We start from the raw sequence: 62171 nt of genomic DNA on the forward strand, positions 1-62171 counted from the left end.
CTCTCTCTCTCTCTCTCTCTCTCTCTATATATATATATATATATATATACATACACATTTCACTGGTTTTGTGCCTTTACCAAGCGCAGCCCGAGACTCTTCCTTTGTCCCTTTAGCTTCCTCACTGTTGCTTGCTTTTCAGTGCTTCATCACCCTCTATTAGTTTTCTCTTAACCCTGCCCACACTCTTATAAGCAGTTACTTTGTTAAACTCTCCTCCATTTTCCCAGTGAGTGTGCCATCTATTTCCTGTCAGGTTTTGACTGACATATCTTCCCAGAGAATTTCAAAGTAATATCTGTATATCCAAGGATTACTAGCTCCTCCAGTTCCCACACTATACACATATAAACCCGTTAACCCGTTGCCATTGAGTCTATTCTGACTCATAGCAACCCTACAGGACAGGGTAGAACTGCCCCATAGGTTTTCCAAGGGGCAGCTGGTAGATTTGAACTGCTGACCTTTTGGTTAGCAGCCCAGCTCTTAACCACTGTGCCACCAGGGCTTCATACACATATAGTCTGAGTTTATGCTCGTAAAGCATCTATCTCAAGGGCTGGCACATATTATTATGTACTCAATAGTTATTAGTTCCTTTCCATTCCTCTCACCCCCAGTCTAACACCCCATAGGAGGTAGGTATTATTACTCCTATTTTTTTCAACAGGTCTCATTGAGGTTAAATAACTCTTGCTCAAAATGGCACAGTAAAGAAGTGAAAGAGCTGGATCTCAAACCAAGATCTGTCTCATTGCACCTTACTACTCCACTTTTCACTACATCATGGTGCAATCTTATTTGTATCCCTCAGCACTGCCTACTATGGTGGCCCCCATACAGTAGTTGCATTAAAAATATTTGTTGAATAGTGAAATGAATAAATTCTGACATCACTCATACATTAAGTTGTTATATAAGTTGTAAGAAAAAATAAACAGTATGATTACTAACTTTGAGCCTCTTTAGGTCCATAAGAAGTGGTTGTCGATGTTGAAAAACACTTCCACTCATATTATTACTTCATTTTGCTGAGGTTCAGCCCTTCATATGGACATTGTGACCCTTAATGTGGCATTTCAATTTCATCTTCAGCAATTTCCAGAAACAAAGCATTACAGAGCACTAAGCAAGACCACTAGTAGCAAGCAACACATTTAAAAACCATGGTAAAAACTGTTTTTCAAGTAACCAGTGGCAATGATGCTAATGAGAGTTTCCTAAGTAGTTATGCCTGTAACTTGACCTCTATTTTACCTCTTTTGGTTTCTGCCTGTTTTCCAAGCTTGGTTCTCAAGCCTTTCAGTCAATTTTGTCAGTTCACTGACATTCTTACGATTAAAAAAACAAACATACCCATTGCCGTCAAGTCGATTTCGACTCATAGCGACCCTACAAAACCAAAACCAAACCCATTGCAGGACACAGTAAAACTGCCCCATTGGGATTCCAAGGAGTGGCTGGTGGATTTGAACTGCCCGCATTTTGGTTAGCAGCCAAATGCTTAACCACTGCACCACCAGGGCTCCATTTTTTTTTTTTTTTTTTGTGCTTTAATGAAAGTTTACAGTTAAAGTTAGTTTCTCATACAAAACTTTATGCACACTACTACGTGACCTTAGTTGCACTCCCCATACTGTGACAGCACACTCTTCCTTTCCACCCCAGATTTCCTGTGTCCATTCAACCAGCTCCCGTCCCTTTCTGCCTTCTCATCTCGCCTCTGGACAGGAGCTGCCCATTCAGACTCATGTATCTACTTGAGCTAAGAAGCACGCTCTTCAGGAGTATCATTTTATAGTCCAGTCTAATCTTTGTCTGAAGAGTTGGCTTTGGGAATGGTTTTAGTTTTGGGCTAACAAAGAGCCCGGGGGCCATGTCTTCTGGGGTCCCTCCAGTCTGTCAAACCATTAAGTCTGGTCTTTTTACTAGAATTTGTGTTCCCTCTCAGGGCAGTCATTGGTGGTAGACAGACACCATCTAGTTCCTCTGGTCTCAGGCTGATGGAGTCTCTGGTTTATGTGGCCCCTTTTGTCTCTTGGGCTAATATTCTCCTTGTGCCTTTGGTGTTCTTCATTCTTCTTTGCTCCAGGTGGGTTGGGACCAATTGATGCATCTTAGATGGCCACTTACTAGCTTTTAAGACCCCAGACACTTCTCACTAAAGTAGGATGCAGAACATTTTCTTAATAAACTTTGTTATGCCAATTGACCTAGATGTCCCCTAAAACTATGGTCCCCAGACCCCTACCCCTGCTACTCTGTCCCTCAAAGTGTTTGGTTGTATTTAGGAAACTTCTTAGCTTTTGATTTAGTTCAGTTGTGCTGACTTCCACCAGGGCTCCATTCTTACAGTAAGTTTCCTTATTGTTTATGTCAGTTTACTGCAGCTGAGTGCATCCTGAATGATATATTATGAGCTTGCCAATGTTAGACCATTTTTGACCTATTAAAAATGGCCATTTCTTAAGGTTCTACCTAATAGAATTTGGTAAAAGGAAGCGCAGTGCTTGAAATGTGGAGTTGACTGAATCAAGGAGGTGGGGTGGAAGGTGTGATGCGCCGCGCCACAACCACTAATCTAAAAAATGCTCTCACTCTTTATTCTGAGTGGCTCTTTTCTTTCAAAAAGTCCCATGTGAGAAAAAAAGGAAATCAGTATTTCTCAATGGCAGACACTTTGCATATTATCTCATTTAACTTACAATCATCTTTCATGAGGTAGATGTTATTACCACAATTTTAAAGATTCTAAGATTGAAGATGAGAGAGGTTATTTAACTTGACTATAAGATCATGTAGCTCTTAAAGCACCTGAACAAAACTTTGTAACCAGATCACTAGATTTGTCTCTATGACTCCAACCAAAGTCTAAGCATTTTCTACCATACCAGGACAAATGTTGCTTAGATTATCCCTGTACGAATGACTTCCGGCCAGTCTGTATCTTAGGAAACACACTCTAATTTAGCGGGTTTTTAAATGGGTTAAAAATAAAGAATGGGGGATGGTTTCAAACTGGAGAAACATCTTTGTTTATTGACAATGTGACACCCATCACTTAGGTTTTATTAGGCCTCAGTTCTCTCATCTATAAAATAAGATGTTTGGACCTGATGACACATTTGCCAGTTCCTTCACCGCTCGGACATTCTATTAGGAGACAAGTCACTTGCCTCAAGATGCCGCCACCTTGTTGGGTGGGCTCTGAAAACTAAAGTATTCAAGTTAACAGGCATTTGAACTATTCCAGAGAAAGCCAACTGCAGATCTGAGGGAAAAAATGAAGGGCAATGAACAGCGGGTGGACGTGAGGGTACGAAAGAAGACAAGGACTGGAGCTAGAGACGGAAACATAAAAGAGAACAGTAGCATGCAGATGACTCAAGATAACCACAAACGGGTATTCTGCGTTTATAATGCAAATGAAACTCTGCTGGTCCTCTAAGGATGCAGGAATAAGACCTTGTTCTTGCTCTTAAGGCGCTCACTGAATGCCCAAGGGTTACACTATATAATCGGAGATCTATAATATCAATCTCACTAGAAGCCCCGGCTAAAAAATGAAAAGAAAACTGAGAAACGAAAATACTTTCTAAAAAACAAAAACGTTTGAATGTGTTAAGGGCAACGTGAGAAGACAATCTCTGGAAACAAATGGGACGCACTGGCATGCCGGATGCGCCAGTAGGACAAGGGAATTGTCCCCCGCCCCCGCCTCCAGACATAATCCAGACACACACCAAAAAAAAAAAAAACCGCCTGGGCCGTCAGCGGCGCAGCTTTTCCTTTCAGCCAGCGGAGCAGCAAGGGCTACAGGGACAACGACCACCGCCCCCGATCGCCCCCGATCGCCCCCGCCTCCATCCCTCGGGCCTCGGAAGTGACGCAACGCGCCCCGCCCCCTCCGCTAGATCCGCTGCTGCTCCCGCGGCGGGCGGATCTGCAGGAGGCGGCGGCGGCGGCCGAGGCCGAAGGAAAATGGCGGACGGTGTGGATCACATAGACATTTACGCGGATGTGGGCGAAGAGTTCAACCAGGTATGTGAGGGCCCGGGCCCGCGCTGCCGAAGCGGGCGGCGCTGCGGCCCGGACGCTGACCTGGGGCCCGTCGCGGACCGCGAGCCAGCAGGCTGCAGATCGTGCGCCCTTGTCGCTTCTGGGCCGCGCCGCTCGGTCCCGACGCGGCGCCCCCCCCTCCCCCGGCCCTCGTTCTACCGCGTCGTTTCGCGGGCCGCGGGGGCTGCGGCCTGTCGCGGGACCTGGAGCCCGGACGCAGGCCGCCGTGCAGCCACCACCGCCCCTCCCTCGCTGCCGCCTCACTCTCCATTGTTGGCGGCGGCCGGCGACCGCTTCGCGCCGCGCTAGGCCCGGGCGGCAGGGCCGCGTGTGCGCGGCGGGGAGAACGGGCCACCGCCGCGTCCCCTCCCCTGCCGCCGGGCCCGAGGAGGAAGCCCTGGCGGGGCGCGCGACGGCTGCCGCCTTTTTCCTGATCCCCGTTGCTCGGGCTCCGATTCCTTTTGTCGCTCCATTTTGTTTCTCTCACCGCGCACGGTCGCTTCATGGAAGGCCGCATTCACAGCCCTTTGTATCCCGCGCGCCCAGTTTGCTGGGCGCTCCTGCTTGCGTTTGCGACAGGCTTCGGCGTGGCTCTTTCCTCCTCCTCCCCTCACGCTTTCTGAAGGCGGGTTAGGTGTGGGCACGTTTGCAACAAGTCCTTTGACTTTTGGACCCACAGATCGTATATAAAAGTCGGTGCGTTGGCCCTTCGCCTCGTGAATCGGGGGCTTGCGGTGCCTGTGAGGCCCAGTCGCTCTTAGCCTTTGTGGTGAAAATACCCGTGAAGATGGCTTGAGCAAAGAGAATTAGAAGCGCAATGGTGGGATGGAACAAAAAGATGGTAGCTCACCAAGATATTAGACGTAGAGGAGTGATTAAAAATGAAAACCGTTCACACGAATTTCTTATGCTATATTTTAAAAATAAAGACTTGTAGATATGACCCTATTTTCGAATGTAAAGTCTTAAATTTCTTCCGTGGGACCTGCTTTACATTTTGAGAGGTTGGAGAAAGCGAGAATGCAAGGTTTTTCCAGTATCTCAAAGGCCACGGTTGCCTGGAAGAACTAGCCGCGAAGCAGTGATGCCTGATGATGGACATCCTTGCAGAAGATCTCGTTTGTTGCTAGTGACGTTTAAGCGCTAAATCTGCTGTTCATATCGTTACTGCATTTTATGTGGTAATGCGTTTAAAAAGAAAAAAAATCAAATTGTGCCTAAATAAATGTAGTGCACCTAAGAGCATTGTTTTATATTTTCAGGTTCGTAGGGTCGCTATGAGTCGGAATCGACTCGACGGCGGCGGGTTTGGTTTTTGGGTTTTCTTTTAATGAGAAACTTAGTAAAATTTTGCAGTTTAACGTGTGTTTCCCACCCCTCCCCCCGTTAAGGGTGTTATTTGTGATTAAGGACTCAAGATTTTTAAAAACATGGAAACCACAGAAATTCTTACTGTTGTGTTTGTCAAAAATGACTTCGTGCCCCTGGTTTAGATGTTAGAAAAGAAAAAAAAAAATTCGAATTGTTTCTTCCTCTCTTAAAAACTGGATATGTTTAAATATAACTCATTGCTATCAAATGTTAAGTTGAAAAAAATTTTTTCATTCTGCTTATATTTTGGAGGTATGTGGTGTCTGAGTGTGTCAATTGCAAATTTGAAAATTTACTAGAGTGCTGCACAGAGTGGGATCTAATGTTTTTAAGGTCAGTAGACAAGACCTCTAGGAAATTTCTTCTTTTTATTATATAACATTCCATCCAAAAGAGGGCCATACCTGCAAGTAAAGGAACAATTGAGTTTTCAGGACTGTCTTCATTAGGTTTTCTTACAAGAGAATACATTACTTCATCTTTCTGCCCACAATTAAGGAAGAATTGGGGCATAATTTTAGAAGTTAGAGCTTTCGTGAGCCCTCCTTCATGAGATATTTTTAGTCTTTAGTATACTTAACTTGGGAGGGACATCTTCCTTATCCAGATAGCTGGATGGAGTGATACTTCTTATCCCTGTGCAGTTTAAGTGCTGACTGAGCAGGAGGTAAGAAAAGATTAAAATTTGGGGGATTTGATGAGGGCCTACTTTATAGCGTTCTTTTTTAGATGTAACTTTTCATTGACTTGTACCTGTAGCATTGTATCTCACATAGAGTATGTAATTTTACCAGTAAAATCTTTATACCTTTGAATAGATTAATGGGGGTGGAGCTGCAAGAGCCTGTTTTTCTTATTTTGCATGTCATTGGCCTCTGTAATCTGCTTGCTGTGGTCAATCCTTTTTTTTTTTTTGTTTTTTTAAATAGCCACAAAACAATAATCATTTTCAAGGTTCATCTTGGTTTTTTTGTTGTTGTTACTGTAATTGAAATGTTTTTCTGTAATTTATCAGAATTAGAGGCAACTACAAAGTTACTACTGACTGATTTAATTTGTGCTGTCTGTTATTAGCTGGTGACCTTATATCTACCGGTTGCTTTAGTAAACTGTAAGACTTAACTGTAGTTGAAAAAAATTATCTTACTAGTTATTAGCCAGTCTTATTTTTGGTTTTTAAACTACAGTAAACATTAAAAAAAAATCTTTGTTCTCCAATGTGAGCTGCATTTTAAACTGAATGTATAAACCTTGAAATTCTCTGTAGTCTGTATTATTCATTTTCTTCTCAAAGTATGACCAATCCTTTTATGAAGCTTTTTTTTTTTTTTGTATTTTGATAATGCATAGTATTAACCTACTTCAAAAAGTGTAACTCATTCAGTTGTCTTAGAAGAAACTTTCATTTGTTTGGGAATGGGGTGAGAATAAAACAGTGAAATTATAGTAGAGTTCTTTCTTCACCAGGTGAATTTAAGAATGGAGAAGAAAGTTGGAGGAGGGGAGAAGACACAAGAGACTAGCCTGTTCTTTATGGATGCTGTTTAGTTCTTAAATTGAAGGTCTTTGGATGTCATCAAATTGAGACTGAGGATGGTTGCCCTAGTAGAGGGAGAATTTGAACTACTTCCAAACCTCTACATTACTTGAATTTGGAGTTGAGAAGAAAGAGCTTCTGTCTTGGCCTTTATGGTGTAGCAGTTCAGTTTCAACTGGGATTTGTACTCAGTGTAGTAGCTAGTGTAATAGTAATTACAATAGGCTTTCTTTTTTTTTTTTTGCCCAAAACTAAATAATAATATTTTTAAACCTCAGTTGTTCATAATACATTTCTTGAGTATCTGTTATATGCCAACAACAAGGAATACAAAGATTAAATAATTTCTACCCTGAGAGTGCACTGTAGTGGACATGAGAGACATCTACATAACACTGATAGGAGCTGTAACGTAGATACCACTCCTTTATGTGTATCTTTATCTGTAGAATTTTTGTTGGGGGCAGAAGAGGAAAGTCAAGAAAAATTTTAAGAATTCCCGAAAAGCTTATACTCTGTGCATTAGAGTAGTGTGTATTTTGTTTGTTTGGGGGTAAAAAGCTATTAATATAGAATTTAGTTTCTGGTCCATCAGGCTGTAGGTCCCTGATAACAACGCCAATTTAGTAATCTGACCAGCCAACTTTAAATGAAGATGTTTGTGTAGATAGTGACTAGAAAAAAATATCATTTAGAAGTTATGAACCTAGATATCCTAATAAGTCAGCCTACCTTTCATGAGTCATTATGCTTTTTGGATAAAACTATGTATTTATCCAATTCTTAGTCAGTTATGGAAAATAAGTTTTATTGGACAAATGGTGAAAGCTTATTTTTGCTAAGTTTTATGTTTAACAGAAAACTGTCTAAGATAAGGCTATACGGTAGGGAATGAGATAGACAGAGACTGATTCAGAAGCAAAGGTAGAAATGTCTGAGAGAGCTAGAACTCTTCTCAGTTTTATTATTTACGAGTATAGGTAATTCAGCTGCCTATGAATTGTCCAGTTTATCTGGCATGTTTTTAGTACCAGGTTGGCTTCGTTACTGTCAGTTGAGCTATTTACAGGGATTACAAACTAATACTCGTGCAGAATATAATTAGACAAAATCAAGAAATGAAATATTTTCTAAAATAATAAATATTAGATTATCTGCTATTGGATTTTGCATGTTAGTGTTTCTCTTCCTTGGTATAGAATGTAATATGTATACGTAACATGTGAGTTTCCCCCGTGCTTGTATTTTCCTAAATGAGAATGACTGTTAAAATTCTTTTATTTTTTTAAATAGAGCGCTTTGAAACAAGTGGCCTTTGCTGTGTCATTAAATGTAGCATCATATAAAGCAAGAAAGGTATTAGCTAGTTTTAGGACCACCAAAAGCAATGTTGGGCCTGTCAGAGAGAATGAAGGAAGAGCTGTACTTTTGATACCTATTCCATGGCTGTTATCCCAGTAATGGTATATAGTATAACTGTGATATTAAAATTTCACTGTTTAGGGAAAAAAATGTCTAAAAATACTCTTTTTTCTGATTGTGCTTTAGATGAAGCTTTGCAGAACAAATAGTTTCTCATTAAACAGTACACATACTGTTTTATGACATTGGTTAACAACCCCATGACATGTCACCTCTCTCACTTCTCGACCTTGGCTTCCTTATTACCAACTTTCCTGTCCTCTCCTGCCTTCTAGTCCTTGTCCCTGGGCTGTTCTGCCCCATTAGTCTTGTTTTGTTTCATGGGGCTGTCCAATCCCCGGCTGAAAAGTGAACCTCAGGGGTGACTTCACCACTGAGCTAAAAGGGTGTCCAGGGGCCATACTCTTGGGGTTTCTCCAGTCTCTGTCAGGGCTGTAAGTCTGGTCTTTTTTTGTGAGTTAGAATTTTCTTCTACGTTTTTCTCCAGCTCTGTCCGGGACCCTCTATTGTGATCCCTGTCACAGCAGTCAGCGGTGGTAGCCAGGCACCATCTAGTTGTACTAGACTCAGTCTGGTGGAGGCTATGGTAGTTGTGGTCCATTAGTCCTTTGGACTCATCTTTCCATTGTATCTTGTTTTCTTCATTCTCCCTTGCTCCCGAAGGGGTGAGACCAGTGGAGTATCTTAGATGGCTGCTCACAGGCTTTTAAGACCCCAGACGCTACTTGCCAAGGTAGAATGTAGAACATTTTGTTTATAAACTGTATTATGCCAGTTGATCTAGATGTTCCCTGAGACCATGGTCCCCACAGCTCTCCGCCCAGCAGTCCAGTCCCTCGGAGTTTGGATGTGTCTGTGGAGCTTCTGTGACCTTTCCTTGTACGAGTTGTGCCGGCTTCCTCACTATTGTGTACTGTCTTACTCTTCACCAAAGTTACCACTTATGTGTTGTCTATTTACTATTCCCCACCCCCACCCCTCCCATTCCTGGTAACCATCAAAGATTGTTTCTTTTTGTGTATAAACCTTTCAATGAGTTTTTATAGTAGTGGTCTCATACAGTATTTAGTATTTGTCCTTTTGTGATTGACTTGTTTCACTTAGCATAATGTCCTCCAGTTTTATTCATTTTATGAGATGTTTCACAGATTCATCGTTGTTCTTTATCGTTGCATCATACTCCATTGTGTGTATGTACCATAGTTTGTTTATCCATTCATCTGTTGATGGGCATCTGGGTTGTTTCTATCTTTTTGCTATTGTGAACAATGCTGCAATGAACAGGATGTGCATACATCTATTCGTGCGATGGCTCTTATTTCTCTAGGATATATTTCTAAGAGTAGGATTGCTGGATCATATGGTATCTCTATTTCTAGCTTTCTAAGGAAGCACCATATCGTTTGCCAAAATGGTTGTATCATTTTGCATTCCCACTAGCAGTGCGTAGGAGTTTCGATCTCCCCACAGACTCTCCCAACATTTGTTATTTCCAGTTTTTTTTTTACATTCGTGCCAGTAATGCTGGGGTGAGATGGTATCTCATTGTGATTTTGATTTCCATGTTTTCTTTGGTGAAGTGTCTGTTCATTTCCGTTGCCCATTTTTTAATTGGATTATTTGTCTTTTTGTTGTAGAGGTGTTGGATTTTCTTGTAGATTTTAGAGATTAAACCTTTGTCTGACTTGTAACGTCCAAAAATTTTTTCCCAGTCTATGGGTTCTCTTTTTATTCTTTTTGTGAAGTCTTTTGATGAGCCTAAGTGTTGAATTCTTAGACGATCCCAGTTATCTAGTTTATCTTCTGGAGTTTGCATGTTGTTGGTTATGGTTTGTATCCTGTTAATGCCATGTAAAAATACTGTTTTGTTGTAGGGGAGAGGAAGATAATGAAAAAAAGGTTGAGAAACATTGCGTTAAAGGAACTAATAGAATTCTGGTCATTTTAGTACTCATTTTGTTTTTAAACACTTTCTCCTTGATATGGCAAGTTACTTATATATCGTGTAGAACATAATCTATGTAAAATTTTGTGACAGTACCTTGCCTTTAAATGGTTGTAGTGATTTAGAACAGTAGGGAACCAAAAAAAAAAAAAAAATTACCTAATGGATTTATGAACAAACTTTTAAGAGCCTTTGCTTACTGGAGGTCTGTGCATAATAGAACTTGACACTGTTGACCTTGTCTCTTTGACAGAGTAGAAACTTTTTCCTTTGTTCAGTAGGCTTTCAGAGCTCACTTGCTTTATACACATTTTGCATAATTACTGAATATGGGTGTTTCCCCACTTTATTAAAGTGGGAACAGAAAGTTGTGTGTGTTCTGTATTTTTTTTTTTTAAATGGGGGGGAATAAGTGTGATATACTGAAGCTAAATAGAAAGATTACTGATACTACAAAAGAATATGTGCATAGAGTTGCATTTGTGGTAGTGGTGGCATATGTATTCAGATTCATTAATATTTTTTCACCAAATCCAAATGCGTACGGTTGGGGCTAGGAGTACAGGCTGTGGCCTTGGAAGAGAGTGAAGCTAAGTAGCCCACCTGGAGATCAAACCCCAGGACCATGGTCTCAATTAGCACCACACTTCAACCAATTGGAAGCAATCCAGCTACCAGACAAAATGGCTGATCCTAATATTGGTAGAATCATATCAATATGGAAAATTGGTTGATGTCAACATAGGAATTCATGGATGGACAAAAATAGTAAGTGATTATAATGCACCAAGTTAGTGTAGCTGCAATTATGTTTGTAAATTATTGTCTACTTATGTAAACATTCTCATAGATTTACAATTAATGAGAAACCAATGTGTTAACCTGTTTTTTATAAGTGAAGGTGTAAATTTAAATACTTTCATTTTAGTCTTGCTGTTAATAACCCTTGCATTCTTTTTTTACTCTCCCTCAGACCCCATATTGTGATTATAGTCTCTGCTGAGGAGGATGGAAACACAACTCCCTTTGAATAATAATAATAACTACTTGATGTACAGGACCGGATTGCAAGAGAGTTTAAAGTGTCCACTACCCCTTATGGGAAGCTTTTTAGTATCTTAACTGTATGGAACCACTATGCTGCAACCACATCACCTGAAGCTTCAGCTACACTGAAACTTCATAACAAAACTCACTCCTTTTTTCCTAATTTTTATTATCACTGCAATTTGAGCATGCTATTTTGGTTAACAAAAACTTAGTTTTTAAATATTATTTTGGTATTGCTGTGCAAACAAAATTATGGCATTATTCAGTGACGTATGGTCTTAGTTTCTGCCCATTGCTAACAATGGGTTTGTTCTCTGATTTACCTTGAGATCTTGGGCCTCTTTTAAAATAAGCCTTACAGACATGTTCTGCTTCATAATAAAATTGGTATATAAAGATTCTATTATTATATAATTAGTAAATTGGATTACTCATGTAATTATACAGATTACCTGAAGATGACTTTACAAAATTCAGTTCCCTTTGGGTTGCTCTGAGTCGGAATTGACTCAGCAACGGGTTGTTTTTGTGTGTGTGGCTAATTGTATAATTGATATTTCCCCTTCTAAGTTTTTTTCTTTTCTTTCTTTTATAAATCTTGTTATGGTTCCCTCTGAATAACAGAACGATAGTCATGTTCTCTTGGGGCCTGTATAATAATATTTTGGAGATCTGTTTATAGTCATGTAATAAATGCTTTCTCTGGGTCATTCTCTATCCATGTAATAGTTATTCTCTAGAACTATTAACTCCTCCTTATGTGTCATTGTGTAACAGTTCTTCCTTAGTAAATTGTCTTAATGGGAGAGGCTATGAGTTTTATCTGAACTCTTTCGTTATTGTTTTGTAATTGTCTCCCTTTTTCTTTTACTACTTATATGAAGTGTTTTATCTCATAAGAATAAAACAGGTATTTAGTGGTAGAAAGATTCAGTGGTGAGACAGGAGGAGGATAAAAATGGAGGTTTTCCTCTGCTACATGAGTAGTCAAGCCTGTGGTCCAATAATGGTACCAAAAGCAATTTAAATGGCATTGGTTGTTCTGCCAATACCTACATTTCATTTTTCTTTTTGCTTATTTATAAATTGAGCTCTTTCTTCCATTTTTTTCATGTTCACATATCTGTTCCTTTTCCGTTTCCTCTTCCATCTTGCTTGCTTTTCATATAGGCATGTTAGTGGCAATCCACTAGCATTGCTTTAATTCTGCTGGTAATACTCAGTGTCTGCTGGTAATACTCAGTGGCAACGCTTTACTGTATCCTTATTTATCACTTTTGCTAATTGATTAGATACCTAAGAAGTCAGGTAAGCATGAACTCTTTTTAGACTGGGAATAATAAAACTATTGCAAGATAATAATTTGTATAGTTTTACCTATATTTCATTTATTTTCTTTGTTCATTTGTTAGGAAATTTTGAATCATTTACATACTCATATTTGTTCATCTCCTCCCTATGGCTCAGCTCACTGTTTTTTTTCCTAAAACTAGTATCTTTCACAGGGTTGGGAAACAGATCTGAATACCATGGAAAATATTAGTTGTATTTTTCTGTGGTCAAATATTAAAGATTTGTAATGGCTCTGGTTTTTATTTGGGATATTTTTCTTGTTAATGTCAAATATATTTTTTAAAAGTTCATCTATTTGCATTTATATGTTGTTACGTTTACTTAAAATGAGTGTTTTACTTCCCAGGGAAGTTTTATGTTATTACTTTATTTTGTCTCCTTGTCAGTTCTTTTTCAGAGGAAGATTATTTTCTGTATTTTAATAAAAATCAGTGGGGAGATAGGATTTGTTATATAGAAATTCACTTTATAGGCACCATTCAAGAATATAACAGTTGCATAAAGTAAGAGAAGATATGTATTGAGATGTTTGGGCCTTTTTTCTATCTCCTATCAGATTTTCAAAACAAAAAAATGAACTTGTATTCAAATCTATTTAGTAATGTCCTGACAGTTGTATAATCTAGAGCATTATTTCTGTATCTCAGGAAGCTGAATATGGTGGGCATGATCAGATAGATTTGTATGATGATGTCATCTCTCCATCTGCAAATAATGGAGATGCCCCAGAAGACCGAGATTATATGGATACTCTCCCACCAACTGTTGGCGATGATGTGGGTAAAGGAGCGGCACCAAATGTTGTTTATACGTATACTGGGAAGAGAATTGCATTATATATTGGCAATCTAACATGGGTAAGTAAAGTTAACATGAATAAAAGTATTGGTAATTGATTCTGAACTGCTTTAGCAGTTCGTGTTTCCTCAAAATATAAATTTGAAGTTATTCAGTGTGCTTTTCTACATGCTTGCTTATGTGATGAGAAGGGAAATATAAATACCTTTAATTGCAGTTCTTCTGGTTTTGAATTTTGTGGTCTTTCAACTCTGATACCAGTTAAATACAATCCTGTTGTTTTATCTTCAGATAAATTACCGTTCTTACCTTACTACTCACATTGTCAGGGATCCAGTGTGGGAGTTTTGCCAATAGCTGAGTATGTCTATTCCAATAATGCTTTCTGGAACTAGGGAAATCACTACAGGATGAGTTTGGAACTACTGGATCCACTGTTAGACAGACCTGAGCTAAGACTCTGTTAATAACCTGATCTCCATACGCCTCCATTCTGACTGGTGGGCCACAGTGACGTTTTGAGTCTCCTGGAATTAGTGTCAGTTCAGAGCCAGTGTCCAGTAATCCCTGAAAACTATGATTATTTCCTTTTCCCCAGTGAACAGATACTGTTGTAAAAGGCTGTAGATCCTTTCAGGGAAGGTTGGGAGGAAGACTCACAGTATAAAATTTTGACAGTGTAGTGGGGTCCTTCCTCAAGGAAATCCAGCGTCCCCTTCATTTGAGAGGTTGTGGGTCTGTAAACTGACTCAAGTCTGGGAATTAATTGAGAGGCTGTGAATCTATTCTGGCAGTTCAAGTTAGAACGTTGTTCACTTGACCTGGAATTATTCTGCTTATACAGATAAAGTAAATATTTAGTAGATTTCCCATCTGTGTCACTCTTGAGGACACCGTGACTAAACAGCCAATGCCGTATGTCCATTTGAGTCATACTATTCTAATTACTGCTGTGACTCTGCTGTACATTCATGGTAACCACTCCGACCTTGTCATTGTCAGTTAAGTGCCACTATTAGGCCCCTATCACCACAAGGTCCAGTCAGCCCCGCTGTAGTTACATGTCTTAATTCAGTTAGGGCAGTTCCCACTGTCATATCTGACTTACATAAAACAGCAATCACAGTAGTCTTCAAGGATGCTGGGGCTTCTTTCACAAATTTATTCCTCACCCTTGTAGTACAGAGTGTGTCCTCTGGACACTCCATGGATGGGTCTTAGGGTCCAGCCTGATAAATCCACTCTAACATGCGACTCTTGAGCTGTGACTCTGAAGCCCCGAGCTCATCTCTTTTCTTTCACCACTTTGCATTTTGTCTAGTGAAATTAGCTTCCCTGTACTTTTCATTCTAACAAAATTGTAGAAGAGTGTCAAACATGCAGTCACCGAGAGCCTCACCTCTCACCAGTACATGATCTGTTGATGGTGATAACTTTGCATATTAATATCGCCACCTCATTCCATGGATTAGCAGCACCCTCTTTACTACTGGAGGCAGAGTCATTAGTGCCTTTAAGACTAGTCAGACTGGAGAACCAATTTAGAAAACTTCATCTTCAAGATTTTGTTTCTCTAGAACCACTCTCGGTACCAAATGTCTTAGGCTGGGTTCTCTAGAGAAGCAAAGCTAGTGATGCATGTATATACAGAGAGAGGGAGAGAGAAATTTATCTCAAGAAGATGGCTCATGCGTTTATGGAGGCTGGCAAGACCCAAAGTCCATGGCTCAGGCATCAGCTGGAGGCTTTTCCTGATTTACTTGGTTACAGGGGCTAATAACCCAGAATCCACAGGTCAGATGGTAAGCAGGCTGCTGGCTCATAGGGCTGCGGAAGCCAGTGAATCCTGAAGTTGGTAGGTCAGACTGGCTGCTAGCGCACGTCCCAAGAACTGCAGGTCACATGTTGACGAGCCAGAAATAGGATCCCGAGCAAGCAAACGTGGTTTGCCAGAACGGAGAAAATACGAAGTTGTCAAGGATTTCATTTTACTTGGATCCACAATCAACACCCATGGAAGCAGGAGTCGAGAAATCCAAGGATGTATGGCACTGGGCAGATCTGCTGCAAAAGACCTCTTTAAAGTGTTAAAAAGCAGAGATGTCACTTTAAGGACTAAGGTGCACCTGACTGAAGCCATGTTATTTTCAGTCACCCAATATGCATGCAAAAGCTGGACAGTGAATAAGGAAGACCAAAGAAGAATTGATGCCTTTGAATTACGGTGTTGGCAAAGAATATTGAATATACCACGGACTGCCACAAGAACAAATAAGTCTGTCTTGCACGGAGTACAGCCAGAAGAATGCTCCTTAAAAGGATGATGAGACTTTGTCTCATGTCCTTGGGACATGTTATCAAGAGGGACCAGTCCCTGGAGAAGGACATCATGCTTGGTAAAGTAGAGGGTCAGTGAGAAAGAGGAAGACCCTCAAGGAGAGGGATTGACACAGTGGCTGCAACAATGATGGGCTCAAACAGCAGTGATTGTGTGGATGGCACAGGACTGGGCAGTGTTTCTTTCTGTTGTACATAGGATTGCTATGAGTCAGAACCAACTCAGTGGCACCTAACAACAACTCCTTCCTCAGTTCAGATATCCCAGTTTTACTAAGAAATGATCACATAAGCTCTCAAACCAGAATTCAGAAATGTAGGAGAGAAAGAAAGGAACACAGTACCACTCCTGGTTTAAAAACAATTCTCATTTTCTAATTCATATTACAGACTTCTTGAGTTTTATTTCTGCTCTTAAATTCGAAATCTGATTTTTAGAACCACACTGCTATATACGTTGTATTTTAGATTGGGTTGTTCATGAGACTAGAAGTAAGATTGTTGGTTGGAAACTTTGTTAACTGCTTGTTCAGTGTATGTATTTATAATTTTATTAGCATTAAGTCGTAAATATTCGTTAAAACAGTCCTGTAGAAGAAAGGGCCAAAATCAAAACATTAACCCTACAACTTGAACAGATAGAGAGCAGGAAAAGAAGCCTTTGGGCACCAGAAGATAGGAAATGATATAATAGTCCTGTAGAATCTTTATATCTCAACTTAGAAACATGTTGCATGTACTTGAAAGTTATGAAATTTTATGTCTAAAAGGCAAAATAAAACTTGTCAGCCTTCACTTCATTAAGTATTTTATTTTTTAATGTCTTGTTTAAATATTTTAAAAACTAATTGTGACCAATCTACCACCCAGTCTGAGCAGTCTTTACAATATTGGAGACAGTAGCAGTATAGTTTTGGAGTATTGGTTCTAAGTAAGAATTTGAATCTTATCTCCTCCATCTGTTAGTTTTGTGACATTGAGCAAGCTCTTTAACCTCTCCATTGCATCATGTGTAGGATGGGAGTAATATTGTACTTAAAGAATTGTTTTCAGAGTTAAGAAATGGTGAATGTGAAGTATGTGATAAAAACTAGTTGCTGTCAAGTCAAGTCAATTCCAACTCATAGCAGCCCTATAAGAACTGCCCCATAGGGTTTCCAAGGAGCAGCTGATGGCAGTACGTGGTCGCTGAATACATGTGTGTTTTTTTTTTTTCTTTCTCTCAGTCTTATCAAATATAAGATGGAATTTATATCACAAAATATATTCCTTTAAAGAGAGAAAGGGACAAATGAGATTGGTTTTTGACAATATAAAATCATAGCAGTTTAAAGTTGGGAGGGATCAGAAACTCTTAAAACATCTATCTTTGAGGTTATGTGTCTCCTAATTTCTTAATCTCAGGGAAGTTATGTTCTTAGATATTTTTGTGATCTTTGGAAATTGGAGGCTACCTGACAGTAATTGCACTTGAATTTTCACTGAGCAATTAATTTTCTTATTTATCCTCAGTTTACTCGTAAAAACTAAATTAAAACAATAATTATATTTTGATGGTTAATGAGAGATAAATGTCTTGCAGTGGACAACAGATGAAGACTTAACTGAAGCAGTTCATTCTTTGGGAGTAAATGATATTTTGGAGATAAAATTTTTTGAAAATCGGGCAAATGGCCAGTCAAAAGGGTAAGAATTTTACCTTTTTTCTAATATGAGTTAGTAGGTAGTAATTATAATTTTTTTTATAATTTCTTAAAAGTTCATGCTAATTATACACATGTATTGGACACTTGATTATCCACACTGGAAGGGGACTCTTAGACAGAAGTCATACTGTAATACCCTGTGATCCAGCTCACTAAAATGTAATGGAACTGAAGGCTTGGACAAATTAGATATATTTTAATAGTCCCTGAATTTTCTCCATGTATGGTTAAAATAATTATTGAAGTGACAGTTTTAAGAAGCACTACTATCACTGTGATTAAGGGATGAGGGAAGATGGACAACTGGAGAATAATATAAGCAACTTGGATGTTTTGCTTTTTATTAAACTATACAAGTGAAATAGGTTCGTTATGGGAACTTTATAGACTGCAGATATCCAAAAGGAAAAAAATAAAAATCCACAGTCTCACCATCAATAGATGATCACTTTTACCATTTTAGTGAATACGCTTTCAGATTTTTTCCTAATGGATATATCATTTTTCCTATAAAAGATAGGATTGTAATTCATATTTTGTAACATATTTGATGCAAGATGTAAAACCAGTATTTGCCAGTAAATATATATACCCTCTAATGTCTAATTCTTTCCAGCATACTGGTATGCTACTGTAATTTATTTTGCCATTCTTATTTGTTACCTAGGTTGTTTCCAATTTTTCCTGTTAAAAATAATGCAGCAGGCATTTTGTATGAATCTTTAGGTGCAGATTTTGGATTTCATTTTTTAAGATAAATTGCTAGACACAGAATGCTGAAGTAAAGAATGTGCTTATTTTATATTGCTCAGTTCTCCAAAAGTTATACCCAGCTAAGAAAACATTCTTACACTAAGCTAAGAATATTTCAAGATCTATGCAGAATCTAACTACTTCACTTCTACCACCTGTTCTAAGCCACCATCGTCTCTTACGTGAACTTTTGCAATAGCCTCCTATTTATACCCTAATCCCTTGCAGTCATACTCCATATAGTAGCAGTTTTTTTTTTTCAATGTGACATCATAGACTTGCCTGCTCAAAATCTTCTAATGGCTTTCTATTTCACTAAGTAAAAGCCAGAATCTTCACCACAAGCCCACAAGGCACAGGATGATCCGTTTCCCCACCACCTCTCTGACCTTGTCTGCTACCACTCTTCTCCTTTTTAACACTGCTTGAGCCACGTTAATGTCCTTGCTTTTCCTCAGATACATCCCTTCTTAGGACCTTTGCATTGTTTGTACTTCTTGGTTTACTTTTCCCCTAGATACTCCCTACTTCATTTAGGACTCTGTTTAAGAGTTCACTTCCCTGACACCCTATATACAGTAGCACCTTCTGCTCCCGTCTCTCTGTTTTTCCTATAGTATATTTTATTTGTTTTAAAACCAGTCACATAGTAGGAAAATGATCACATTTTTGGATGCTCTGACAGTGTCAAATTGTTAGTTTTAAAATGCTTGCTCTCACTTTCTGAATTTCTGACTGGCATTGGCCCAAGGACCACACTTTGGGTAGCACTGGCCGGGAATAATGCCTGACACATGGTAAAACCCTTTGCTGTCCAGTTGATTCCAACTCATGATGACTCCAGGTGTTTTTACAGAGTGGAACTACTCCATAGGGTTTTCTTGGCTGTAATCTTTTACAAAAACAGGTCACCAGGCCTTTTTTCTACAGCCCCACTAGGTGGGTTTGAACCACCAACCTTTAGATTAGTCACGAAAAAAATTGCCATCTAGTCAATTCCAACTCATAGTTACCCTATAGGACAGAGTAGAACTGCCCTGTAGGGTTTCCAGGGCTGTAAATCTTTACAGGAACAGACTGCCACATCTTTCTCCCACAAAGCGGCTGGTGGGTTGGAACCGTGACCTTTTGGTTAGCAGTCAAGCGCTTTAACCACTGCGCCACCAGGACTCCCTTAGATTGGTAGTCGAGCACAAGCCATTTACACTCAAATATCTGTGCGAAGAATGAGAGTTAAATGAATCGACCTCACTTATTATCTGCATGAAAACAGCTACATGATGCAGTTGGCATCTCTTATTGCTTTATTCTACTTGATAAGGAAGCTAACAAGCAATTATGATCTTATTTATTTTTATTGTGGTAAATGTGTAGCAAGTAATTATGTATTCAAGTAATGCTTGAAAAATTTGTATATACTGAGGATTAAAAATGTTGAGAGCAGAGGCTTCTCTTTATAGAAAAATTGACAAACTATAGCTTAATCTCTTACCTTGATGATAATTTTGGAAAACATGACAGGTGATAATCCACAAATCTTAGTCTTCCCAGTATAGCAAATGACGTCTTGAAAGAAACGAATGCCATTTTTTGGGTTTCTTAGTATTGAACGTACTTGAATCTTTGGTTTGTTAGAATAACTGAATTTAAGAGCTTGGCTACTGCCAAAGTGTTGGCAGTTTGAACCCACTAGCCACTTCTTGGAAACCCTGTGAGGCAGTCCTACTCTGTCCTGTGGGGTCACTGTGAGTTGGAATCAACTCAACAGCAGAGGATTTGGTTCTGGTATATATCTTAACAAGCATAGCATTCTGAAGCCTTTTAATGTGTATAGAGTGAATACTTGGATAGGAGGGGACATCTCTGCTCATCTCATGTACCCCCAGGACATCACTAATTATAGCACAGGATTATGAGTTGTGTTTAGTGTACTCTAATTTAGAAAGATAAGAGATGTAGATAGCTGGGTAAAATGTTTAAGCCTTTGCAATCAGGAAGTAAACTTCTGTTATCTGGACAAATTACTAGTCTTAACTTACATTAAGAAAAAATTCCACTCTCATAAGAATACATAAGCATACGTCTTCATTTTTAGATATGACACCCAAAGCACAAACAACAACAAAAATCTATAAATTGGACGTCTTCAAAGGACCCTATCAAGAAAGTGAAACTACAGCCTACGGAATGGGAGAAAAGTTTTGCAAAACATGTATCCGCTAAGGGACTTGGGTCTAGAATATATAAAGAATTCTTAAACTCAATAATAATAACACAAATAACTCAAAAAATGGGTACAGGACCTGAACAGATGGTTCTCCAGAGAAGATAGACAAATGGCCAGTAAGCAAATGAAAAGATCCTCACCGTCATTAGCCAACAGGCAAATGCATATCAAAACTATAATGAGATGTCACTTCATACCCACTAGGATGGCTATGATCAAAAAGATAATAACAAGTGTAGGCAACGACGTGGGGAAGCTGAAACCCTCGTACATTGCTGGTGGAAATGTAAAATGGTGCAGCCACTTCGGAAAACAATCTGACAGTTCTTCAAAAAGTTAAACACAGTTGCTACATGACCCCGTAATTCCACTCCTAGGTATATACCCGCGAGAACTGAAAGCATACAAAACTTTTCCACAAATGTTCATAGCAACATTATTCATAATTGCTAAAAAGTGGAAACAATCCAAAGGTCCATCAACAGGTGAATAGATAAATAAAATATGATACATCCATACAATATAATACTGTTTGGCAGCTAAAAGTTGAAGTGCTGATACATGCTATAACATGAATGAACCTTAAAGACACGGTAAGTGAAAGAAGCCAGACATTTATATGAAATGTCCAGAATAGGCAAATCCATAGCAACTGGAGGTAGATTAGTGACTCTGTAAGGCTGGGGAAGGTAGGAAATGGGTAGTGACTGCTAATGTATACAGAGTTTCTTTTGGAGGTGATAAAAATGTTCTAAATTGATTGTGGTGATGGTTGTAAAACTGAATATAGTAAATACTAATTGAATTGTGCACGTTAAAAAAAAGTTAAAGATGAAAATGTGAACTTGTACAGCTTTAAGAAGTATTTTCAATTTTCCTAAATACAAGTAATTAAGACTATTTCCTTTTTAATAACAGTAACATTATTAATCCCTCCTTACTTTCTGTTCTCACTTCTTTAAAATCTTTTAGGTTTGCCCTCGTTGGTGTTGGATCTGAAGCATCCTCAAAGAAGTTAATGGATCTGTTGCCTAAAAGAGAACTACATGGTCAGAATCCTGTTGTAACTCCATGCAATAAACAGTTCCTGAGTCAATTTGAAATGCAGTCCAGGAAAAGTAAGCTATCCATCAGAGGCTTTTATTAAAAGATGTATATTTTAACTAATGTTGCTGGCATTTGTTAGGTGTTGTACTGGGGAAGTCATCTTAATATTTAGTTCATTAGGAAATCTCTTAAAACATCCATGCTTTGAATCTGATTTAATTACTGGTTATGACTGTGGGCCCATTACTGGAAACCTACTCCCATTCCATTTTTCTCTAGATGTACTGACTCAACATTATACAACAGTGTGTAAGTTCTTTAGTCATTTCCATTCTTGTCCCGTCATTCCCATCTTAGAGAAAGGAGGAAACTACATTCTAATGCTTAGATTTAAGAAAAGTTAATGTGGATATGTGTTATGGTCGTGGAGAGGCCACTGATAACCAAAGAGTGTTGGTTGATTTTCTGCTTCGCACCAAGACCTTTCACCACTTGGTAAAGTGAATATAGAAAAGATTTGCCATTAACATACTTATGAATGTTATCATTTAAAGAGATAAGATGGATGATCATGTAATTAACGGAAATTCAAGTGGTTGTTTTTCTTTTAATGTTTTAGCACATAAGACTTAACTGAAGAATATGTTACAAAATTTAAATGATCTATGCTACTGAAATTAAGATTTCTGTTGAAGAATTTCGGTCTTGGCTGCTGCAAAGTACTGGTATTTTGAAAATAATCCTTATTTATGCATTGGATATATATTTAAACATGGATTTTGAGACTTCAGAAGAACTTAAATAGATGTGAATATTTTCCTAATGAATACATCTCATGTAGTTTGCACAGGCCCAAGGCATCTGCAAGTTAATATATAGTGCAAATGAAGTTTGAAATAGAATTGTTCCTAATAACAGTGGTTACATTTCAGAGAACTATTTTAATAAGTGCTATTTATGAGTATTTGGATATTTGCAGCTACACAATCAGGACAAATGTCTGGGGAAGGTAAAGCTGGTCCTCCAGGAGGCAGTTCACGTGCAGCATTTCCACAAGGTGGTAGAGGACGGGGCCGTTTTCCAGGGGCTGTTCCCGGTGGGGACAGATTTCCTGGGCCAGCAGGACCAGGAGGGCCACCCCCACCCTTTCCAGGTAAAAATTTTCTTAAATTACCATGGATAAAACATGTCTACCTAATGCCTCTTTTTCCTTTTCTCTCTTTTTCAAGTAATGCATTATTAATGTGACTTACTCTCCTTGTTATGCTATTTTTGGAATCCAGGAAATTTGATCAAGCATCTTGTTAAAGGAACTCGGCCTTTGTTCCTGGAAACTAGGATTCCATGGCATATGGGGCACAGCATAGAGGAAATACCCATTTTTGGCCTAAAAGGTCTTTATTTTTCTCCAAACTTGCTTGACTTATGTATAGAATATTTACATCCGTCTTATTTTCTTACCTCTTAAAAAATCCTTTCAAGACCAATTTTCCTTGTTTCACTTTCTAGCTTGGCATCAGAGTAGAATATAAGGTGGGTGATTTCACTGTAAGAAGTGTGTGTACACGGAAAGATGGAAAATATATCTCTAAGCCTTGTAATCTTTTTAATTACGGTTTTATTTTAGTAATTTTCTTTAACATAAGTTGAGCTAGTTAAATTTGGAAGGGTATACTTGTGTAGTTGTTAGTGTAGTATTTACCATATGGGTTTCATTTAAAGAGAAAGAATCTTGGTCTGTGGGTTAAGCTTTAAGAGAATAATCTTGGCACAGAGGTTAAAATAGCTTATTGAAGCTTTTTTCTTTCTCTTTCCTTTATTCTGTAGCTGGACAGACTCCACCACGTCCACCATTAGGTCCTCCAGGCCCACCTGGTCCACCAGGTCCTCCACCTCCTGGTCAGGTTCTGCCTCCTCCACTAGCTGGGCCTCCTAATCGAGGAGATCGCCCTCCACCACCAGTTCTTTTTCCTGGACAACCTTTTGGGCAGCCTCCGTTGGGTCCACTTCCTCCTGGTCCTCCACCTCCAGTTCCAGGCTACGGCCCCCCTCCTGGTCCACCACCTCCACAACAGGGACCACCTCCACCTCCAGGCCCCTTTCCACCTCGCCCACCTGGCCCTCTTGGGCCACCCCTGACACTTGCTCCTCCTCCGCATCTTCCTGGACCACCTCCAGGTGCCCCGCCGCCAGCTCCACATGTGAACCCAGCTTTCTTTCCTCCACCAACTAACAGCGGCATGCCTACATCAGATAGCCGGGGTCCACCACCAACAGACCCGTATGGCCGACCCCCACCGTATGATAGGGGGGACTATGGGCCCCCGGGAAGGTAAGTTAGTGTGTATCTTTGAAAGTACACTCTATTTTTGATTGGTAAAAGATACTCTAAGCTCTGTCACTGAGGTGTCTTATAATGCTGGCCTTTCCTTAGGTAATTAATTTTTTGTATTGTTTTCTCTTCCAGTTGGAAGAGGCAGCAAGTTAATGTGATAATACTGAACAGGGTCAGGAATAACCCCATTTCTGCCATTTACATAGCCCTGTGATTTAGGGCAAGTCACTAAATCCCAGGAGTTCGTTTCATCGTTTTTAAAAGTGAAGGAGGTTAATAAAGATAATGTAAGGTAGCAAATGGGATCCTTAGCAATTTTCAGAATTTTAGCATCTAAATCTTATTTTCTGTAACACTAAAGTTTCTTTATTATTTTAGGAATTAGATCAATTTGTTTGGTAGGTACTATTGAGTATCTGTTGCTAATCAGGAGTTCTGCATAGCTGATCACTTAACTTTTTTCTGTTGGGCCAGCCCTAATGTATATTTTTTTTCAATTGTGGTAAAATATACATAACAAAACATTTGCCATTTCCACCATTTTTACATGTAAAATTCAGTGACATTGATTACATTCCCCATGTGCAACCATCACCACTATCCATCGCCTATTTTTTCATTACCCTTAACAGTAACTCAGTACCCCTTACGCAGTAACTCCTTACTCCAGCCCACCCATCCCTGGTAACCACTGATAAGCTTTGGTCTCGATGCATTTGCCTGTTCTAAATACTTCAAGTGGAATCATGCATTATTTGTCTTTTTGTGATGAGTTATTTCAATGAGCATAATGTTTTCAAGGTTCATCCATGTTGCAGCATGTATTAGGAGTTCATTTCTCTTCATGGCTAAGTAATCTTCTATTTCATGTATAATATTTTATTTACCCATTTCATCTCTTGTTGAACATTTGAGTTGTTTCCACCTTTGAGCTATTGTGAATAGTGCTGCAGTGAATATTGGTGTGCAAGTATCTGTTTGTATCCTTGCTTTCAAGCCTTTTGGGTATGCATACCTAGAAGTGGAGTTACTGGGTCATAATGTGATTCTGTACAGTTGTGCAATGCTTAACATCCATGATACATTCTGTGAAATAGGACATTATGTAATTTGGACGTCGTGTGAACACCATATTACATATAACAGGCAGTCCCCAGATTACGGATGAGTTCCGTTCCTAAGTCTGTCTTTAAGCTGAATTTGAAGTCGGAACAGTTAGGTACAGTTCATATCTAGTGTCAGTTAGTCAGATGTTTGTCTTAATATGTACTGTTCTTTGGTATGCATAAAAAACATTGAAGAAACTCTTCCAGATACATTAAAACGTCTTTAACATGATAATACAGTATTAATAATAATGGTTAGATGCACGTTGCAAAGTAGCACCTGTTTTGTTATTACGAACCATTATATCTCGAATTTTTAATATCATAGGTTTTATGGGGGTTGGTTCATAACTACAGGTTTTAGGTAAGTTGGACGTTCGTAACTTGGGGACCACAGACGTTTTTTGCAGTTGGATGACGTTGCCCGAATAGACGTTATGTGGCACATGACTATTTTATTCTTTGAGAAACCACCAAACTGTTTCCATAGCGGCAGGACCATTTTACAGTCCCGTCAGCAATGGATGAGGGTTCCAGTTTCTCTACATACTCGTCAACACTTGTTTTTTGGGGTTTTTGTGGTTTTTTTTTCCTGATAATAGCCATCCTAGTGGGGGTGAAGTGGTATGTCATTGTCAAATTGCTGACTTAATTAAATTGGGAAGATTAGTTATATAAGTATACTTGGGTAAACAAAATCTCGTAAAACAAAAAACAAAAAAAACAGGCTTCGTGGGAATTAAAATAATGGAGATCCTTAGTGAAAAGCTGGGTGGAAACCACTGTTCAACCAAATGATCTCTAGGCCCCCTTCTAAAGTAATTTCAGAATTATCCATACTCAAATCATAATTTAGGAAACTGTGTTTATCATTTCTGAAGAACTGTTTGAATTTCCAAGTACCCCGTTCTGTTTCCTTTGAGTTTATCATTTGTTTTTATATTCTTCAGCTATCATTATTTAAACTACCTTGTATTTTAATTTATCTGATAATGTTCTGTGGGAATGGATCTAAACGTCAGTCTAACTCCATTCAATTTCTACAAGCCCAAGACATCAGTACATTTTATTGTGTCATAAATAAAGTCTACTGACTATTACTTGTTCATAGATATTACATCTTTATGACTGCCAAAAAATGCTTTGCTTTCTTTGGAAAAATGTTCTAACTGTAAGCCTAGAGTAACTTTTCTTCTGTTCGCTTTAATTCCAATCAGTAACTATATATCAAGTATTCACCCTTGCCCAAAGTCTGTTAAATGGGAAAAAGACATAGTCTCTTTAACAAATGGTGCTGGCAAAACTGAATGTCCATCTGTAAAAAAATGAAACAGGACCCGTACCTCACACTATACACAAAAACTAATTCAAAATGGATCAAAGACCTAAATGTGAAACTTAGAACTAAAGATCATGGAAGAGAAAATAGGGACGATGCTAGGGGCCCTAATATATGGCATAAATAGGATAGAAACCATAACTAACAATGCACAAATGCCAGAAGATAAACTAGATGACTGGAATCTCCTAAAAATTAAGCACTTATGCTCGTCAAAAGACTTCACTGAAACAGTAAAAAGAGAACCTGCAGACTGGAAAAAAAAAAATTTGGCCACAACATATCTGACAAGGGTCTAATCCCTAAAAGCTTTAAGATACTGCAACATCTTAACTATAAAAAGACATAATCCAATTTAAAAATGGGCAAAGGATATGAACAGGCACTTCACCAAAGAAGAAATTGAGGCAGCTGACAGACACATGAAGAAATTCTTATGATCATTACCCATTAGAGAAATACAAATCAAAACTACGTTGAGATAACATCTCACCCCAACATTACTGGCACTAATTAAAAAAAAAAAAAGAAATAACAAACGTTCGAGAGGTTGCAGGGAGATTAGAACTCCTTAGGTGCTACTGATGAGAATGTAAAATGGCACAACCCCTATGGAAAACTATATGGTGCTTCCTTAAAAAGCTAGAAATAGAAATATTGTATGATCCAGCAATCCCACTCCTAAGAATATATCCTAGAGAAATAAGCCATCACTTGAATAGACATATGCACACCCATGTTCATTGCAGCACTATTCACAATAGCAAAGAAATGGAAACAGCAGATGAGTGGATAAACAAATTGTGGTACATACACATAATGGAATACTATGCAACAATAAAGAACAATGATGAATCTGTGAAACATCTCACAACATGGATGAATCTGGAAGGCATTATGCTGAGTGAAATAAGTCAATCACAAAAGGACAAGTGCTTTATGAGGCCGCTATTATAAAAACTCAAGAAAAGGTTTACACACAGAAAGAAACAATCTTTGATGGTTATGAGGGAAGAGGGGAAATCAGTAACTAGATAGTAGATAAGTGGTAACTTTGGTGAAAGGAAAGAGTACATGTTATAGTGGAAATCAGCACAACATGACAAACGCAAAGTCGTAGAAACTTAATAGACACATCCAAACACCCTGAGGGACGGAGTTACTGAGCTAAGGGCTGAGCACCATGGTCTCAGGGAACACCTAGGTCAGTTGGCATAACATAGTTTATAAAGAAAATGTTCTCTGATTTCTGGTGAGTAGCATCGGGGGTCTTAAAAGCTTGCAGGTGTCCATCTAAGATACATCTACTGGTCCGATCCTGTCCAGAGCAAAAGAAAATGAAGAAAACCAAAGACACATGGGAAATGTTAGTCCAAAGGACTATTGGACCACAAGTACCACAATCTCCACCAGCCTAAGCCCAGAACAACTTGATGGTACCTGGCTACCACTACCAACCATTCTGACAGGGATCACAATAGAGGGTCCCAGCCAGAACGGGAGAAAAATGTAGAACAAAGTTCAAATTCACACAAAAAAATGAGGCTTACTGGTTTGACTGAGACTGGAGGAACCCCGAGACTGGCCCCCAGACACCATTTTAACTCAGAACTGAAGTCACTCTTGAAGTTCACCCTTCAGCCGAAAGATTACACAGGTCTGTAAAACAGTAGCACACGTGAGGAACGTGCTTCTTATCAGCTCAGTCATGTAAATGAGACCAAATGGGCAACATCTGCTCAAAAGCAAGGACAAGAAGGCAGGAAGGGACATGGAAATGGGGAACCTAGGGTGGAATGCGGGGGTGGGTGTTGACACATTGTGGGGATTGCAGCCGGTGTCACAAAACAATTTGTGTATAAATTGTTGAATGAGAAACTAATTTGCTCTGTACACTTACACCTAAAGCACAGTTTAAAAAAAAAACCATTTTAAAGCAGGGGAAAAAAAGTATTCACTCCTACTGTATAAGAGTGTGTTATGTGACTTCGTTTGAAAATTTCTTTGAGTCTTGTATCCATTCTGTAACATAATACAGAATTTCTATAATTTCATGTTTTCAAGGATAATTTTTTGGTTATTGACTTTTTTAAATTGAAAATTAAAGAACAGTGATTTTTACATGGTGTTTTTTTGGGGTAGATAGTATGAACACAAGTCACAACATTTAGCTGAAATCACACATTATTTCGGATAATTTATAATTTGGTCAGAATGTTTATAAAGTTTGGGAATAATTAGAAATGATTTGGGAGGTACTATGCAAATAATAAAACAGTAATAGCTTATATGCATGTAAAAAGTTAATTAGCTATTTTTTCATTGACATGAACTGTTACTGCTTGACTCAACTCACATCATCCTACTTTATAACTTCTGAGACGGCAGAAATTGTGCCTTTTTTTGTACTGTACATGTAGTCACACTAGTTGTCAATTTTATAAAATCCTGAGATTTTATTAAATTTTTCTTTCAACATATATTTACATTTTTGTATTACCTTTATATTACTCATGCCAGATTCTCTGCTAGAGATTCAGGGGCAGACAGGGTAGTATAAGATCTTGTCCCTCATGAAATTTATATTCTATTAATTAAGCAGATATTTATTATTCCTCTACTATGAGTTGGGCCCTGTGGCTGGTGGATCCAAACATAAATGAAACCACATTTCTACACTTATTGTGTAGTGATATATTTTCTTGCTATCAGCACCCTCCCCCTCCCCCTCCCTCCTACCATCCCTCTCCTTCCTTCTCTCTCTCTGTCTCTATATATATTCTTCAGAACAACTTATTATGTGTTTGACTGAAAAGTGTTATAGATATGTAAATTTATTATTTTTATCCTCCACAAAGATTAGGTTTCTGATCTGTTTTATTTCAGCTGAAAGGTCATAGTGTAAGAGAGTTTTGTTTAGACTTGTTCTCTTTGCAGGGAAAAATAGGCATGCTTCAGTCTGGAAAAGTAACCACTATCTCTAAGGCCCTTGTCAAAAGCAGCTAGTATGAATTGCTTCACGCTGTTACGATTAACTTAGACAATCTGTTGAGTATAATTTAAGGATTATTTTGATTTTATAGGGAAATGGATACTGCAAGAACGCCATTGAGTGAAGCTGAGTTTGAAGAAATCATGAATAGAAATAGGGCAATCTCAAGCAGTGCCATTTCAAGAGCTGTGTCTGATGCCAGTGCTGGTTTGTATATTTCTTCCTGTATTAATGTTTCTTATTTATGGTATTATGACCTAAAACTTTAAATATAGTCTTGAAGATGAGTTATTTACATACAGTAGGTCTTTTTATCTTCCCAAATCACCACTGTTGTTGTTGCTGGCGGGTCCCCAAGTGTGCAGAATAGACCTGCTCCATAGGGTTTTCAAGGCTGTGACCTTTAGAAAGCAGATCACCAGGCCTGTCTTCCGAGGCTCGTCTGGGTGGGTTTGAACTGCCAACCTTTTGGTTAGTATTAGTAGTCCAGTGCTTAACCATTTGTGCCACCCAATAAATTACCTATAATTTATTTAAAAGACATTGAAGGAAGCTATAGATAAGTCACACTGTAGTGGAAAGACCCTTAATTTTAAATTATTAGGTGTAGATTTAAGTCTTAGTTCTGGGGCCTTAAGGAAGCTCACCTATTCTGATATTTGCAAAATGTTAATCTGCTTGATACAGCTGTAATAATAACAAATTGGGTTATTTTCATGTACATGAAAGCCTTTTGCTAAAGGTGAACTGCTAAAAAAAAATTATCTTAACGCCAAGTGATTTGTTGGTATTTTGGAAACAAAATTTCTTTTGACTTCAGCCCTCCCCTTTCTCCACAGGTGATTATGGGAGTGCTATTGAGACATTGGTAACCGCAATTTCCTTAATTAAACAATCCAAAGTATCCGCTGATGATCGTTGCAAAGTCCTTATTAGCTCTTTGCAAGATTGCCTTCATGGAATTGAGTCCAAGTCTTACGGTTCTGGATCAAGGTAAAACTTTTCTGTCTCATGTATATTTAAAACTTCTAGTTTACAAATGGAAATGTATTGTGTTTGGAGGACTTTAAAATAGGAATTTGATTTTACCTATTGTTTGTTCAGCAGTCAGAATGATTTTTTTTAACTCAATAAAATGTCAAGTAGTTGCTTAAAACCATTCTAATGCTTCCATTCGCTCTTAGAATAAAACTGCAAACATTGAGGCACTGTGTGATGTAGTTCTTGCCCTTTCTTTTCAGTTACATCTTATACCCCTTCCCTTGCTCACTGTATTCCAACTGCACTGGTCTCTCTCCTTTTCCTCTGACACATCAAGAACTTGACCACCTCATTGATTTTGCACTTTGTATTCCTTTTGATGGGAACCGTTTTCCCTGACTCTCCACATAGCTGGCTTCTTATCTTTCATGCCTCAATTCAGTCTGACTTCTTAGGAGTGGGGCCTTTTCTCAGGTTAGTCTGTCATATCCTTGTTTATTTCATTACAGTACATACAGTAATCTCTTCTTATTATTAAATGCACATTTCTTCTCACTACAACACAAGTTAAATGATGGCTGGAGTCTTTATCTGTCCTGTTCACTGCAATGTTTCTAATGCCTAAACAGTGCCCGGTACAGAAAACCAAAACCAAACTCGTTTCTGTCAAGTCGATTCCAACTCATAGCGACCCTTTAGAACAGAGTAGAACTGCCGCATATAGTTTCCAAGGAGCGCCTGGTGTTTTTGAACAGCCGACCTTTTGGTTAGCAGCCGTAGCTCTCAACCACTACCACCAGGGTTTCTGCCCAGTACAGAGTGGGTGCTAAATAAGTATTTCTAAAATGAAGGAGTAAATGAATGAATGGTCTGTTTCTTAATTATTTTTTCTTATTCGGTAGGTTTTTTTTTTTTCTTTAGCGTTACTGCTGACTAATCTTGAAATTTACATAGTTTTTAAAGGTGAATTTTTTAGTCTTCATATGATATTCTTAGATCTGTCTTTAGTGTACTTTTAACTGGTGGTATAGTTTTCTTAATTAAAGAGAAAGAACTTATCTTTGGCATGCTCCCCAACTTCACAGCTACTACCTTTGTGACCCAGTGGAAGAACCTTTGTGTCTGAACAAATTTGTCAAGAGTTAAAGACCGTATCTTTTATAGTATTCTTTTTAACTTTTTAAGTCCAAAGTAACAACTTTGATCTTGATCAAGGAGCTTAGCACCTAGAATATGTTTGCTGAAGTCTGGCTATCTGGTGCAGAAATAGAAAGTATGAATATTCTTATTTAAACTAATAGACAATTGTTATTTCCTTGTTAGAATTTAGCAGAATTTCTGATCTTTTGACTTAGCAGAAGTACTCATACGCCTCATCGTCAGATCATATTGTTTTATCAGTTATTATATTGATGGACTTGACTGAATTACTGGAAAGTACATCTTACAATTTTTAAGTCTTTTAGGCAATATGTTTAAATTATCTGTTAAAAATAAAAGCAGCCAATGAAACATTTCTCCTTATTAAATACAATGCAAATGGTATCCCAGTTCTTTCTAGTGGTTATACTAATTATTAGAAAGTTTTTTAGTGGAGTTGTACTCCTGACAACATATTATGATTAGTTAGAAATGTTGTAAAATGGATATATATAGGTGTAGTTAAAGATTCCAGTTAATGGGTGCTAATTGTATTTTCATTCTATTGTATGTTTAGTTGAGTTTATAAATTTTATTTCTGAAAAAACTACATTCTGAATGTTCTTTGGCCAGAAATACAAGTGTTTGAAATTTTCTCTCCTTTTGTTTTCTGTTAGTTCATTCAGTAAACATTGCATGTTTTAGGCTACTAGCTGAAGTAGATATATGATGTATTGTCATGGTGTGTCACGTTCCAAATTTCATGATAATTTTAAAAAATGAAATTTCCAGTTTATAATTGTTTATAATTACAATTGTAGTGAATTTTGAAAGAATTTTTTGCTGCCTTAGTTTTTTTAAACACCAAAATATTGAATAACTTTTTAAGCTATCCTGTTATGGAGAGCATTAATCCAGTAATTTCTTTTAGAAGACGTGAACGATCAAGAGAGAGGGACCATAGTAGATCACGAGAAAAGAGTCGACGTCATAAATCCCGTAGTAGAGATCGTCACGATGATTATTATAGAGAAAGGAGCAGAGAACGAGAGAGACACCGGGATCGTGACCGAGACCGTGACCGAGAGCGGGACAGAGAGCGCGAGTATCGTCATCGTTAGAGAAGGTGGGTATTGCTTGATCCTGTTGTATTTAGCATATATATTATTAACAGTAATTATAACTCCAAGGCTATTGTTTATACAGTATATACCTACATTTTAAATGGTCCCACTACATGTTCTGAATTTAATCTTCTGGAAACTTCTGAGAAAAATGGCAGGTAAGTAATGACAGGTAAAGATTTTGATCTTTTATCCTTGAATATTGTATTGCTGAGTTACCACTTTTAGGTTTTGGGTTATTAATAGTCTTAAGAAAGCAAAAAATAAGAGGACTCATTGTGTACTTCTAAAGTCTAAAAATGGGAATTCTCTCAACTACAGCTTACATGTGATTTGAAGTATAAAATACAGGGAGTTAGTTTATATACATAATGCCCTTGGATTTTTAAAAATCAATTTAAAGTTTCTATCTTTGAACTAACCTCACTTGTCCCTGAAACTTTTAAAGAAAATCTAACACAGTGATTTATAGTACAGGAGGATGTTTTCTTGCCATTGAAAGAGCTTTTTTACTTTTTTAAAAAACTGTTCCCTGAGAGACTATTTTCCTGGCATCTGGGTTTTGTTCTTAAAGGGGGGAAGGGGGTGGGTGAACTGTCCTTAAATTGCAAAGAAGATGCAAAAGTTATTGAATTAAAATGGGTTCAGGGTAGTCCATATTTAAAAATTTTACATTGTGTCAAACCATACATTCCAAGTTAAAATAACTTTGAAATAATTTTCTTTGATGTTTCATTCATAAACCATAATCATTGTGTCTTTTTTTCTGTATTTTAAAATAATTTCTTGTGTACATTTTTCATAAACTGGGGAGAGTTGTCTGTTTAAACTTCATTTTCACGTGTAATTTTATTTTTATATTTGTGAACAACATTCATGTGAAAAGTGGTGGGGGGTTACTACACGGCTTGTGCGTGTGACACAAAGGTTACTCTGTAAACAGATATTTTTTTCTTTATATGTTTGTGGCCTATCCAAATTAAATTAGGCTAAAATAAACCCCTTACAGTTAACTATTCTTTACAAGATTGTTTTTAGTTATCATGAGAAACTTTTCGAAAACTTAGTCACGGTAATTGTTAGAATTTAAATTGTCATGGGCAAAATCAAAGGTTTTAGCAAGTGTATGTAATTTTGTGACAGAATGGCAGTCTCTTTATAACCATAACATTTAGCAGATGAAATCCTTTAATACTATTTAGAAAATAAGTATGAAAGTTTTGTAATTTTTCTGGAACACAAATAAGCTATTATACTGTTTACAGCTTTAAGGGCTTTTTGACATGAAAAGGCCATTTTTAATACCTTTTCTTGCATTTAGAATATGCATCTTGAATATTTATCAAGCTTTAGTTTCTAAATAGTTCTCCATGTATTGTATTACAAAATATAAGTAATTCTTCAACTTTCCTTTAATATGAGGCAAAACATCTTTCACTTTTAAAACTAAGCTTATTGAAATTGATATTGTTTTGGATATAAGAAATGAATGTTGTATCGTGTAAATCTGAACACTAAATTTTAAAAGATGGAGCTTTTTTCCCCCACTCAATTGAATAGATCTGATCCCATCTTATGAAAAAAATTCCCAGTGTCCATCAGCTGCTTAAGGTGAATTGTGGCCAGGTTATAACTTGAAATGTTTAACTATATCAGTCATTTCATTTATAGAAAGGTACAGGTTCTACCAAAAAAAGTTGTATTTTTATTTAGACTTTGTCAGTTATTAGCAAGCTTTTAGTTACTGAGGCGTGATAATGAAGCTTGCATACATTTTCAGTCATCTCCAAATTGAATGAGCCCGTCAAGGGGCCCCTCTGGGCCAGTTTATCCCCAAAGTTAGTTAATGATAGTTTTCTTACTAGTTTTAGTAAAATTAACATAGTCCGCCAGGTAAACTCCTGAAAAGTGCATTGTTAATTTTAAATACTTGAATTAACTATAGTCCAGTAATGGGTACACCTAACTATATCATGACGTGAGTTTCATTACATTCAGACATTAACTATGAATTCCTAACTTGCAAATTGTTGTTGACATTTTTTTTCTAAATCACCGATGTACCATACCAAAATTCCCATGTTTTGTTTGTACATTAATCAGAATTGAGTTGTAATATTGTTATGTGCCTTCATCCAAGCAAAAATCTACGTGATAAACATTTCCAATGCAAAAGATTCTGTTATCCTGGAATATTGTACCTTTGCTATACTAAACAATATTGATTGTGGATGTAGATGTGAATAAAGGGGTGGGGACTGGGATCAAACATATTCTAATGAAAGCTCTTAAACAAAAAACTACCTGCAAATTGCATCACAATCACTATACGGTCTATTGTTGACCTCTTTAGAAGTTTTAAAATATGAGTCCTTTTGAGCTTTCATGTAAATCTTAAATGGACTAAGTGGAATAATAGTAACTTGAAAGCTAAAATGAATGTCAGTTTTAAATCTGTATATAAATAAAATAATAATGTAACCTTATTATTAAAATGGTGATGAATGACCAAAAGGGCAAGTTCTTAATTTAACTTGAAACTCAATGATGTTGGCAAGTTGTTAATGTCTGTCCCATTTTAATTTTTTTGTGTGTTTAAATTGTTGATAATGTTAATTGCATTCTCACTTTAAAAAATGTATTAGTTTTTCTAAAAGCATTCAGTATCTAAGTTCAAATAGGTAATATTTTCATGGGAAAATAATACTGTAAATTTCAGTTTGTAAATACATTGTGCTTCCTATTCTGTAATTTCTGCCTCTATTCTCAGACCACTCTGAGCAAAAGTAGTTCAGTGCTTTAATATATTGTACACTTCTTACAGAAGTTATTTTACTTTCATAGTTATTTTCTTTCAGCTTTCTCTCCTCTTGCTATTTGTTTGGAACAACCCTACTCAGCAAATTTCAGTCAACAGTTCAGCTTTTGCTTTGTGTACTGGAAAGTAATGAAAGCAAATTATTTTTTTACTCTTTTTTAGATCTTCATCTTCCTAATTTCTGAGGTTTTATATATTCTCAAATCAATATCCATTTCTTTGGCAAAATTTTAAAACGTTTTGTATGGGGGTCTAGGTTGAATAACTCTCCATTTTGCTTTGCTGTGTTACTACTTTCTTCCTTCTACCATACGTGATCTTAGATTTTGTTGTTAAATACACAAGACTTAGGATGCTTTGCGTTTTTCATTCAGCCAAGACACTGCTTATATAGCTTTGTATCAGTTGGTTGTGGGGGGGGGGGGATATAAAAAGCCCAGAGAAGCATTTTAGTTGTTCTTTCTTACATGTTTAGATGTTTCATCTCCTGAAGTTAAATTCTCTTAATTACCTGATGAATGATAATGGTTGTTAATAAGATTAAAAATTATTCATGCAATTCTTAGGTCATCTGAGACTTGCTTAATATTTCCCAGCCCTGTGTTTCTGTGTGTTTTCTTGTTTATCCTTAACTGCTTTACTTCATCTGCATATGCTAGCTCTCCTTTGTTTAGTTCTAGTTTTTCTTTCTTTTACTATTATTTGCAAAACTTGTCTCTACACAGCTATGTAATTTAAGTGATAAGACAGTAGGAAGTGATACCTTGAGTGAGTGTATAGAGTTTTGCTCACTGTGGTTTAAGAATATAATTTTGCTTATAAACGGTTAGTGTTCCCTATTTCAAAAAATTTCAATGCCAGTGTGGATCACCTTGGTCTCTCACCTTCCATCTTGGTGTGAAATCTACTACCATTGTTTTAGCCTGTAAATTAGATTGTTTTGAGTAAATAATGTTTTGAATAAATATTTAGTTAGCATTGCTTAAAGAAAACCTAATAATCAAAAAGTGGTAAGGGTGCCATATATGCTCTCCAACTTTACTAATATGCCTTTTTGTGGTAGCATGTTTTAACTATCACAGTGAATTCTATATGACATCCTATTTTGAAATGTCCCTTTTGTGAATCTTTTTTGGGGCAAAGCTAATTTTTCTTTGACTGTGATCAAGCTTGTTTCTGTTATTTAGTGGACTGTCTAAAGCAACAGTCATGTATACATTTTATAGTGTAATAAAATGCTTTAGTTAAAATGAGGTAAGTATTGTGTCCTAAAGTAAAAAGATGAAGATATGAAATGTTTTGGTAGTAAGGGACTTTTTGTAAACATCTACGATGAACAAAATTGTTTTGTGAAATATGCTGTAGTCAATGCAAGAAGGAATGAAGTTAACTTGTATTTAGGTAACTTTTATTTCTTTTGCCCACCCTATCTCCATTCCTCTCATTAAGTTAAGGAGAAATTTTCAGATGAAAAAATTTTATTTCATTGAGTTTAAATTAAAGTACATCTCATTATACTTGAATATTTTAATTTGATGTATTAATAGGGAAACCTGTAAGCCATAACAAATATATATATTGGAATCTTTTACTTGAAAGATGAACTTAACCATGAGGTTAGGAATACTGATGCTAACGCATTTGCTTAGATAAGTTTCTAATCATGAGAAACACTCATAATTTAAATTGTTAATACTGGCTTGATCTTGCATTACCTCACAATAGAGGTATTTCTCTGTGTATTGAAATTTTACTTAGTCCTCACTTTAGTTTACAGACTTCATTACAGAGCTGTAGATTCCATTTGTTAACAACTGTTTACATAGGTCTTCCTTTTATAACTAAGAGCTAAAGCAAGTAATTGTATGGCTTTGACAGCACAGATTTGACCAAATGATATCCTAAAAACTGGGGCGTTGAATGTGTGTTACTTTTAAACTTCTTTCTGATGTCTTTGTTTATGCAGATGTCTACTTAGATATTTGAGACTTTAATATGGAATTTGATTATTGGAAATGGGTTGTATTGCCTTCAGAGTTGCTTCCGTTTGAGATTGTAAAATTTGTATTTCCAAATGGATAAATGTATTTAGAAATAGAATAAAACTGCCAGAATATCGTCTAGATTATATATATATGTATGGTAAAAATTAGAGATTTATTAATAGTAAAGATTTGTCTATAAAGTATAATCAAGCAAAAAACGAATGCATTCATCCCGGATAAAGATGGGTGTTGTAATTTCCTGAGCAGGACTCTCTATAGAAAAAGTAGTAAAATTCTCCATTAGAGTGATGAGTGATATAAATTTGACATGTATTTTTTGGAAAGGTTGAATATTTTCCATTCTTAATGACCTAGATTGTCTGTATTCTTGCCAGCACAACAAAAATTTTAGGGAGATAGCAGTTTTTTGCTGTAAGATTTCATGAGTTCCCAGTAATCCTTTTGTCATATTAGAACATCTACCTTCTCTTTCTTTAATGCTTTACCACTTCTAAAAAGAGGATTGCAAATAATAAAAATAAAACATTTGAAAGCTGCCATTTTAGATTTTTTCCATTAAATAATTCCACTAAATAGCTTCATCAACATATCATAAGATGAAGGTGCAATAAAGGGTAATAGAAATGGTTTAAGTATCTCTTTGAAAAATATAGGCATCCAGAAACTGTTTAAAAGAGAAAATTCTGAATTTTGTTCTTTTCCAGTTATAAAATTTAGGTTTTTACTGCTAGGCATTGGGGATGCATACGTGTACAAATGCTCTTAAGATGCTTACAGCCTAGCTGAGGAGGAAAAGACATAAAAGATAAATTTTATCGCTGTGACAAATTACTCTTAATTGTAGAACAAAAAGTATTTTTCAGTAATTTTTATGGCAAAATATCACTAAACATTGTGCCCTTTTGACTCTTAAATTTATTGAAATGCTCTCTTGGAATTTACATCTAAAATACCTGGTGTGTTTCAGTGATCACATATATCCAAGTTACTTGAATGTTTCAATTGTGAACCTCTACCTGAAGTTTGCATATTTATGTATTCTTGAATTTTAGTTTATCAAATTTATTGTGTGTTTTTTTTCTTTATGTGAGTTTTCAATGAAATTTATCATTGTAGATTCCCATTTAACTTGTTTTTGGTTAGTTTATATACTATAATATTTGATACAGGTGACATTAAAAGTAAATGTTTTAAATTTGTATTATGTGTAAAGATTTGTACGTGAATGTCATTTATTTAAATGCCCATACTGAGCTACCTATTTATAAATTTTACTTAAAAATTTTGTAAATTGGAGCAGCGTTTGATTTATAATAATTGCAGAGGTTCATGTATGCTGTGAAATAAATACAACTAATTTTGTAAAATATTTATTGCATTTTATATTCAGTTCAGCATTTCATTGTTTAAATGAGTTAATATAGAATTGATATGTGGGTGAATGACAAATATTTACATTAAAATCATCCGAGCATTTTTCCGTTTATTTTTGTAGTGTGCGTACTTTAGAAAATGACTTATAAATGTTTCCATCATCACAGAAACAGTAGCTGTTATATTTTCATTTCTGTTTTATTCATTAAATTCTTAAGTCGATAATATCTAAGAAGAGTGAAACCAGAATGTCTCAGTGTTAATCATCAGATAAATTGGGAGCATTTCTCCACCACAAAGGCAGCTGCTGTTTCGGTTAATTCTTATCTTAGAATACATAAGAGTGAAATAGATGCACGACTTGTGTATGTGTAGTTAAGCCAGCGTTTTTCTGTGTATTATGGAGAATAGCAAAATCTACATCACAAATTTTGACACATTACAGCTGAAGGAAGAGGAACACCTTCCAAGACAAAACAGTCTTCATGGGGGAAAATGACGCTTGTCCAGCAGTTTGCTTCTTGTGATTGAACTGAACCTGTAAGGATTCATGGATAAAATGAACAGGAATAGATCTGAATAAAGCAAATCTGCGTAAATGGTAACCAGTAGCTCTACTTTTACTTTTTATGTTGCTTAACTGTTTTATTTGAAGGAAACCTGTGTGATTTAAAAAGTTAAAGCTTTTGCAACTTTATTACTGGTTATATACATTTGGCCATTATAATGTGCAAGCAGTTGGAAAAAAGTCAAGTAAATGCTTGTTTTTATAGTAGTTTGTTCTTGTTAAAAATGTTCATATGATAATGTCTGTAAACAGCACCACTTTGATTACAATAGATGTAGTGTTGTAATAAACTGTTTAATGGGGCTGATGTGTAAAGCTGTTCAAGTTATTTGATGTTTACACCTCAGGGAAAGTCTTGTGTTCAGCAATATCTAAAGATAATGTTACTATGAGAACATTTATACTGTCCTTTAAAAAGTATTGCAATAGCGTTTTTTGAATATGCATCAATCTAATCTTGCGTTCAGTGAATTAAACATACTAATTAAGTGTCTCTTGCCCTTGATTTTGATATTAGAATAGGTGATGACCTGGATATTTAACATTTCTATATTCTGCTTTTCTAGCTGTTTTTATCTAGTTAGCTTGTGACTTTGCTGAATGGTATATAAGCTTGTACAAACTGAAATTTGACAGGATAGCAATCCAGTCAGTGTGTTAGGGGTCAAAAAGATGTGTGGTTTTAACATTCTAGTAAAAACCTGTGTGGTAATTGCTACAATAATGCAGCTTAATTACAACACAGATGTACTGAAACACTTACTTGTGAACTGCTAGCATTGAAGAAATATTTTGACAGTTCTCATTTGATGCTGCAGTTATTTGCAGTTTTATATTGATCGTGCTTATGGTTTAATTTTTAAGCCACAGGCAATGTAAACAACCATGCAGCGGATAAATATGAGTAAAGAGAGCCTTAGTTTAATTTTCCAGTTGCTGTAGATTTCTGAAGGGTGTGATGTTTATTAACATTGGGTTGAATTCTCTTCCATCTATAATGGAAGATTATAGGTGCACCCTATCTCCACAGTTTAAGGAATCTTGTGTATGCTCATGTAACCAATTGATACGTGCTAGAGTTTCTGAGTTAATCAAAGATTTTTTTTTGCAAACCTGTATGTGTAGGCCCACATTAAAAGCACCTTGTAGCATGTGTTCTTAATTGCAAAGTTAATATAGGCAGAGTGTCATCATAATTGGATATTTTCATAGGAAGGTAATTTCAGATCACTACTTCAGAAATTTGTTGAGTTCAAATCCACAAGCAAGGTAGTTTGTTTTTAAGATCTGATTATCTTTGAGAGATCTTCTGATAATACACATTGGTTTTTAAAGAATAGCCAAATTTTAGGACAGTGCTTAAAGTATTTGGGTGTCATCGATATTATGTAACATGCACTTTGCACTGCCATTGTTTAATTTCATCTTGTCCACTAGCAAACTACTTCTCACAAAATAGCTGTTTTGAATTATTCGTATTATTGCCAGTTTTATTTTAAAAAATTTTGTGATTAGAGTATTTGTGCATGGGATCATTGGCATTTATTACAACTATTTGCTCTCAGAAATGTTTTTTATTTTAATATTTTATCTTGTTGAAAATCCAGTTGCTTTTTTAACATTTTTGGAAGTTGTATCAAAATTGATTTTATTTTGTGTGTAAGTGTTGTTAGTTTTTGTCATTTCTTAGCTTTCTTATATTTTAATTAAAATACCGTAATGTGAGGAAGTATGGACATAAATATACTACAAAGGAAATTAATTAATAGTTAACAGGTAAGTAAAATGTCCATGAGAGTATAGTTTTCTCTGAGCAATTTTAAAATGGAATCACAAAAATCTAACTGCACTTGAACTTGAAATGAAAACTGGAAATTTTTCTACCAGTAAGTCCTTACTTCATTTACCTTTTCATTTTCATCAGTGGAACCCTTTAATTGCTCATTCTCTGTCACTGTTTTTCCTACTTGGCTGATCTGATGACATGACTTCTTTTGCAGATAATGAGTGTACTAGAATTGTTTGTTCCCAGTCCATTATTTTAAGTGTTTCAGAAGGAAATAACTTTTGGGTTTGACCAAATAATTTTGCCAAGTCTTTCTCTACCTGATAACACACGAATGTATAGTAGTAAAGGTGAAAATTGTAAGCCTTGTTTTTACTTTTCATAACCCTTTTGTTGTTTACGGGCTGGTGTTATTTGAAAACTCTTCTTTTTGTTGTTAATGTGTAAAAACAATCCAAAGAGATAAGTCCTTGCATAGACGCCAAAAAATAATTTATTAGATATGAAAACAAATGACTTTAATTTTCAACCATGGCATTAGTGCTGTGCAGTCACATTCCTTTCAACCAGTGAAATTATGAATGATATAGCACCTGAACGGTATTATTGCTTCTGAAGCAGTACTGTGAATTCAGTGTGCTGCTTTTGGTTTAAGGAAGTATACTGTGGAAAAGATATTCCTGTCTAAATTTGGAAGTTTATTTTCTGTCTTCATAAGCAAGATTTTTGAAGTAAGTTGCAGTGGTTATTGATCATAGTTTACCCCATTTAATGACTTCTCTACCTAGAATGTTTTTAAGCAGTTAACTACAATTTAGAGACCCACAAAGAACTTAATATGGATTGTATCTTAAGATATTATTTTCATTTAATTCTCCTATGGAGAATATTACTTTGTTTTTTAATAGTTTAAGGTCAGTCTTAAAATAAACACGGAGGTTTTAATGAATGTTGTATAATATTTTATAGTAAAGGGGGTAAATTGTTGAAAGGGCAAAGACTTTCTCTTTCCCTTACGTATTTAAATGTGCTAATAACCTAAATACATACTGTTTTATACAATGAAATGCTACTACTAGAATTTTCTGTTGGAGTGTTCTGGACATTTTGGTTTTGATACCTCAGTCATTGCATTTTCTGTATCTTATGAGATGGCTCCAATTTTGTGTTTAAGCTTCAGCTTAAGTTGTTTTAAGAGGAAGTTTATGTTCTCATTCTTTACAGAGAATACAGTATTGAGATTCTCCCTGTTTTATAGATAACTGCTATTTAAATTTTATTCATTAAGTCTATTTGCATCCCACAGCCCTCTATGAATGTTTGCCCCAGTTGTATGTACCTATGTGCACGCTTCTCCATTGTACATATTAGACATTTTTTGTGCTAAAATATATCAAGTGGGATTTTTGTAGCAAAACATTCTACTTTTCTTATCTTTTACAGTGTTTTTTTTTTGTTTGTTTTTAATAACGTTCAGTTTAAACACTGGTGTATTTATTTTTTAACAACTTGACTCTTAGAAGCCTTAGACTAATTTTCTTATAAATATTCAACCAAAAATTATAAATTTATTAAGATGTGGCCTTACATATGGCATTCCTTGTGTTTGTAGTATGAGATTTTTTATTTAGAAAAATCTAAAGATTCAAGATTAAAGTTTTATTGTAAATTGAAATAGAAAATGTGTGTTTAAATGTCTAGGCTTCTGGGAGGAAGTTCTTATACTCTTCTTTCTTAGCAGTAGAAAGAAGCAATATGAATTTTTATGACTATTCAAAATATTCAGGCAATTGTATCTTACTCAAATTGATTTAGGTTTGTCTTAATCAATGTTTCTTATTTAAAATTTCAGGTGGTTGGCATTCACTATCTGAGTATGCAGCTACTGTAGTTTTTGTATGGGACACATAAATACTTGGTTATATATTGATAGATTTTAGTTTTTTGAAGACTTCCTGCTATATTAATTAACATATTGTAATGGGAGTCTTTTAAAATATTAGAATTTAATTGAAGTCATGCAAATCTTGAAATGGTAACTGCAGATAGTAAATACTACCAAGAGTTCATGTGGGAGTATCCTCCACCATGGGTGTAAATGTTTTGCATTAATTTCATAATTGGACAGACCCTGCAATTAGTAAAAACATTTCATTTTGAAGGTGTGTTCTTTTTTGCCACACTGTTGCCGCGTAACACTTCTCAGCATTCTGTAAGTTAAATTATTTTAAAATTCAATGGTAACTTCATGTTTATTTTTTTACTTCGAAAATTGTAGTACTCAGGTGGTATTTAATGGGAAAAGATCCTTTTTGGGTAAATCATAATGTATTCTAAGGAATGCTCTATAACATTAATGACTTTAGCCTTATAAAAAGGTCTGTTCTTATTCATTCTTCCTCTACATCCCATGGTATATTAGCAAAGTAGTTTACAGTCCTGTAGAGTCTTACAAAGTTGGTATACAATTTTTAGTGGAAAGCCCTTAACAAAAAAAAGAAAAAAAAATGTATCATATTACCAGTATCCGTGAATATTATGGAATCACAGTTTGTAAATAATTTGTCTAATACCAGAAGGCCAAAGACCGTCTTACAGTTTTAGCTATTGACTCTATGGTGACTTCACAATGAGATTTCTGTGCAAAGGTAAGGTGATGTTTGATCAAATTGGCATCTTATTGATGTCCATGAGAACTAGACTTCCATATTAGCTTCGATTAAAAAGCTCATTCCATTTTATTAAATTGTTTGTAATTGCAGTTTTGTGTTTAATGTTTACTTTCTGTCTTTTCTTTCTTTAGCATTTAGGTGACTGTTCAGCAGTTTGCTATATGGCCATTGTTGGTCTTAAACTGCACTAGTAACAAGCATGGTATATTATCTTGTATTGAAAATAAAATACAGTTTTGATAATACTTTGCAGTTTGTCTTTATTTTGTTTGATTTATAGTTTATTAACTATTGTGTATGATTTTGAATAATTCATATCTGTTGGTAACGTGCAGTATAACAAAAATTCAACTGTTGTCTGCATTTTATTTAAGCCAGCCTCCTACAAAGTGGTTATTTTCTTCTGTATTAACATTTTGGTGATCTATAAGACAGATAATACCTGACTAAAATTAGCATTAAAAACTGAAACACTTCTAGGATACTTTATTCTTAAATCTAAAATTCCAAAAACATTTGACTATTCTTAGGGGATTATTAACCTCACTAGACTTTAATCAAGTGAAAAATTTCTCTAGATTGCAACAAAAATATTTTTAACAGTAATAAATTGTAATCACGTCGCAGAGATCTGACCTGCAAGCTTCAGGTAACGATTCTAAACAATTGAAATAACCATATGAGAAATAATAGTACTGGGACCCCTTTCCCATACCCCTACTAAGATTGTGGTTCAGGTTTTGTTAGATACTCTGTTACTCTTTGGTATATGTTTACATTTTAAAGAAGATTGCATTCATTGATTTCCACTTGCCTTGAGTGAGTTAAGACACTTGTAGGAGCAGAGAGCATTTGGCGTTTGACTGTAAGAAAAGATTATTAGGAACATCTTTTGACCAGATAACACACCAAACTCCAAAGGATTTGGGACTTGTTTTAATGAAATAGGGAGAATCTTTGTTTTTTTTCCCTTAATAAAGGATTTATAGAGAGAATTTTCCCATTCTGCTAGTTTTGTTTCCTGACCATTACCATGAAACAAGAACTGTTATTAGAAATGATTTCCAGTGTGTTGCATTAATAACTCTAATCACCTATTGTCAGTACAAGATAAGGGATATTTATATTCTTTACCTTTCACAATTCATATTCTGTTTATAGGAAAACTGTAGAAAATAGCATTTAATTCCCTATTAATGGAGGCTTTTCATGAAGGAATGAGACTTCATTTGTTAAACTGGGAAGGGAAGTGCCTAGGCAAAGAGGCTTGCACCAAAGGCCTTTTGGCAGGAGGGAACTTACTAGTAGAAATTGAAAGAATGCCGGTTTCAAGCAGAGAGTAAGGAATATAGCTTTGGTATGGGCTCAAGAAGTAGGCAAGGACCAGACTGCCATGCTTGTACTTCACATTAAAGACTGTCCAAACAACACTTGAAGTGTGTGAAGTACTACAATTAGATTAGCATTTCAAAAAGCTGGGCTGCAGATTAAACTGGGGAAGGATACATGAGATTGGCCAGTTACGATTAGCAGAATGGTGAGTAGGGGTTGCTAGGTGCTGTCGAGTCGCTTCCAGCTCAACGACCCTATGTACAAAAGAACGAAACACTTTCTGGTCCTGTGCTATCTTTGCTTTTTAACACTTGAAAAGTCTTTTGCAGCAGATTTGCCCAGTGCAACACGTCTTGATTTCTTCACTGCTCACAGTCATTGATATGTTTGAGTCCATTGTTGCAGCCACTTGGTCAGTCCATCTAGTTGAGGGCCTTCCTGTTTTTCACTGACCCTCTGCCAAGCATGATGTCCTGCAGTGACTGCTCCCTCCTGATAGCATGTCCAAAGTAATCGAGACGAAGTCTCGTCATCCACATTTCTAAGGAGCATTTTCCAAGACAGATTTCTGGCATTCCATGGTATGTTCAATATTCTTCTCCAATACTGTGATCCAAAGGCATTACGGTCTTCCTTATTCATTGTGCAGCTTTCACATACACATGAGACAATTGGAAATACCATGGCTTGGGTCAGGTGCACCCTACTCCTCAAGGTGACATCTTTGCTTTTTAACACTTGAAAGAGTTCTTTTGCAGCAGATTCACCCAGTGCAACAGGTCTTGATTTCTTGACTGCTGCTTTCATGGGTGTTGATTGTGGATCCAAGTAAAACAGAATCCTTGACAACTTCAGAATTTTCTGTTTATCATGATGTTACTTATTGGTTCAGTTGTGAGGATCTTTGTTTTCTTTATGTCCAGGTGTAATCCATACAGAAGACTGTAGTCTTGGATCGTCAGTAAGTGCTTCAAGTCCTCTTTGCTTACAGCAAGCAAGGTTGTGTTATCTGCATATTGCAGTTTGTTAATGAGTCTTTTTCCAGTCTTGATGCTGTGTACTTCATATAGTCCAGCTTCTCAGATTATTTGCTCAGATACAGACTGAATAAGTATGGTGAAAGGATGCAACCCTGATGCACACCTTTCTTGGCTCTGTTCAAATGACTGCCTCTTGGTCTATGCACAGATTCCTCATGAGAACAATTAAATGTTCTGGAATTTCCATTCTTTGCAGTGTTATCCATAATTTGTTATGATCCACACAGTTGAATGCCTTTTGCATAGTCAGTAAAACACAGGTAAACATCTTTCTGGTGTTTTCTGCTTTCAGCCAAGATCTGTCTGACGTCAGCATGATATCCTTTGTTCCATGTCCTCTTCGGAATCTGGCTTGAATTTCTGGCCGTTCCTGTTGATGTACTGCTGCAACTGCTTTTGAATTATCTTCAGCAAAATTTTACTTGCGTGTGTTATTAATGATGATATTTGAGAATTTACACATTCTGTTGGATCGCCTTTCTTTGGAATGGGTACAAATGGATCTCATCCAGTCATTTGGCCAGATAGCTGTCTTTCAGATTTCTTGGCATAGACTTCCAGTGTTGCATGTGTTTGTTGAAACATCTCAGTTGGTATTCTGTCAATTCTTGGAGCCATGTATTTTGCCAGTGCCTTCGATGCAGCTTGTATTTCTTCATTACCATCGGTTGTTGACCATATGCTGCCTATTGAAATGTTTGAACGTCGACCATTTTTGGTACAGTGACTCTTTGTATTCTTTCCACCTTTTGATACTTCCTGCATCGTTTATATTTTCCCGGTGGACTCCTTCAGTATTGCAACTTGAGGCTTGAATTTTTTCTTCGAGGTTTGAGTTTTTTCTTCATTTCTTTCAGCTTGAGAAATGCCAAGTGTGTTCTTCCCTTTTGATTTTGTAACTCCGGGTCTTTGCATGTTTTATTGTAATACTTTGTCTTGTCAAGCTGCCCTTTGAAATCTTCTGTTTACCTCTTTTACTTCACCATTTCTTCTATTCACTTTAGCTACTCTACATTCAAGTGCAACTTTCAGAGTCTCTTGTGACATCCATTTTGGTCTTTTCTTTCTTTCTTGTCTTTTTAATGACCCTTTGCTTCATGTGTGATGTCCTCCCACAACTCATCTGGTCTTCAGTTATTAGTGTTCACTGTGTCAAATCTATTCTTGAGATGGTCTCCAAATTCAAGTGGGATATACTCAAGGTCATATTTTGGCACTTGTGGACTTATTTTAATTTTCTTCAGCTTCAGTTTAAACTTGCATATCAACAGTTGATGGGCTATTTTGCAGTCTGCCCCTGACCTTGTTCTGATGATGATATTGAGCTTTTCCATTGTCTCTTTCCACAGATGTAGTTTATTCCTGTGTTTTCCATCTGGCAAGGTCCCCATGTATAGAAAAAATGGTATTTGCAATGAGAAGTCATTAATGTTGGAAAATTCTGTAATGCATTCTGTCATGCAGTCTCCAGTATCTTTTCTATCACCAAGGGCATATTTTCCAACTACTGATCCTTTGTTTCCAGCATTCACATTCCAGTCACCAATAATTATCAATGCATCTTGATCACATGTTTGATCCATTTAAGACTGCAGAAGTTCATAAAAGTCTTTAGTTTCTTCATCTTTGGCATTAGTGGTTAGTGTATAAATGTGAATAATGGTAATATTAACTGGTGTTCTTTTAGGTGTGTGGATATTATCCTATCACTGACAGCATTACTTCAGGATAGATCTTGAAATATTCTTTTTGATGATGAATACGACACCATTCCTCTTCAATTTGTCAATCTTGGCATTGTAGACCATAGGATTGTCTGATTCAAAATGGCCAATACCAGTCCATATCTGCTGGCTAATGCCTAAGGTGTCAATACTCCAAGTTAACCACCCCCTCTGTTTGTTTTTGTTTTGTTTTTTTTCCTCTCTCCACCGTAAGTTGTTTTAAGCTATATTGATACCTGAGCCATAAACATTTAAGAATATATTGAAATGTTCATTTCCATAAGCATTGAGCACCCTACTCTGTACAAAAAACTGTGCTAGGTACTGTTCGTGTAATGCAGACCATAGTAACTTAGTGACATCTTATTTTTATTTTTTAAAATGGCCTATATTAGTACTTGCAAAGGTTCTACATGCAAAATTACTATTGTTAGATATAAGGTAGGTAGATATGACATTAGTGGGAAATTTGGTGTTGAGTCAATAATTGGACTCCACACCAGTACAGTCTAAAACTTGAGGGACTGTGTACCACTTCAGTTCTCTTTTCCTCAAAAGCAGTTTAAGTCATTTTACATCATTACCTCTTCAGCTTTCCTCAAGCAAAGAAAAACCGCCTTTTCTTAAATAAAGAAATGCAAGAATCTAAGCATATGATTTATTCTAAGAACACAACTGCATTTATTAGAAAGTTGTTTGCAGAGTGTGAAGAATGGAACTAGTCGTTACTGAATTTAGTGATGACTGGCATCTCAAAGTTAGTAGAGGATACTTTGGTTTAAAGTCGGGAAAGGTGTGTGTAGATCATAACAAATTATGGATAACATTGCGAAGAATGGGAATTCCAGAACACTTAATTGTGTTCATGAGGAACCTGTACATAGATGAAGAGGCAGTTGTTCGAACAGAACAAGGGGATACTGTGTGGTTTAAAGGCAGGAAAGGTGTGCATCACGGTTGTATCCTTTCACCATACCTATTCAGTCTGTATGCTGAGCAAATAATCTGAGAAGCTGGACTATATGAAGAAGAACGTGGCATCAGGATTGGAGGAAGACATTAACAACCTGCTGTATGCAGGTGACATAACTTTGCTTGCTGAAAGTGAAGAGGACTTGAAGCACTTAACTGATGAAGATCAAAGACCACAGCCTTCAGTATGGATTACACCTCAACATAAAACAAAAATCCTCACAACTGCACCAATAAGCAACATCTTGATAAATGGAGAAAAGATTGAGGTTGTCAAGGATTTCATTTTACTTGAATCCTCAATCGATGCCTCTGGGAACGGCAGTCAAGAACTCAAATGACGCGTTGGATTGGGCAAATGTGCAAAAGACCTATTTAAAGTATTAAAAAGCAAAGATGTTGAGGACTGAGGGGAGCCTGACCCAAGCCATGATATTTTCAGTTGCCTCATATGCATGAGAAAGCTGGATAATGAATAAGGAAGACAGAAGAAAAATTGATGCCTTTGCATTATGGTGTTGGCAAAGAATATTGAATATACTGTGGACTGTCTAAAGAACAAACAAATCTGTCTTGGAAGAAATACAGCTAGAACACTCCTTAAAAGCAAGGATGGTGAGACTCTGTCTCACTTTGGACATGTTATCAGGAGAGACCAGTCCCTGGAGGAGGACATCGTGCTTGGTAAAGTAGAGAGTCAGCAAAAACGAGGAATACCCTCAAGGAGATGGATTGACACAGTGGCTGCAGCAGTTGGCTCAAACATAACAATTGTGTGGATGGTGCAGGGCTGCAGTGTTTCGATCTGTTATACATAGGATTGCTATGAGTCGGAACTGATTCAACGGCATCTAACAACAGCAAGTATATCTTAGGTTATCTATTGCAAACACCTGTTGACACTTTTTATACAACTGGCATGTATTTTGCTATGTTCAGATATATGCTGATGTGGATCAGTTTAATTAGAAATAAATACAGCATTACTAAGAGGCAGATTGTTGAAGCTGGTCATTCTGCAGCTTGCTAGGGGCTCCCCCACAGTTGGAAAGGTAGAGCACTGCTTTAAGAAAGATTTCAAAAAGGAGCAGCAAGTGTCAGCTGCTGGAAGTGATGGGAATCCTTTCTAGGCTGCAGTGATTGGGCCAGTATCAATTATGTCAGGAAAAAGATCAATATTTAGAAATCTAATTGAGTTCTTATGTTTCACATTATTTGTAAATGTGTGTATGCATGTTTGTTCTGAGAGACTGCCTACCTGTAAACTTCTATAGCAGTTTTTAAGTTCAGGACTGTTAATAATGCCCTTGACTTACTGAATGAGCATATAGAAGGGGGAAGGAAGATGAATGACAGCTCTTCTGTTATCCCAGTTCAGAATTCCTAGGTAGTACTCAACAATTGAAAGGTTGAACAAGAGAAACAGCAAAGAAGACTTAAGAAGGGTGTAAGCAATAAATGTAAATTTAAGTTAAATTTTACATCATTTATGACTTCTTACATTAACTGCCTTTTTCCACTAGTCGACCAACTACCAGTCCTGAGCGAGTCTGAAAAGATAACAATTTCTGTCCTCAATGCCTGTCAGTGTAAGCAGGGATGAAAAACGGGAGAAGATAACTTTAGGTCAGTTACTGCCCAGGAATTCTGAATTGGGATAACAGGGGAGTTGTTAATAAAGTGGTCAGCTTTTCCACAAATGTTACACCCATCTACCTTATATCTAACAGGATAGCTATAGTAATTACGTAGGCAAAACCTATGCATTATCTACATGTTGTCAATTTCCAGATTTATGTTTCCAATTCAAACCTTTCTTCCAAACTTGGAGACTTAATTGCCTACTGGACTCTGTATTTGTTCATCTAATAGGCATCTCAACTTGCCAAGGCTGAACTCCTCCCATCCCATCTGCCCAACCCACAGTCTTCTCCAGTAACTAACATCAGTACTAACATTTCAGTTACTTAGGCTGAAAACTTTGAAAATATTCTTGACTCCTCATACCCTACATTTACTATATCAGGAAATCTGTTGTCTTTACCACATGAAAATAACCTAAAACCTGATCGCTTATTACTACTTCCATTGCTTTCGTCCTGATCCATTCCACTGTCATCCTTTGCCTGCATTACTGCAGTAATTCCTAATAGGGCTTCCTACTTTCTGCCCTTTCCTCCCTAGTCGTCTCAGCACAGCTACCAGAGTTCGTATGTCTCTGTTCCAAGTCCTGCAGTGGCTCCCCATTTCTATCAGTAAAGTTGCAGTCCTTAGAAGTTTCCTTCATGATTCAGCCCCTATATGGAATCCCTAGTGGTGCAAACAGTTAACCAAAAGGTTGGAAGTTTGAGTCCATTCAGAGGTGCCTCAGAAGAAAGGCCTGGATATCTAGTGAAAAATCAACCATTGAAAATTCTATTAGGCACAGTTCTACTCTGATACACACAGGGTCGCCATGAGTCAGAATCAATAGCAACTATTACTGGTATCTCTGACCAAATTTCCCAATACCTTCCTGCCTGCCTCTGAGCCTTTGCATGGACTATTTCGTCTGCCTGGAATGCTTTTGTTATCTGCATGGCAAGTGCCATCTCAGGCTTGTTTTCACCATTCTGTTGAGAAATGGAGTCTGCTGCTTCCCCTTATACTGCTTTATCCTTTGATTTTTTTTCCAAGCATTTATTACCTAACAATATGTAATTGTGTTTGTTGTCCATTAGAATAGAAAGCCCCATGAAAGCAAGGATCTTTTTTTATTTTCTGTTAAATCCCAAGTGCCCACATCAGTGTGTGGCACACAGTAGATAATAAATATAATAAGTATACATCTACCTGTTATTTCTGAGCTTAAGAGAATGCTACTACAGATGTAAGCTAATTCAACAGCAATTTTTTGACATCTTCATTGAGTCCAAAGTTTTCAGGGAACTTAGTTTTCAATGAACCAGTCATCTTTGCACTCGTGTCTCATTGGTTTACATAATATTGAAGTATGAATTCACAGGAAAATATACTATTAATATAGTTCAGGAGCAAACAACTGACTTAGTACACAACAGTAGGAGCAGAAATTCTTGGACATGTGTATCACGTGAATAGGACAGTTTTATAGAGGGCGTGGATAGGTAGGTTTGTGGGTGAAGTTGGGGGCTTTTACAGTATCGCTAGCATTTCCTTATATCATTAAATGATCTAAAACCTTGCTACGGAGAGTGTGACCTGCAGATCAGCAACATTGGCATCACTCAGACTTGTTACAAATGCAGAATCTGGGACCACACCGCAGATTTCCTGAATCAGAATCTACGTTTTTACAAGATCCCCAGGTGATCTGTAGGTACATTTAAGTTTCACATTGTTTTCTCACAGTATTTTTAACGGCTGCCTTGTGTTTCAACTTGGAGTCATACCATAATTTTAACCAGTTCTTTTGTTGGGTATTCAGGTTATTTCACTATATTTTCCACTGGTATAAGGGATACTGGAGCCCTGGTGGCACACTGGTTAAGCAGTTCGAATCCACCAGCCGCTCCTGGGAAACCCTATGGGGGAGTTCTACTCTCTCCTATAGGACAGCTATGAGTTGGAATTGACTCAACGGCAACGGGTTTGGGTTATGGAAGGATACTGCAGTGAACATCCTGATATGTAGACCTTAGTCCACGTCTCTGTTTTCCAAAAATTCGTTTTTTGGAGTGCTTGATTCAATGAGTGAGCATTTGAGGCTTTTAACACATGAAAGTGCCCTTTGATTTACTTTCACTCCAGCTGTATGAGATGGCCTGTTTCTCCACATCCTTCTCCATAATGGATGCTTTAAAAAAAAAAAAAAAAACTGCCAGTTTTGGAGGTGAAAACTGGTATTTCATTTTTAAATATCTTAGAATTTTTAGAATGGCTTGATTTTTTTTTAATATTTTAGTATTGCTTAAATGTCTGTAAATGTTAGTTGTGTGCTGCCATCTAGTGATAGGTTTATGTAAGAATAACTCAAAAGGCTTATATATTGCAATCACGTTTATACTATGGAGAAATTTACATGTATGAAAATACTCCTTATATATATTTATTTATTTTGAAGTCTTTGTGGCTTAACAGATGGAGTAGGAACCCATTCCTTTTGGGACAATCATATAGGCAATTATAGTGACAGAATTCTGTTGTAAAAATGAACAGTAGTTGGCAATATGAGCTTGACTCAGTTTAGATTCAAAGTCTCCTCCACCTTCTCCCAAAACCATCCAGAGCAACAGGGGGAAAAAACTGCAAAATATTTTCAGCAAAACTAAGTTACAGACCAATATCCACAAATGCTAAAATACGTCAGTAGGATCTGAGACAGGTGCAAATGGACAGAGAACTGTTGGAGTAGTGGGGGAGGAGGGAAAGGTAGCTCCTAGAAAGGGCTGATAAGGATATGCAGTCTGAAGTATTTGGCATTAGGCTTATACAAAGATACTAAGGGGGAAAAATGTGACAAACAGCAGCAAAATGATATCAGACAGAAGTCACTAGAAAAAACAGAGAAGATGACAATTATAACCAAATATGAGTACTATCCTTAGATCCAGGCAATAGGGGCTTCTGCACTGAGTCCCATACTTTACAGGAACCCACGGATAGCAAGCACGCAAATCTATTAAAAAACACATAGAGATCTCTATCACTTCAGTGCTGGCACGGCACAACTAACTTTGCATCTGCTCTTGTAAAACACCATTCAGTCCCCAAGGAAATGCTCCTCCAAATCCTTTGTGCAGTATCCTCCAAACGAAACTGTATCCAAACACCATGAAGGTTTGTAGGTTGTGCTGCTGCTAACAATTATACGGTTCAGGATTATGTGAAAGTGTTGTGACAGAGTAGAACTGCCCCAAACAGTTTCCTGGGCTGTAATCTTTAGAGGTGCAGTTTGCCACGTCTTTCTCCCACGGAACTCCTGGGTGAGTTCAAATCAACCTTTTGGTTAACAGTTGAGTGCTTAACTGTTGCACCACCAGGGCTCCTTATGTGAAAATAGTATAACATTATTAGTAATTGTGCTGAAATAAGAAGCCCTGGTGGTGCAGAAGATAGGAGCTCAGCTGCTAACCGAAAGGTTGGCAGTTCAAATCTACCAGCCACTCCTTGGAAACCCTATGGGGCAGTTGTGCTCTATTCTGTAGGGTCGCTATGAGTTGGAATCGATTCAACGGCAACAGGTTTGGGGGTATTTTGTTGCTGAAATAAAGGCAAAAAATAGAATTCATGGAGCAAATATATAACTTATGAAATACGTGTACTTATTTCTTATGCAAACATTGCTGGTCCATCGACAACACCTTAGACGTGCAATAATTATCTTTTATATTTACTGAATTCAATCATATAAAAACCACAGCTTTACACATTTTTCTATTTTGAAAGTATATTTGTCAAGGTAGAAGGGTAGAATATATTTCTTAGCTTTTTAAGCTTGATTATAACTTTTAAATTTAGACATAAGGTTGGCAACTCCCATTAGTACCCTTGTCCCACGCTCTGCAAATGTAAGGAGTGGGCCTGCCAAACATTTTACCATGAATTAAATCAACAGGCAATGAAGCAATTGTTGCTGCTGTTATCTGGTCACCTCTGGAAGAATACAAAGCAAACATGCAAGAATGTAGTAGGGTAGAAATGGCCAGATAACCGAAGGAGATGAAATACGAAATGACAGACTGAGGAAAGAAAAGAAAAACCACCATATAGATGGAAATAAAATTGAAAAGAGCACAAGTGAGATAGATACTTTTTAAAAAGTAAACGAATTGTTTTTAGGAGGATTTAAACATTACAGAAATAGGACCTAGGCAGACAAAATCTGACATTCATAATTGAAGTTTTAAGTAGAAGTTGTAAGAATTTCCTGAAATGACTCAAATCCATATGTTGAAAAGCACGCTGTGTACTAGGAAATACTGATCCAAAATGATTACTTCTCCAGCAATGGTAGAACAGATGGTTTAGGCCTACTCTGTCACAGAAAATAACTGGAAAAGCTGGTGAAATCATTTATCTATTTGAAAGCATCAGAAAGCAAGCAATGTATGAGGAATTGTAGGGTCAAGATCAAGGAGAGAAGCTCAGAGATAGGAGTCTGGTATTTGAAGCCACTTCACACTACTGATGCTGAAAGTGGAAGCCAAGAGGTCTACAAGCTGATCAGAGTTTTTAACAGATGCACAGAGCTGAAAGGACAAAATAGGAGTTGAGGGCTCCAAGAAGAAAAGACCCTCCTATATGCCTCAGATATTCATTTGGGACCTCAAAGAACTCATCTGGCTTCAAATTATCTCAGTCCCTGTTTGGATTAGGGGGATTAAGGAGAACTAGAGTCCCTAAATGGTGCAGTTACTGTGCTCAGCTGCTAACCGAAAGGCCAGAGGTTCAAGTCCTCCCAGTGGCATCTCAGAAGAAAGGTCTGGCAATCTACTTCCAAAACATCAGCCATTGAAAACCCTATGGAGCACAGTTCTACGCTGACACACGTGGAGTCACCAAAGATCAGAGTCAACTCAATGGCAACTGGTTTTGATTAGTGACATTATAGTCTACCTACCTGCCAAAGGCAAAAGTGAATTATCTGGAGGAAGATTAGCATCATCCATAGCTTCAAGCTACCCATAGTTTTGCAAGTACAGTGCGTGGCGCTCAGTCAAAAATGGCCTGACTTACAGAAGACAACACATGGATGAAAACTAAGAGAAACAACAGACAATGGAAACAGGCCTACAAGGGATCTAATAATCTAAGCCGGGTTCGGCAAACTGGCCGACAGGGCAAATCTGGCCTACTGCCTATTTTTGTAAATAAAGGTTAATTGAAATACAGCTATGTTCATTCAATTACGTGTTGTCTGTGACTCCTCTTGCACAGTAAGTTGCAACAGAGACTGTGGCTCACAAAGTCTAAAATATTTACTATCTGGCCATTTGCAGAAAAGGTTTGCTGATGACTTGATCGAAGAATGCAAACACAAAGCAAATTAAAGTCAAAGAAAATAGATGGGAGATAATCACAGAGATAAAAGCAGAAATCAGTGAATTTCACATTATTTCTTCAAAATTTTTTGTGTTGCCCTCTCCCCTCCAGTTAACAGTATATTATGCCACTTGAAGTTATTTCATAGTTGTCTGATGCTCTTTTCATTTTTTGGATTCTTTTTTTCCTGTGTTTTATTTTGGATCGTTTCTATTGCTATGCCTTCAAGTTCTTTTTTTTTTTTTTTTTTCCTTGCAATGTCTAATCAGTCATTAATCCTATCCAGTATATTGTTTATCTCAGACGTAGGTTTCATCTCTAGAAGTTTAATTTGGGTCTTTTTTTATATATTCCCTGTTTCTAAGCTTTTTTGAACACATGGAATACAATTATAATGATATTTTAATATCCTTCTTTGCTAGTTCTAACAGATAAAGTGGCATGTTTTAGCTCTTCTTCCTTTTTCTTTTCCCTTTCTTACCTGAAAATTTGGTCTGAAAGCCATTAGGTGGGCAAAGTATGGTCAACGTCTGCACTAATGGTGTGTGTGTTGTGGGGGGGGGGGAGGATGTGGTACCTCCAGTGGGGTATCAGCTCTAACAAGCTGAGGAGTGTGTCTTTGTGGAGGAAAGGGCAGCCTAGCATGGGATGTCAGAGTCTGAGGAGATTGAGAAGGGTGTCTCCTCGGAGCAGACTGGTGTGGGATGTCAGTTTGAGCAGGATAAGGAGGATGTTCTCACAGATAGGCAGCCTAGGATAGCAGTGGCAGAGCCCTAGCAAGTGAAGAGAACATCTCCACAGAAGGATGACCTGGCCTCACCTGAGCAGGGTGAAGAGGGAGTCCATGCAGGAAGCTGGCCCAGTGTGTAGTGTCAGAGCCCAAACCGGGTGATGAGACTGCCCACATGGCGGCAGTGTTGCATAGGTTGTCGGAGCCCAAATAGAATGAGGAGGGCTGTCATGTGGAAGGGATAGTCCGGTGTGCGTGTGGAAAGGAGAGGGGGTTATCATAGCCCAAGCAGGGTAATAAGATGTCCCGTGGAGAAGCAGCTTGTGGGGTGTTAAAGCGCAAGTGGAATGAAGAAGTGGTCCATGATGGAGGACATCTTAGCTTTGGCAGTCAGAACCTGAGTAAGGTGAAGAACGTTGGCCTATTGTGGGGTGCCACAGCCTCACTGGTGAGGAGGGCATCTATGCATGGGAGCGACCCAGCATGGGGTGTCAGACCCTGAACATAGTCATGAAGTGCCCACATGGAGGCAACCCAGCATAGTAAGTCAGAGACTAAGCAGTGTGAAGAGGGCATCTGTGTGTGGGTGGCGGGGCGTGGGAGGGGCGGGTAGTGGCTGGTGTGGTATCAGAGCCCAAGCAGGGAGAGGTGTCTGATGGGTAAGAGGGTAGCAGCAGAGATGGGAGATTGGTTACATGGGTGGGAGGACTGATTAAATAGGAAAAAGGAAGACAAATTTCTCACTGAGAAGAGAGTTAAAAATATAAAATAAAGGGTGAAAACTAGAATGAACCCTATGGCTTTGTATTGGAGTTTTATGTACATGCATATGTATATATTTCCTAGCTCTGTCCATTGAGAGGGCCTGGGAACAGTGAACCTCAATATCAGTGAGCACAGCTAGTATTCAGATCTTGGCTTCTAAAAGTAATAAGGGCTTCTTAGAGGAATGGCTGTTTGGGGGGGCTGGTGCAAGGAAAGTGAATTATAAAAATGGAACATCTTGTACCAGTGAGCAAGAAGGAGCTCAAAGAATGAAGACCTAGGACCCCAAAGCCAGCCAGAATGAGTGCCACCCATGGCCAAATTGGAGAAATTTGGGACAACAAAAAAGTGATAGTAGAAGATTTTTAACACATTGTAAAAATACGAATCCATGAGCCCATACAGATGCAAATAGTTAATTGAAGGTTAATGAGGAACAGGATTATTTGTATAGTTTCAAGTATCTCCCCACAAAGTACTTGCTAACTGTAAAGGGGAAAAGGTTAATTTTTACAGTATAGACACCTTGCAGACATCACCTTAATCAACTGATCAAAGTGAATATCATCAGTAATGGGACAAATGGAAATGGTGTGCACTGAGAAGAACACAGCCTAATACCTGTAATATTCTCACCAAAGATACATAACCTGAATCTAGACATGAGGAAAAATCAGACAAATGCAAACAGGCACATTTCTACAAAACAACTGGCCATGGTCTTCAGAATTATCAAGATCATGAAAGTCAAGAAGAGACCAAGGAACTGTTCCAGCCTCAAAAGAGACACGGAAAAAAAGTCACTGCATGATTGTAAACTGGATCCTTTTGCTCTAAAAGAAGTTACTGGGATAATTAGCAAAATTTTAATGGAGTCTGAGGATCAATGTTAGTTTTTTTATTTTGACTGTGGTTATGTGAGAGAATGTCCTTGTTTGCAGGAAATACACCTAAAGTATTTAAGAGTGATGGGCATCAGTTCAGCAATTTATTCTCAAATGATTGAAGGGGAGGTTATTTATAATATTTTTTCGAATTTCCTGTAAGCTTACAATTGTTTAAACAACTAATGGCGTATTTGAGCTTTTATTAACTTTTCGATTAAACTTGTTGCATCTTCTCTGTGATCAGGTTTCTCTTCAAGTTTTGAAAATATATTGTAGAGCTCTTAAAATGTTTTTGACCCCGTGTTGTAAAATTTGAACAGCTTTATAATGGACAGACCATCTAAGTTAACCTGTGTTTTTAGAATACTTCATCTGTAGGATGAATCTGAAAGGAACACAGATGATGATTGTAAAGTATTGAGTCAAGGTCAACAATTCCAGGTATTGAAGCAGCATTTTCTCCAGTGAGAGTAAGGAAACTAGCTGGAGATAACACATACTGTGTACTAAAATAAGGAGTGCTTTGTTCACACCTTTCATAACAGCTGTGTTGTCATAGAACTGACCACAAATGTCATTCAACAACAGGTTAAAATCATCCAGAACTTGCTTCATTTGTTGAATAAAGTCACAGCTAGATAGTGTTTAGTTGAAAAGAAAATTAAAAATCACTCATAGGGTTAGGGTTTTCAGTCATAACTGTATTATACAGTAATCACAAACTATCGGTGATTGATATATCTGGCATAAAATCTTCAACAATGAACTATTATTTTCTGTCTTGTTTGTTTATTTGCTTTACTAATTAATTTTTTACACATTTTTCCATTGCTTTGAATAATTTTTCATAAACTTTTTTGGAGAAATTTTAAATTTGCTTTTTCAATAGTTTTCCAAATGCACATGGATTAAAAGCAACAATTATTTTGATGATTCCTATAAAATCTTTTTTGTTTAAAAATGCCTCTGTTCATTATGACCTCTGAAAAGAAATTCTCCATTTTGCTTAAAGATCATAATAACCACACTATTATTATTCAGAATAATGCTCAATGTTCCTTTTTGTCTTTTTTCAAGACTTTGGTCCAGTTTATGTGTAATCCAAGTCAACATAGCCTTTTTGTGCTCTGCAAATTGGTATGACTTCAAGAGTTCTCAAAATATTCACCCAGTCTGAAAACCCATCCAGTGTAACTAATATCTATCTTGTTTTTTATAAAAAATTACAAACAAAACTATGTGCAACCTTTAGTCTAAACATAGGCTAACCAGGATCTCATAACAGTTTTAACTATGAAAACTTTTTTTCTCCAAAATATTTATTTGATCTCTTTTGTCTAAAGAGGGAAAAAAGGAAGATAAAAAGACTAAAAATACATATCTGTGTTTGCCTATACCTGTCAGAATAAAGTTTAGAAGGATACCAAACTGTTATATCAGTTATCTTAGGGGAATGGGATTAGATAGGGATCAGGAAGACTATTTTTTCAAAACACATTTGTACGTTGAATTATTACAAGCATGTATTTGGAAAAAATATATAATATACATTATTAATTATGTGTAAAATGAGGAGTCACAGTTGCTGGGTGACACAAACAGTTAAGTGCTCAACTGCTAGCCAAAAAGTTGGCAGTTCGAACTTCCCCAGAGGCTCCTCGAAAAACAGGCCTGGCAATCTTTTTGAAAGGTCACAGCCTAGGAAACTGCATGGAACAATTCTACTCTGCACACATGGGGTTGCCATGAGTCGAATTGACTCAATGACAACTAACAACAACAACATATGTAATATATGTGTAAACCTAAAAGATTGTATATATGCTCAAAGATATACATTCAAGAATGTTCATGGGATAATATATTTTAAGAATAAAATATATATTAGTCTATACTGATATAAGTAATTGATATGAATAACTGATTGAATAATCCTGCTAATGAGGATTTACCAGTAGCTGAAACAACAGCCCACTCTCCTTATTTGTAGAGTGAGCATAACAATTTGATCGTATGATTATGTTTCTTAGTGGGCCATGTCAATCAGGATGGGTTAGGTTATGCTGCAGTAACAAACAATCCAAGATCTTAGTGGCTTAAAAACGAAGGTTTTTTCTTATTCCTATTACATCCGTACTGGATTGCTGCTGCTTATTCAGGGATCCAAGCTGGATAGAGGCTCCGTCTCCATAATCTACAATTTACAAAGGGAGTAGTGTTTCACACTGGCAATTAACTGTCAGTCACATTTCATTAAAATAAGTTACATGATGTATTTCCTACTACTGCTGTTAAAAAAAAAAGACCAAGTTTAGTGGCTTAAAACAACACAAATTTATTACCTTTCAGTTCTGGAGGTCAGAAGTCTGAAATGGTTCTCTCTTGGCTAAAATCAAAGCATCCATGGGGTACCATTCCTTTCTGGACTCTCAAAGGGAGAATTTGTTTTCTTGCCTTTTCCAGCTTCTAAAGGCTTCCCTCATTCCTTGGCTCTTTGTCCCACTTCATCTTCAAAGCAAGTAAAGGCCGGTCAATTCTTTCTCACATTGCATCACTCTGACACTAACTTTTCAAATTCTCTCTTCCATATTTAAGGACTCTTGTGATTACTTTGTGCCCACCTGGATAAGCCAAGATAATTTCCTTATTTTAAGGTCAGCTGATTAGCAACCTTAATTCCCATTTGCCATGTAACATAACATATTCACAGGTTCTGAGAATTAGGACATGGACATCTTTGGGAGGCCATTATTCTGCCTGCCACACATAGCTATGCCTAAATTCAGGTGGGTGGAATGTGTAATTCTGCCACATTACTGGAAGAAAGGAAAACTGGAGAATTTGTGAACAGCCTTAATGACTTCTACAAAGGCCTTAAAATTACTTAGTAAATAACTGTTCAAGAGAGACGATCACAAATCCAAATGCCTTCATGAATCAAATAGGTGATGTAAATGAGAGAAATAGCCTGTTGGGAGTGATAGGGACTGGTCAAACTAGAGAGTGCATGTTCTAGCTAAAGGACTTAGTGGCTTCTCAGCTCCCGCTGCCTTGTATCTTGAAGAAATGCATGCCCAAGAATGGTACGTGTTCTAACTTTTTGAGAAAAGCAGGACGTTTCAGATTTTTATATGAAATTTCATTGTAAAATTTCGGTGACCAATTGAAATTGAAAAACAAACAAACACTGCAGGCCAAACAAACATCTCTGGGTCATATTGAGCTCATGGGATGCCAGTATTCAAACTCTCACTAAGATTTCAATTATATGCTCAGATCAGCTTCTGAAGCTTTGAGACCAGTCTTTCAACTCACATGCTTTAATTTTTTTCTCCCATCTTAAAAAAACAAAAATAACCCAAACCCCTGAAGCCTCTTTTAACTACTGTTTTAACTATCTGACTCACTTCATATCTTTGGCTCTCTTCTAACTTTCTACACCCTGGATGACCCCATTTACTTCAATATTTTCGATTACTACCTATATGTTGATGACTCTCAAATAGCTCTTCTTATAGTCAGTTTTAAGGCAAGAATAGTCAGTACGGTTTGGGCTGTGGTGGAATAACAGGATATGGACTTATCTACCTTCCATAAAAACCTAGAAAACTGGACAAAATGTTTTTTAAGAGGTTCCGGCAAGATGGCGCTCTAGGCAGAAGCACCACGCCGTCCCTCCACAGCAAAGATCTGAAAAAATAAGCCAAACACAAAATGCAACAATCCTGAAACCCTAGAACATCAAATGAAGAGATAAAGAACTCAGCCGAGCACCAAATGGAGTGAGAATACTGAAAGAGAACGGAGAGCGAGGAGAGGTTCATGCAGAGGTCCCCTACCAGCTAACGCAGCGCGGATCCACCATCTTGGACT

General features: G+C 37.0%; 1 protein-coding gene across 6 annotated transcripts; it reads left to right on the plus strand.

Moving 5' to 3' along the window:
• The first annotated feature begins 3875 nt into the window (after positions 1-3875).
• CPSF6 (cleavage and polyadenylation specific factor 6) lies at positions 3876-45504 on the plus strand. 6 transcript variants are annotated; one of them, XM_023740802.1, is made up of 11 exons: positions 3876-4041; positions 13385-13594; positions 17455-17558; positions 21531-21676; positions 22585-22758; positions 22889-22999; positions 23433-23937; positions 29469-29584; positions 30217-30370; positions 32430-32624; positions 39266-45504. In XM_023740802.1, the coding sequence occupies exons 1-10, from the start codon at positions 3982-3984 to the stop codon at positions 32617-32619; spliced, it is 1770 nt and encodes a 589-aa protein (XP_023596570.1). In that variant the 5' UTR covers positions 3876-3981; the 3' UTR covers positions 32620-32624; positions 39266-45504. The 6 variants fall into 6 exon arrangements, with proteins under 6 accessions (XP_023596570.1, XP_023596569.1, XP_012413856.1 ...); XM_023740801.1 differs by lacking the exon at positions 39266-45504 and having other exon boundaries at positions 32430-36175; XM_012558402.2 differs by lacking the exon at positions 39266-45504 and having other exon boundaries at positions 32433-36175.
• Positions 45505-62171: the final 16667 nt, after the last annotated feature.

This window comes from Trichechus manatus, unplaced genomic scaffold, assembly GCF_000243295.1.
Source record: "Trichechus manatus latirostris isolate Lorelei unplaced genomic scaffold, TriManLat1.0 scaffold00164, whole genome shotgun sequence".
Taxonomy (NCBI): Eukaryota; Metazoa; Chordata; class Mammalia; order Sirenia; family Trichechidae; genus Trichechus; species Trichechus manatus.

Coding starts and splice junctions, on each gene's coding strand:
- CPSF6 (XM_023740802.1), top strand. CDS start 3,982: ATGGCGGACGGTGTGGATCACATAGACATTTACGCGGATGTGGGCGAA. Junction 17,559..21,530: donor GCAAATGGCCAGTCAAAAGG/GTAAGAATTTTA, acceptor AAAATCTTTTAG/GTTTGCCCTCGTTGGTGTTG. Junction 21,677..22,584: donor TGAAATGCAGTCCAGGAAAA/GTAAGCTATCCA, acceptor GGATATTTGCAG/CTACACAATCAGGACAAATG.